The 72089-nt window shown below is 37.1% G+C and overlaps 2 protein-coding genes, 1 long non-coding RNA gene and 1 pseudogene across 3 annotated transcripts; 1 reads left to right on the top strand and 3 right to left on the bottom strand.

Moving 5' to 3' along the window:
• Window positions 1-21580: 21580 nt before the first annotated feature.
• On the bottom strand, window positions 21581-27217 carry LOC134475157 (ral guanine nucleotide dissociation stimulator-like). Its single transcript, XM_063244554.1, has 5 exons — window positions 23814-27217; window positions 23452-23645; window positions 22848-22895; window positions 22164-22354; window positions 21581-21731 (listed from the first exon to the last, which is right to left on the bottom strand). Exons 1-4 carry the CDS (start codon window positions 23973-23975, stop codon window positions 22183-22185), a joined length of 576 nt encoding a protein of 191 aa, XP_063100624.1. The 5' UTR covers window positions 23976-27217; the 3' UTR covers window positions 21581-21731; window positions 22164-22182.
• Window positions 27218-35473: 8256 nt separating this feature from the next.
• LOC134475158 (uncharacterized) lies at window positions 35474-51379 on the bottom strand. Its single transcript, XR_010046144.1, has 2 exons — window positions 51197-51379; window positions 35474-38601 (listed from the first exon to the last, which is right to left on the bottom strand). It is a non-coding gene; the product is annotated as an uncharacterized LOC134475158 (long non-coding RNA).
• Window positions 46225-47102, bottom strand: LOC134475159 (heterogeneous nuclear ribonucleoprotein D-like; annotated as a pseudogene).
• A 17581-nt stretch (window positions 51380-68960) lies between the features above and the next one.
• Window positions 68961-70824, top strand: LOC134475161 (ral guanine nucleotide dissociation stimulator-like). Its single transcript, XM_063244556.1, has 4 exons — window positions 68961-69132; window positions 69324-69517; window positions 70080-70127; window positions 70640-70824. The coding sequence occupies exons 1-4, from the start codon at window positions 68986-68988 to the stop codon at window positions 70788-70790; spliced, it is 540 nt and encodes a 179-aa protein (XP_063100626.1). The 5' UTR covers window positions 68961-68985; the 3' UTR covers window positions 70791-70824.
• The last annotated feature ends 1265 nt before the right edge of the window (window positions 70825-72089 follow it).

The following is a 72089-nucleotide window of genomic DNA, read 5'->3' as shown; positions in this document are numbered from 1 at the left end:
TGGTATTTTGCTTATTCATTCAATCATTCATTAATGAATGTAGGGTTCTTTCCATGTTTTTGTAACTGTCAATAATGTTGCTGTGAACGAGTCTACACATATCTCATTGAGCCCCTCCAGTCGGTTAATTTACTATAGATCCATCCGAGGAATTTCTTGATTATAAGTAAATATTTTAAAAATGAGTCGCTATATTATTTTCCATAGCAGCCACCCCTTTTCACATTCTCACTAACATCATACAAGACTTTCAGTTTCTCCACACACTTCCCGCAGTTAATTTTACATACTTCCCAACCTATAATAATCACTGTGTATTCAAATAAACAGTTTAGTTCTCATCTACGAAGGACTACATGTGGTAGTTGTTTCCTGAGTCTGGCTGATTTCCCTCATCATTCTATGATTTAGTTCTATTTCATCTTAATGGATTAATAATATTCTACTCTAGATAAATACCACATTTTCATTATCTGTCCATTTGTCCACAGGCCGCTAGACAGGTTCTACATACTATGTATTGTTAATAGTGTCATGATAAACACTGGTGTGCAGGTATAACTTTTGTACGCTGATTTTATTTCCTTTGAATTTATACTAAATAATGGGAAAGCTAATTTATATAGTAAGTTTACTTTTAGTCTTTTTGAAGAACCTCCAGCCTGTGCACCATAATAGCTGTGTGAATTATTTTCAAAGTAACAATGTGTAAGAGTTCTATTTTCTCCACAAATTTATCATTGACTTTTTAAAAATAACAAAAACCATTCTAGCTATTGTGAAATCATATTTAGTTTTCATTTTTATTTCAGTTTTCCTTATGGCTAATCGTATCACGCGTTTGTGTATGTTTATTGGCCATTTGTATATCTTCCTTTGAGAATCATCTACTTAGGTAATTTGATCATTTTTAATTGGGTTTATTTTGATTTTTATTACTTTTTTTAATTGCTTATATATTCTGAGCATTAATTCTCTGTCAAAAGAAGTCAGAAAATATTTTTTATTCTGAAGTTTACCTTTTTGCCCTTACTTTACATACTGTACAGAAGCCTTTTACTGTGATGCAATCCCATCTGTCAATTTTTGCTTTCATTTCCTATGCATTTGGGATAATTTCTAGAAAATCATTGCCTGTATGTCTTGGTTACTTTCCTCTCATTGCTGAAACAAAATACCAGACACCCAAAAAAGAAGGAAGAAGAGGTTTATTTGTCTCACTATGGTGGTTTCAGTCCATAATCAGCTGGATCCAAGATATGATAGCATGGCACAGGGGCACACTGCAAGGAAGCTGCCACAAAAGCAGCCAGAGCAAAAGAGGGGGAGATGAGCTTCTTTTCCTCCCATATATTGTATGCAGGCCACCCCTGCCCCCAGCACAGATGCAGCACTCACAAAATCTCTGTGCCCTCCTCTTGCACCAAAAGAGAATATTTATAAAATAAAGACCCTGCTCCCTGCTAAGTCTCTTATACTTTTAAACTTCTCAAGTTGACACAGGGTATCACCAGAACACTATAGCAAGGCATTGTATACATTTTTTTCTGTAGATGAAATGACTTTCATTTACTTCCTATATCAGTTGTCAAGGATGGTATTATCTTACACTTGAGACTAAATCGTTTTAATTTGTACTTATGTCTCTCATGCAAACCAGAAACTCTTGCTATGGGTTTTCATTATATATAGTTTTTCTTCTATCTTTTTATAGATGAGTTAAAACTATTTGAGTAAGTGATTTCTATAGTTGGGTTATTTAAAAGATAGTATAATTCTAATGAAATGAGGTTCTTTGTTGAAAACATTTGGTTACGAAGAGATTATGCTTTACTCCGTAAAGTATGAAGTGGCATTTCCTTATAGATCCTTTCTTGGCGAACTGTTAGCTTCATACATCTCAAATTACTAGTATCAGCATTTAAACACATGCTCTACTTTAGGATATTTTATGTAGAAGAACAATGCAAGTTGGTCTACTATTGAAGATCAGGCCCACAACTTCCCAAAGAAAATGATGAAGGTTTAATTAAAAGAGACCAGGGATATGATTTTAGGGTTCTGCGACGATTAAAACCTTCCAGCAGAATTGGATACTCTCTGGGGATTGAGACAAAGAACTTATTGAGGTGCTCCATATTTATTTGGATTTCAGACAAAGGAAGGAAATACTGAGGAGAGTTTGGGCAGCTGAGCAGGACCATCAGAGTCAGTTCAAAGACTTCTCCAAATAGTAAATTATGCTAATGAGGAGAACTATCTTAACTCCAGGTTAGCATTCATGGCAGGGCAGGGGTGAGATGCTGGAAACTACAGTCTCTATCTAGTTATTTGGGATTGGAGCCTCAGCTGGGACAAGTGACTCACAGAGGTTCGCTTCCTGTGAATCCACCGCCCACCTCCAGACAAGGGGCTTAGGCCTGGGACAGACTCACAAGTAAACATAGAAAGCAAATTGATTGATCATCAATCCTGCTCAGATCTACCTTCTTGTGGTCCCTATTATCCTACAATTACATTGAAAATCAAGTGATGACAATGGAAATTTCCCCTGACTTCCTAGAAAAAGTCTAAGAATATAATGTGACAAAATTTGGTAAGGAAAGAGCTGTCTCCATTAATATTCTACACATGTTTCTTCATTTTAAAAATACCCTGGCAAGCTGAGCATGGTATCTCATGTTATGTCAGCAATCCTGATAATATGGGAAGATACAGGAGGAGAACCACAAATTTGATCCAGTTTAGGCAACTTAGGGAGACCCTATTCCAAAATAAAAATAATACAAGAAGCCACGGATATGGCTCACTGTGAAGTCCTTAGTTCAGTTCTGGTACCACAAACAACAGGACAAAATTATCCCCTCTGCTTTCATTAAGAATGGGTGTGTCAGAACCCATTCCATTAGGGAAAAAATCTTGAACAAAGTATTGTCAACTGCTCTAATCTCTGGTTGTGCATCTTAGTTTTCCCTAACACTGATTATTTACACATTTGTCATCACAAGGAAGATGTGAGCTTTCTCTTTAGGTATTGAAAAAAGCATGATCACTGAGTGAAAACCGGTTTGCAAGCCCACAGGACTGCTGTGAACTCATTACTGGAGGGTAAGAGAAGCCTCCTGCAGGGTCATCTGTATTTTGAGGAATGGCAGCTTCACATATATGACAGAGTGCCTCAGAGATTTCCCTGTTTTATTTTTCATTTACAAGTTTCTATTTTATTAGTACATGCTCACAGTACATAATGTTTGCATTCCTTATGTAGAGCGCTGCATGTGAGTAACACATCGTAATGTGGTTTTATCACCCTTTTTCCCCTTTCTTTATGTCTTCAACCCCGTCCCATTTCAGAGTAGTTTACCTGCCTACTTCCAGTTTTCTGTGTTTATTTTGCTTTTTATTTTTTGGGTTCCTCATATAAGCGAAACAATGCAATATTTCAGCTTGTATGTCTGGTTTATTCCACTTAACACTGTGATCTCGAAGAGCATCCATTTTCTAACAGATGATGCCAGGTTATCTTTATGGCACAGTAGTACTCCACTGTGGAAAATACCACATTGTCTTTACCCATTCACTTGTTGATGGAAATATAGGCCACCTGCAAGATACAGGTATTATGAATTACGCTACGTTTAAATCTTAGAATAATGCTTTTATTTTTCTATTTTATGTTTATGTTTATTTCTCTTTTATGTTGAAAAGAAGAAATTCAGAAAAGAAGGAAAAAAGCAAAAGACATAACAACAACAGCAAACTCAAAACAATAGCAATACAGGTTTTCAAATTAGAATGAAAGAAATTTGACAATGGTTGTTATATTGCATATTGTTCTCTTTTTTCAAAGAAAGAAAAGAAACTTAAAGAAAATAGAAAAACAGAAAAGAAGGGTTAAATAACACCAAATTAAAAAAAATTAACATCATAGAAATGTTGGTGATACATTATTCATTGTCATTTTAAAAAATAGCTGCCAAAGTCATAAAATCAAAGCATAAATATTAGCTAGACATTCAACCATTGACAGTGCAAATCAATCTGTTCAGTATTTCAACAGAAATTCAGTAATACGGTCATCTATCTTACATGGTGAAATATCGTTAAACTCTTTAGAACTCTTTTCTTCCCTTTCACTCTCACAATATCTATTGTACTTTTTGAATCCCATTTTTATCAGTTTTTATTATTTTTTACACTAAAGACACAATATTACATTTACTAATGTGATTCTATTTATTTCACTGAGATTATTTTCAAGTTGCCTCCACTTACCTATAAAGACCTCAAGATCACCATTTATAGCTAAATAGTTTTCCATTGTGTAACAATACCACATTTTCCATCTGCTCTGCAGTTGATGAGCATTTTGGTTGTTTCCAAGATTTAGCTATCACCAATTATGCTGCTATACATGTAAGTGCACATATATCTCTGTGATAGGACATATTCAGTTTTTCTGGGAAAATGCCCAGTAGGGAAATAGTTGGATTGAAGGGAACTTCCAATTCTAGTTTTTTGAGGAATCTCTACACTGATTTTCACAGGGTTCCACTAGTCTGCACTCCCAGCAACAGTGGAGAAGTGTTCCTTTTACCCCACATCTTCACACCATTTGTTATTAACTGATTACTTGATGGCAGTCGTTGTTGCCGGGGTGACACGAAATCTCAATTCTGATTTAATTTGCATTTCTTGAATGACCAATGATAGTGAACATTTGTTAAGATGTTTATTTGCCATTTGTATAACTCCATCTGAGAAATGTGTGTTCATCTCAGATGCCCATTTTGGGAGAGGGCTTGAATTTGGGGGCTTGATGATTTTCAATTCTTTATATGTTCTGGATATTAGCTCTTCATCTGAGGGGTTCTGGCTAAAAACTTTCCCATTCTGTGGGCTTCCTTTCACTTTGTTGGTGACTTGTTTTGAAGTGCAAAAACTTTTTAGTAATATGAGATCCCAGTTGTTGATTTTTTGAGGAATTTCCTGTGCAATTTGTGCTTTACTCATGAATTGTGTCCCTAGCCTTATGTCTCCAAGATTTTTACCTCCTTTGTCTTCCACTAGAGTTAGTGTTTCTGCTTTAATATTAAGATCCTTGATCCATTTTGACTTTTGTTTAGTGTATGGTGATAGGCATGGGTCTATTTTCAGTCTTTGGCATGTGGAAAGCCAATCTTCCAAAACCATTTATTAAAGAGGCTATTTCCCAGTGAATATGTTTAGCCTGTTTGTCACATATAAGGCGGCTGACCGTCTTTGTAGTAGTGTTTGCATCTTCTCATCTGTTCCATTGATCCTGAGGTCTATTTCTTTGCCAGTACAACGCTGATTTTATTACTTTGGCTATGTAGTATAGTTTCAAGTCAGGAATTGATATGCCTCCTGTCTTGCCTTTGTTGCCAAAAATTGCCTTTGCTATTCTAGGTTTCTTGTTTCTTTCCTATTCTCGGTTTCCGTATGAAATTTTAGAATGTTTTTTTCTAGATCTGCAAGGTATATGGATGGCATTTTGCTTGGGGTTGCATTGAAGCTGTATAACAGTTTTGGACGTATGGCCATGTTCACAATGTTGGTTCTTCCTAACCAAGAGAAAGGCATATCCTTTCATTTTCTAATATCCTCTTTTAGAGTAATGTAATTTTCAGCATATAAATATTTTACATTATTGGTTACGTTGATTGTTAAGTATTCGACATTCTTTACATGCTACTGTGAAAAGAGATATTTCCATAAATTCTCTCTCAGTGAGATTTTTGTTTGTTGTACAAGGATGCTATTGGTTTTTGGGTGTTGATTTTGTATCTGCCTATTCTTCTGAATTTGTTTATTTTCTCTAGTAGTCTTTTAATGGAGTTTTTTGGGTGTCCTATGTAGAGTATCATGTCATATGCAAATAAAAATAATTCAATTTCTCCTTTTCCTATTTTTATTCCTTTTATTTTTCCCTTTTGTCTAATTGCTTTGGCTAGTATTTCTAGAACTATGTTGAATAGGAGTGGTGATAGTGGACATCCTTGTCTTGCTCCTGATTTTCAAGTGAAGGGTTTCAGTTTTTGTCCATTTAGTATAATGTTAGCTGTTTGATTGTTATAAATGACTTTCATGAGATTGAAGTACATACCATCTATTCCGAGTTTCTGTAGGGTTTCTATCATGAACAGGTGTTGGACTTTATCAAAAGCTTTTTCTGCATCTATTGAGCTGTTTACGTGATTTTTTTTGGGCTCTGTTGATGTGGTGTATTACATTTTTTGATTTGTGTATATTGAACCTTCCCTACATTCCTGGAATAAATCCCTTGGTCATGGTGTATTATCTTCTTCATGATTTGCTGCATTCAATTTGCCAGTATTTTATTGAGAATCTTTGCATCAGTATTCATTAGTGAGATTGGTGTATCTCTCTCCTTTTTGGTTGGATCGTCCTTTGCTTTGCTCTCAGGGTAATACTTGCATCCAAGAATGATTCAGAGAGGACTGCTTTTCTTTCAATTTCATTGAAGAGTTTAAGGAGTGTTGACATTAAATTTTCTCTAAATTTCTTATAGGATTCAGCCTTGCATCCATCAGGACCTGGGCTTTTCTTTGTTGGCATGTTTTCAATCACGTGTTAGATTTGAGTATCTGATATTGTTTTATTGAAAATTGTTATATATTCTTGATTGAGCTTTGGTAGTTCATATGTTTGTAGAAATCTGTCCATTTTCTCTTTGTTTTTCACACTATGTGAATAGAGATTTTCAAAATAGGTGTTCATGATCTTTTCAACTTCCATGGGCTCTGTAGTAAGTTTCCTCTATTCATTCTTTATTACATGGATTTGAGTTTTTCTTTATCTTTCTAAGGTTGGCTAGAGTTAATCAATTTTGTTTATCATCTCAATAAATCAGCTTTTTGATTCATTAATTCTTTATATATTTAGTTTCAACTTCATTAAATTTTGCTCTAATCTTTACAATTTCCTCTCTTCTCTGAGCTTTGGGTTTGACTTGCTCTTCCTTTTCTAGGAACTTGAGATGTAGCATTAAGAGATTGTCTGTGCTCATTCCATTTTCTTGATGTGAATATTTATTTCTGTATATTTTCCTCATAGGACCGTTTCATTGCATCCCATAGGTTACAGTACTTTGTCTCTGCATTTTCATTTTATTGTATTTTTTTATTTCTGTTTTAATTTTATTGTAACCCACTGGTTGCTCAGAAGGTTCTTATTTCATTTCCATGTATTTAGGCAGTTTTTACAGTTTTTTGTCATTGATTTCCCATTTTAGTGCACTATGATCAGATATTATGCATGGAAAAATGTCATTCCCTTTGCATTTACTTAGGAATGTTTTATGAGTTAAAAATATAGTCTGTTTTGGGGAATGTCCCATGTGTAGCTGACAAGAATGTTCATTCTGATGTGATTGTGTGGAACACTTTGTAAACAACCACTAAGTCCATTCATTCACAGGTGTGGTTCTGTTCTGTTATTTCTTTGTTGACTTTTGTCTGGTTGATCTATCTCTTTGTGACAGTGGGGTGTTAAGGTCTCCTATTGCAATTGTGTTCTTGAGTGTTTGTTTTTGCATGTCCATTAGTGTTTGTCGTATATAGTTGGGTGCTCCTGTATTTGGTGCATATATATTTATAATTGTTAGTTCTTCTCTTTTAGTTTTCCACTTACAAGTATGTAGTGGCTTATTTTATTTCTTTTAATAATTTGAGGTCTGCATTTCACTTTGTATGCAAACAGAATAGATACCCCTGCCTTTTTTGGGTTCCTGTTGCATGGAATACTGTTTTCCATCCTTTGACTTTTAGTCTACGAGCTTCTTTTTGGATCAGATGTGTTTCTTGTCCACATCTTATTGTGGGGACCTGTTTCTTAATCCATTCCGTTAGCCTGCTTCTTTTGACAATTGAATGGAGCCCCTTTACATTTATGGATATAATTAATATGTACTGGCTTGACTTTGCCATGTTATGTTCCTTTTACTGGTTTCCCCATTTCCTACCTTGTTTAATTTCTTGTCCAGCCTGGTGGTTTGTTTCTTTTGTTATTCTGGAGATTGTAGTCATTTTTATTTCTTTCTAAATGTCTTTGAATACTCTTTCTAGGACTGGTTTGGTAGACATGCAATTCTTCAGTTGTTCTTTTTTATGGAAGAATCTTGTTTCTCTATTAAATTTGAAATATAGTTTTTCTTTGGTACATCAGTTTGGGTTGAAAGTTGTTTTCTTTTAGGGCTAGAAATACTTCAAGTTCATCTTAATCTGAAGGTTTGTGCTGAGAAATCTGCTGTAATTCGAATAGCCTTTCCTTTATAGGTAAGTTGTGTCATTTCTCTAAAAGTTTGTAGTAACTGTTTTTATGCTCTATGTCTATGTGAAGTCATTATTGGAGTGGTACGAGAAGCCTCCTACAGTAGGATCATTTGCATTTTGAGGAATGGCAGCTTCGTATATATGACAAAGTGCCTCACATATTTTGCTGTTTTGTTTTTCATTTACAAGTTGTTTTACTACTACATGCTTGCAATAATGTTTGCATTCCTTATGTAGAGTGTTGCATGTGAGTAACACATCTTAATTTGGTCTTATGACCCTTTTTCTTCCTTTCCCCTTTCTTTATCTCTTCAACCCCGTCCCATTTCAGAGCAGTCTACATCCCTACCTCCTGTTTTCTGTTTTTATTTTGCTTTTTATTATTTGGGTTTCTCATATAATAGAAACAATGCAATATTTCAGCTTGTATGTCTGGTTTATTTCACTTAACACTATGATCTCAAAGAGCATCCATTTTCTAACAGATGATGCCAGGCTATCTTTATGGCACTGTAGTACTCCACTGCGGAAAATACCACATTGTCTTTACCCATATATTTGTTGATAGAAATATAGGCCACCTCCAAGGTACAGTTATTATGAATTATGCTACTTTTTAAATCTTAGAGTAATACTTTTATTTTTCTATTTTATGTTTATGTTTATTTTATGTTTATTTCTATTTTATGTTGAAAAGAAGAAAGTCAGAAAAGAAAAACAAAAAGCAAAAGAATAAACAACAGTAAACTCAAAACAATGCCAATATAGGTTTTCAAAACAGAATGAAAGAAATTTAACAATGATTGTTATATTGCATATTGTTCTCTTTTTTCAAAGAAAAAAAGAAAATTAAAGAAAATAGAAAAACAGAAAAGAAGGGTTGAATAACACCAAATACAAAAAGATTAACATCATAGAAATATTGGTGATACATTATTCATTGTCATCTTAAAAAATAGCTGCCAAAGTCATAAAATAAATGCACCAATACTAGCTAGACATTGAAACACTGACAGTGCAAATCATTTTGTTCAGTATTCCAACAGAAATGCAGTAATACGGCCATCTGTCTTACATGGTGTACATATCATTAAACTCTTTAGAACTCTTTTCTTCCCTTTCACTCTCATGACATCTATTATACTTTTTGAATCCCATTTTTATCAGTTTTTATTACTTTTTACATTAAAGAGACAATGTTATGTTTACTAATGTGATTCTATTTATTTCACTGAGATTATTTTCAAGTTGCCTCCATTTACCTATAAAGACCTCAAGATCACCATTTATAGCTAAATAGTATTCCACTGTGTAACAATACCACGTTTTTTTCATCTACTCTGCAGTTGATGGGCATTTTGGTTGCTCCCAAGATTTAGCTACCACAAATTGTGCTGGTATACGTGTAAGTGCACATATATCTCTGTGATAGGACCTATTTTAATTTTTCTGGGAAAATGCCCAGTAAGGAAGTACTGGATTGAAGGGAACTTCCAATTCTAGTTTTTTGAGGAATCTCCATACTGCTTTTCACAGGGTTGCACTAGTCTGCACTCCCGTCAGCAGTGGAGCAGTGTTCCTTTTACCCCACCTCTTCACCAACATTTGTTATCAGCTGTTTTCTTGATGGCAGCCATTGTTTCTGGGATGACATGAAATCTCAATGCTGGTTTAATTTGCATTTCTTGAATGACCAGTGATGGTGAACATTGTTAAAGATATTTATTTGCCATTTGTATAACTTCATCTGAGAAATGTGTGTTCATCTCAGATGCCCAATTTGGGAGAGGGCCTTTGAACTTGGGGGCTTGATGATTTTCAGTTTGTTATATATTCTGGATATTAGCTCTTCATCTGAGGGGTTCTGGCTAAAAACTTTCCCATTCTGTGGGCTTCCTTTCACTTTGTTGGTGACTTGTTTTGAAGTGCAAAAACTTTTTAGTAATATGAGATCCCAGTTGTTGATTCTTTGAAGTATTTCCTGTGCAATTTGTGCTTTATTCATGAATTCTGTCCCTACCCACATGTCTCCAAGATTTTTACCTACCTTGTCTTCCAGTAGAGTTAGTGTTTCTGCTTTAATATTAAGATCCTTGATCCATCTGGACTTTTCTTTAGTGTATGGTGATAGGCATGGGTCTATTTTCAGTCTTTGGCATGTGGAAAGCCAGTCTTTCCAACACCATTTATTAAAGAGACTATCTTTAATAGCCTGTGAATATGTTTAGCCTGTTTGTCACATGTAAGGTGGCTGAGTGTCTTCGTAGTAGTGTTTTCATCTTGTAATCTGTTCCATTGATCCTGAGGTCTATTTCTTTGCTAGTATCATGCTGATTTTATTACTGTGGCTTTGTAGTATAGTTTCAAGTCAGGAATTGATATGCCTCCTGTCTTGCCTTTGTTGCCCAGAATTGCCTTTGCTATTCTAGGTTTCTTGTGTCTTTCCTATTCTAGTTTCCCATATGAATTTTAAGAATATTTTTTCTAGATCTGCAAGGTATATTGATGGCATTTTGCTTGGGGTTGCATTGAATCTGTATAACAGTTTTGGAAGTATAGCCATTTTCACAATGTTGTTTCTTTCTAGCTAAGAGTAAGAAACATCCTTTCATTTTCTAATATCCTCTTCAGTCTCCTTTTTTAGAGTAGTGTAATTTTCAGCATATAGATATTTTACATTCTTGGTTACGTTGATTCTTAAGTATTGGATTTTCTTTACATGCTACTGTGAAAAGAGATATTTCCATAAATTCTCTCTCAGTGAGTTTTTTGTTTGTGTACAAGGATGCTATTGATTTTTGAGTGTTGATTTTGTATCTGCCTATTCTTCTGAATTTGTTTATTTTCTCTAGTAGTCTTTTAATGGAGTTTTTTGGGTGTCCTATGTAGAGTATCATGTCATTTGCAAATAATGATAATTCAATTTCTCCTTTTCCTATTTTTATTCCTTTTATTTCTCCATCTTGTCTGACTGTTCTGGCTTGTACTTCTAGAACTATGTTGAATAGGAGTGGTGATAGGGGACATCCTTGTCTTGTTCCTGATTTTTGAGTGAAGCCTTTCAGTTTTTGTCCATTTAGTATAATGTTAGCTGTTTGATTGCCATAAATGGCCTTTATGAGATTGAGGTACATACCATCTATTCTGAGTTTATGTAGGGTTTCTATCATGAACAAGTGTTGGGCTTTATCAAAAGCTTTTTCTGCATCTATTGAGCTGTTCGTGTGATTTTTGTTTTTGGCTGTGTTAATGTGGTGTATTACATTTATTGATTTGTGTATGTTGAACCTTCCCTGTATTCCTGGAATAAATCCCTTGGTCATGGTGTATTATCTTCTTGATGATTTGCTGCATTAAATTTGCCAGTATATTATTGAGAATCTTTGCATCAGTATTCATTAGTTAGATTGGTCTATCTTTCTTCCTTTGGTTGGGTCTTTCTCTGGCTTTGGTATCAGGATAATATGTGCCTCTTAGAATGATTCAGGGAGGACTTCTTTTCTTTCAATTTCATTGAAGAGTTTAAAGAGTGTTGACATTAAATTTTCTCTAAATTTCTTATAGCATTCAGCCTTGAATCCATCAGGACCTGGACTTTTCTTTGTTGGCAAGTTTTCAATCACGTTTTACATTTCAGTAGCTGATATTGGGTTATTGAAAATTGTTATACATTCTTGATTGAGCTTTGCAGTTCATATGTTTCTATAAACCTGTCCATTTCCATTGTGTTTTTCACACTACGTGAGTAGAGATTTTCAAAGTAGGTGTTCATGATCTTTTCAACTTCCATGTGGATCTACAGTAATTTTTCTCTATTCATTCTTTATTACATGGATTTGAGTTTTTTCTTTTTCTTTATAAGGTTGGCTAGAGTTAATCAATTTTATCATCTCAATAAACCAGCTCTTTGATTCATTCTTTGTATATTTGCTTTCAATTTCATTAATTTTTGCTCTAATCTTTACAATTTCCTCTCTTCTCTGAGCTTTGGGTTTGACTTGCTCTTCCTTTTCTAGGACCTTGAGATGTAGCATTAGGAGATTATCTCTGCTCATTCCGTTTTCTAGATGTGACTATTTATTGCTATATATCTTCCTTTTAGGACCGCTTTCATTGCATCCCATATGTTAAAGTATATTGTGTCTTCATTTTCATTGCATTGTAGGTATTGTTTTATTACTTATTTATTTTATCTCTTTCTATATGTCTTTCAATATTCTTTCTATGGTTGGTTTGGTAGATATACATTCCTTCAGTTGTTCTTTGTTATGGAAGAATCTTGTTTCTCTATTAAATTTGAAATATAGTTTTTCTGGGTACATCAGTTTGGGTTGAAAGTTGTTTGGTTTTAGGGCTAGAAATACTTCACTCCAAGTTCATCTTAACCTGAAGGTTTGTGCTGAGAAGTCTGCTGTAATTCGAATAGCCTTTCCTTGATAGGTGAGTTGTGCCATTTCTCTAAAAGTTTTTAGTAACTGTTTTTATGCTCTATGTCTGGGATCTTAATCAATATATATCTGGGTATGGATTTATGTTGGTTATGACTGTTTGGCATTCTATATGATTTTATACCTTATTCTGTAGATTTTATACCTTATTCTGTAGTTTTCACTGCTCTCCTGGACATTTTCCTATTCATCTTTCTCTGTGAAGTCGCATGTTATGAACAAAACAAGAGAGGACGTGTCTGCTAATGGCTCCAATGTGCTGGCCTCTGTGGCATGCCTCAATACTGCAGTCCAGATGCCTGGATGTAGGGACCAACCCTAGCCCAGAAACTAGGAGCACCAGCTTCCTTAACAGTCACATAGTCTATGATTATGCAGCATATGACCAGCACAGGAGAATTTTCAATTATATTAACATGATAATAAAAGCTAGCCTGCAGAAAGGAATCAGTACAGCTATTATCAAGACTTATGTAGTATAACAAACGCAAACAGTTAAATTTCCCTCCATTCCAGCCAAGAACTGAGGATTGCACCCAGTTCCTTACATTGAGCAAGATCCTAAGTGCTTTTTCATATGTTCAGTTAGGGTCTTGCCAAATAGCGAGGTGGCCCAAACTGGACACCTTCTAAACTATATTAAGTGCTATGGCCTTGTTTTGAAGACTAAATGTAGAGTTCGGAGTTCTGTGAAATAAAATTTATAGAATGATATTGGTGTAGACTGAGTCTGCTGCCCAGTTAGTTGGACTCCAGGCCCACAGAACAAATCAAAGTCACTCACTCATGATAAAGCTCTATATTTCTAGGCAGCACTAAATGGTATATATGATTTTCCATGAAATCAGAAGAGAAAGAAAGCCAAGTCTCCAAACAGCCCACACTGGCACATGGAAATCTCCTCTGCTTTCACAACAGGAAGAAAATTAACTGATGACCAATCCACTTTTGCTTTCTGTTTCTGATGTCTTTAGTCACTTTCTGTGTAGGAAACTTTCTGATTTCCTTGACCCATAGGACCACTAGGTCTACAGTTTGGAATGAAAAGCTATTCAAATTTATAATTAAAAACCAAAGCCATTAATTGATTTAAGAAAATCTAAGGGAACTTTATCCCCTGACAAGTAGATTTTGTCTAAATTAATAGATACTACAGTCAACACTTGGTGTGGGTAGGGCTTCCTTGCTTCAAATAATTGTTTTTTTTTTTTCCTGCCATGCTGGACAGTGAATCAGCACTGTGCACACTTAGAAGTGGTCTGTCACTTAGCTACAGTGTCAGCGCCATTGTCTGACTTTTCAAAGTAAACCAAAATAGTCTTTAAGAAGATTAGACTGACAGGTGTGGTCGGGCTACATCTTTTTCTTTCTGTGACTCCCAGAATTCCCCCATAAACTTCTATATTATCTTTATTCACTTATTGGAATGTTCCATAAAAAGGTCTACAGTTTTCTTGTCCTCAAACTGGATATCTTACACATATGATTTCTCCTGATGAGTTATTTATCCATAAAACAAACTTCAGCAGAAAAGGAACACCTGAAAGTGCATGTAGCAGTTAAGGTGGGGTGTGAATGTGATTGGCTTTAACATTCATGCTGGATACTGCTAGAGCACACTTCTGGGTATTTCAGGGAGGCATAACCATGGGATCCTTTACCTCCTCCTCCCTGGCACTGTTTTCTTTTTTTTTTTTAATTTAAAGAATGACCAAACAAAATAGACAACAGAAATAGAACATACTTTCACAGAAAAGAAAGAGACAGTAATAAATCACTAACTGATGTATACATATTGTCCCCTTTTAAATAGTTGTTCAAGGCACACAAGTGGAACATATAAATGGGATTTCACCCAGGGAGACTGCAAACAGTTCTTGTTCAACTATCCAACAAAAACTAAGTATTATGGCTATCAATCCTATATTCTTAGACATGTAGGCATTTATCCATATCTTCATTTATGTTGAGACGTAATACAACTTATTAGGTTAAAATCCTTCTGAACAAAGATTAATAATATTGTTGGATTTCCATCATTACACTCTGGAATCAGCACTGGGTACTGCAGTGCTACTTTCTTTCCTTCAAATATTTGTTCATTTCCTCATGTATCATCAGATCAGTTCTCATAAACTGTTTATAGGTTTTACATAAGCATGAGTCTTAACATGTATTTCTATCCTTTCTATATTAGAGGGAGAAACAGAACAAAGCAGGCCAGAGCTAAACTTTTGCCTATAGACCTATAAAACTAAAAAGACATTTAAATCTGCTGTGTAAGGATTTCTACCATGGTCACTGTGCTGTTTCTTGTTATTATGAGCAGAATTGGCTGTATCATCAGATAAAGTATAATTGAACATCATTACATAGCACAAGTAACAGAAATACAACTTTGTGGATAGTGCAGAGCTACAAAAACAGGTATTAATCAAATCAGAATGGGTATCATAGTGAATCACTGTCATTTTCAGTATAGTTGTCTATACTCCTCAACTTGTTACCATCAACCTTACAGTTTTGAATAAAATCTGTCAATAATAAGCAGCAATCAAACAAGTCAGAGTTAACTAAGTTCAGTCATGATACAACAGTATAAGTCATACATGGACCTGATTGAGTTAATAAGGAATTAAACATATCCACTGTGCTATGGACAGCTGTCTGTGCCCTCAGATCCAGTGCTTGTGTACAAACTAGGATGAAACAAGTTCCAACCAAGCAGAGTGGTGCAAGTAATAGGGGTTTTAATTTCTGATACACTATTAGCTATATCTTCTGTTGGTTTTTTTTTTTTTTGATGACTATGTTTCCCCTTTACTCCCCCAAAATAAACTATGTATTTCTGGGTATCCCCAACACTCATGGTTTTGTACTGGGGGGGATGATAACCTGCTATTTACCTAAGTGTTTCTGAACTTTCTCACTCCTGGGCTGGATTTCTAGTTATATTTCTTCATTTATTAAGACCTGTCTGTTCAACCTATCCATACATATTGGTCTAGTTACCCCTATTATGCTCTGATTCCCTATTACATCAAGTTCCATTTTCTCATATTTTATTTTGGTCCATATAACCTTCAGGCTAATTGTACTTCCGATAAAGAGCCTTCGGTGGACCCTATCTCTTGATCCACTCTGCCTGCAATTCTCTCTGTTTTCCCCTAATTTAGTGTATCTAGGCTATCTATATTATAAATTATATCCAACCTTCTCTGCCTCATTTCTGTTGAGTTCTTTTTCTGTCATTAGTTGTCAGTTTGTCTTCTTCATTTTGCTTTCTGCTCCATTAAATATGGCCTCTCTGCCACTGTTTCTGGAATCTTGGTACTTATCTGTTTTAGAATGTCTTGCAGTATTCTCTGTAGAGTTGAGTTGCTGGTTGCCAATTCCCCTAGTTTCTCTTTATCCTGGAAGCACTTTGGTTCTCCATTAATTTATAGGGACTGTTGTGCAGGATATATCAATATTGACTGGAGATTATTGTCTTTCAAAGCTTGAATTATTTTCCCCCATGCTCTTCGTGATTTGATGATTTGTGCCGAGAAGTCTGCTGTAATTCTGATGGGTGTTCCCTTGTAAGTGATCTGTTTCTTGTCTCTGACAGCTTTTAATATTCTGTTCTTATATTGGATTTCTGGAATTTTGATTATTATATGCCTGGGTGTAGCTCTGTTTGGATTGTAGGTATTGAGGTTCTGTATGCCTCACACATCAGAGCATCTTTACCTTTTCCTATATTTGGGAAGTTCTCTTTATTTCTGTGAATAGCCTTTGCAGTTCATTTGTTTCTATCCCTGCTTCTTCCTTTACATTCTTAATCCTTAAGTTGTAGATCCTCTTATCATCTTCTAGCCTTTGTATTGTCACTGCTTGCTTCCTTGTTATTTTTAAGAAGTTTTTCCTTTCATGCTCCCACATTACAAATCTGTCCTCCAGTTCAGATAATCTATCCTTAGTTTCTTTCAAGCTGTTATGCCAGGTTTCAATAGAGTTTTTAGTTTCCTGGTAATCTCTTTGAACCTGCTTCATGCTTCTATGTTTTCTCTATTTTCTCCATCATACAACTCTCCCCTTTTTTTTTTCTGTTCTTCCATCCCACCTTCTGCTTTTTCTTGGGAGGTGCTTAGCATTTCTTTAACTATTCTACTTATGTCTTGCTTTACTTGGTTAAATATTTCACTTTTTAACTCATCTATGAGATCCCAGAGATATTGCTTTATGTCTATTGGTGCCATGCTTGATATTGCATGTTTTCTGTCCTCATTCTCCTTTGCTTTTACCTTTCCTGGATCAGTGTTCTCAGGATTGGGGACCGAGGACCCTTTCTTATTGCCTCCTCTTCTTATAATTTTTGTTCCCTCCATACAGGAGTATATAGGAGGCCCAATTTCTTTCTTTGTCAGTTACAGTTTGTTTGAATTATGCTGACTAGGTGTTCGCGCCCACTGCAGTGTACTAGTGAGACACAGACCAGAGCAGCCTATGCTGGGCCTGCCTCTCCAGGTCAGTCAAACTGCTGGAGGCTTCACTCCATTAGGGTGCACTGCGAGTTGCAGGAACCAGGTTTGGGCTAGCCTACTGGGTCTTAGTCCATGCATCACCCAGGTCAAGCGCTCCCCACCAATCCCACTTGGGAGGGGAATATGTGACTGAAGTCACTGCAGTGCCCTGTTCCAGCTAGTATGCCTGGTCCCAGAATGTCATATGTTGGAGCCTCTTTGTCTATGGAAGGGTCCTCTCACTCACCGCAGGTTGATGCAGGGCTCCCCACCATATCTGCTCTCAATTCAGTTCACCAATTCCCGTACTCAGAGCTCTGGCATCTCTATCCCTGCTCTGCCTATTCAGATGCAGCAGGGGCAGGGAATTCAAAACACAGGTTCCAGAGGAAAAATTTCCAGTGGCATCATTGAGACTTTAGCTGTTCCAGTCGTAGCACTGGGATTTCATTTCCAATTGGTTTCTCTCAGCTTAGTTCGTTCCTGGATCAGCAGGGTATATCTCCCCCTGCTTAGGACTACCCACACCACACCATTCCTGGAATGTAAGCTGGCTATCTCAGAGAGCCACTGTAGCTGCTGTTATCTATTCACCATGTTCCCTGCTCTCTCTGGCACTGTTTTCTTGTTTTACTGGTTCACTACCATGAACTAACAAATTTTTTGCTCCATTTTGCCTGTGGCCATGATGCTCCTCTCTGGAACCAACTGACCCCGGACTGAATCTCCTTAAACATGACCAAATTGAATTCCCCCCCCCCCTTATGTTGGACGTATTGTGTCTCAGCCACAGGCAAAGTTAAGGAAGTCTTTCAAGTTACCTGTGGGAAATTAGGTTCCCCCATAGACTGTCACTGGCCTCAATGTAAACTAAGGTGTTTTTTGTTTTTTGTTTTTTTTACCAGGAATTAAACTCAGAACCTTGCACTTACCAGGCAGGTACTTTGCTGATAAGCTAAATTTCTGGCCCTACTTGACATGTTTGATTAGTGACTTGAGATGTCTGGAGGAATAAATTCTCATCCTGAGATTTTTCCAAGTGGAGTTCACCCAATAACTGGTGATTCTGACATTCTGACTCTACCTTCTCTATAAGGTTAATTCAATTGATGATGACTAGAGTTGGACATCTACTAACCCACCCAATAATTATTCTCGTAGGGATTATTGGAAACTTCATTTAAAAGTACATAGAACAATTTCAGTTTTCTAGTGTCCTTGAGTACACTTACTTAAAAGTGTACACTTCACTCAAGTCATTTGCCATGAGCAATAATAAAATTAAGGAGCTGCTTTAGACTGTGAATGGATGGTATTTAAAAACAAATACTGCTCTTAAAAATACCACAGAGACATATTTTTTAAAGTGATTTTCAGTTCATCTTGGAGAACAGAAGCACTCAGTTTAACACATGAGACTTACAGCTCTGCCTCTGGGTGTGAGAGTTCACATCCATCAGAGGAGTGGGAGCTGCTGGGGACAGGCCAGAGCAGGGTCAGTTTGCCATTAACCTAGAATGAGTGTCTCTCTAGACTTCAGGCCATAAGTAAAAAGACAGTAATTTCTCTTTTTCTCCAGGATGAAAATGGGGAAAACTGAAAGATTATATATAAATATAAATTATAGAGACTTAAATTGCAGAAGAGTTTAATTTCATATTTCAAAATCCAATCTCAAAAAGTTGAAATGTCACACTTTATACTGTGATCCTATATTAAAACTATAACTTTCAGTTAAAGGGGAAAATAATTCCTCCTAACACTTTTGTATATTGTCTCCCAATAGAATATGAAAGCTTTGGACCATCACTCAGTGTTGGCTGTGCATAGGTTTTAGAGTCACTTGTATATGATGAAGAGAATCCCAGAGCTGCCTATGCTAGTGCATTGCCTCAGTTCCTCCTCAGTTCATTACAGAGCCCCTCTGATTAGGTCTCCCTGGAGAGCAGGATGATGAGCCCTATGCTTGCCCATCCCCCAAGCTGGGGGCTGATGACCTCCTGGGCCACAGGGACTGCAGGTACCACTGAGCACTCTTGTCTCTTGTTGGCCACACTTGTTCATTTCCACCATTTCCAACCAAAGAACTTGAAATACCTCAAAGCCATCGTTTGTCCCCAGATGATGAGCTCACTGTTTACTGAAATACTTCCTTCTTAAAGGAATAAATCACAAAACAGGAAGCTGTGTCAGGAAGCATGAATTTGACTAGAATGAGAAGTGTAGGAAGACTAATAACATCGGTAATTTTAAGAAACCCTCACATTTATTTTATGAAAGAGCATTTCCACATCCGTTTTCTCATTTGGTTATCCACACCACTCAAAGATGTTAAATACCATACTAATGAAGAAAAGGACCCAGAGGTGACAGGATTTGCTCAGGTGCTATCACAATGGAAGCAAACTGGTCCTCAAACTCAGAAGTCTGACCCCAAAAAGGCCCCACGCCAATGCATTGCTCATGTGAGCAGCACGCTTTGCTGCTGGATTCAAATGCTATGCTTTCCTAGCTTAGGGAGTAACATGAAAATCAACTGTAGCTCCAATAGAGCTCAGCCAAAAAAGTAAAGCAAGAAACTAAGAAAGTTATTGCAAAGCACTGCAGTGAAATCTGAAACTGAAAGAAGAAATATACCTACTTAGGAAAAAAGATAAAGAGATGAAGAATTACCTGGTATAATTGGAGACTAATTCATGAAAACAACTGTACAGTGAATTTTGACATTTAATTCTATTTTTGAGTAGAGTTAAACAAAATGAATTCTAAACAAACCAACAACCAACACCCCAAAACAACAACAGCAAAACAGTACAAAGCAAGACATGCAGCTGAGAATAGGCTACAGTAACAAAGACAAGAAGGCACATCTCAGGCCCCACACTGAGCTCAGGATGAGCCCTTGCTTACAGAAGAGGCTGTGCCTAGAGGTGCTGGATCCCCTCTCCCACACAGCTTCTGGCTTCCTGCCTGCAAATGCATCTTGCAGAAAGTCAGACTCCCTCAGAGGTAGTGGCAGCTGGCCCTGAGCTGGATTCAAATGGAGGCGAGTGGGCAGAGGATGCAACCACAGCACAGAGAGCAGGAAAGAGTGCAGTTAGGTCTCCTGACTTTCCATGATGGACTAAACATGTAAGTGATGCAGATGAGCATGCACTGACCCGAGGGTGGAGAGCAAGCAAAACACAATCAAAAGAAAGACTAGGAATTCCATCCATTTCAGTTACCCATCAAGGTCCAGTAGGCACAGGGAAAGGACAGAGCTTTTAGCAAAAGCCACCTCAGCATCAGCAGTCAACAGGCAGCTGCTCCCATAACGCCCCATGAAGAGGTGCCACGTAGGCACTGCCCTGCTAGGGGTCAGGAGTTTTAGGTGTACTAGGAGCTGATGAAGTCCAGTATTTCTTCTGGATTATCCTTGGAAACAGTGTCTCTTTTCCTGCACCGCTTCTGTGCCTGTGACTCAGAGGTCCCCTGGCCGGGCTCAGGAAACACAGGGTGCTGCTGCACAGCGAGGGCAGTGGCTCAATGCACCCAGGGAATAGTGTGGTCACACCTGTCCTGTGACCTGGTGCGGCACCACCCTAGGTCCCTGCTGTCTTAGTGAGGTGGGATGTTGCCCAGGTCCTCAGGTAACTGGGCAAAGTTTTAGTTTTGAGCCCTGGCATGGTAGTGGCAGGGTGTTGAGTAAGTGGTCACTTCTGTGGTATTTCTCCTGGGCCCTCCCTGCAGACTTCTCAATGAAGTTCCCTCAGACCCCCTCTGCCGGTACAAGCCAGCTTCTGCAGGTGGATGGGCTCTGTGGTCATCTCAGAGCACAGCCGAGGCTCTGCACCTCTTCTGTAGAATCAAATCCCTCCTGAACATGGTCTTTCTTAAACCCCTCCAGTCTGTCTGTGTGCACTGCACACTTGGAGTGGGCCCAACTGGGCCTCGGGGCCTCTGGGAGCTCCACATGCCAGGGCCTTTGCTGTGTTATCATCGGAGCAAGGGAGGGCACTGCTGTCCCCCCCACAGGCCAGGAAGATGACACTCAAGAGAGAGGGGCTCTGCAGGGAGGCAGGGTGCTGCTTGCCCAGTGCAGAGCAAGTCCTGTGCCATGTGGGCAAGGCCCTGCCTGTCTTCTTGCCCCTTTCAGCACTCAAGAATCCTCATAATCCCGGGAGTTCCTCAGTCCCTTCCTCCAGCAGGTGCTGTGAGTCCTCACCTCGGGGCTCAGCTGCCAGGGACTGCTGCTGCAGAGAGCCTCTGGGAGCACAGCACAGTGTGAGGACTTAGCTCTACTAGATGTGCATTTAAAATAGAGGGACAGTTCTATTTTATGTTACAATAAAATTTTATTAATGTTTACAGAAAATAACTACAGATACATGAAACCAGAAAAAATCCAAAAGGCAACATTTCCAGGTGAGGCAAGGAGATGTGCAATTGGAGTCCTCCAAGGTGAGGTGGTCTGAATTGTCCTGCAGACCGATGATCAGCCATAAGAGAGGAGAGAGAGAGGGAGATTCAGGTCAGGCTGGCCAGTTTCTGCCTGTCCAGCTCTGTTCACCCCATCCCCCCTTAGCTCCAATCCTGGTCCCTTCCAGTGGGCGCTGCTGTGGAAACAGTTGTGGCTCTAGCAGTGGCAGGAGAGGGACAGGACAGAAAATTCCTGAATCGCTCTTCTTTGTGCCTTTCCCAAGGCATATAGGCCACTTCCTGCCAGAGAAGCCCCAGGCACTGACCCCGACAGCAAGACACCATCCCATGTCTTGTCCAGCTCCATTGGTGGTCCCATTCTCTTGCTTTGCCCCTGGCTAGCAGCAGCCTCTGGAAACTCCTCCTAGTGGCACCAGCATGACCTTTCCTGCATTCCCACCACCCACAGTCACTAACCCCAGCCTCCTACTCACATCTGAGATGAGATCTCTCTTAGCGGACTCTAAATTGAGCCGAGAGTGTGCACAAATGCCGGATGATGTCCGAGTCTGTAAGATTCAGGAGTGCATAGGCCACGAGCTGCTTGAGGTTGGCCGTGTCTGGGCACTGGCAAAAGTCTCCTGGGTAGTGGAGCAGCCAAGTCTCCAGGATGGAGCTCAGAGCCCTAGGAGCAGGGGGGCAGGAGAGTCAAAGGCCTGACTTCTCCCACTGCCCTAGGCTCTCTGTCATGCAGCCTGAGGGGAGCCCTGCTCAGCAGAGCACACCCTGCCAGCCAGCAGCTGGGCACAGAGGGCAGAGGTGTAGGGACCAGGTGTGAGTGATCTGTGTCCCGCACCTCCTGGGCAGCCTCCACCCAGCATGGCACCAGCATGACCTTCGCTGCTCAGGGATGGCATGGGTTCTCCTTGCTAGGAACAGACTGTGTACAGGTGCATCCTCACTGGAACCTGCTCCTTGCCCACCCCTGAGGCCCTCATGCACAAGAGCCCAAGCACAGCTGTCTCCCTCCTCCTCAAGGCCCAGCCTCTGATCCAGGCCCTCTAGTGGAAATCAATGGACAGTGAGTGACCCTGGTTTTTCCCACAGCCCAGTTCCTCCGATGCATCCCACTTTGGAGAGAGGATTCTTCCCTCCCTCTTAGCCCAATGGCCTTTTACCTCTTGTTCTGCTGGTCCTCTTCAGAGTTCGGAAGGAAGGAGGGGTACCTGGAAGAACCAGGAGAACGTGACCTTTGAGGACTCATTGTCCTTCCCTCCCAAGACGTCTAGGGGACCATGTGATTGTGGGATGGCAAAAGAGGCTGGGAAAGTTGAGAGTTTGGTAGGCATTGCTCCCTGAATGACAGGGAAGCCTCAGGAAAGGTTCTGCACACAGTAGGTGCTTGTAGACATCTGTGCTGTGGGTGAGCCCAGCCAGCTGTGCCCCCATCTCAAGACAGTACTGCCATGACTCCCCTAGGGGTCTCTGATCTGGATTCCTCTAGGCAGAAACCTAGAAAAATGAGGCTCCAGCTAGACAGTTCCTTCAAGGGGCAGATTGGGGAAGCCCCACAGCCCTGGGCTCCACCCCCTAACCAGAGCCAGACCTTGGTCATGCATTCTGGGGCATCAGCCTATTTGGTCCTGAATACAACACGTGAATGGAAGTCCTCTGAATAAACTATTTTCCCCAGTGATTATTAGGGTACAGAACGGTTCAGGGGGTTCATCCCCAAGAGCCTCCCAAGGGTCCAGGGTCCCCTGACTTGGAGGTGGGGCACACCTGAGGAACAGCAGATCCAGCACCTGCCGCGGGGTGGCGAACCTCCTGTAGATGGCCAGGAAGGCAGGCACAAAGAATGGGTACCCGCGCAGATGGGCGGGCACCAGGTTGTCCACCAGCTTCTTCAGCATGTCTGGCTCCATGCTCCTCACCTTGCCAGCATCCTCCAGCTTTGGGCTGGACTTCTTTGAGGCCTGAGGTGGCAGCGAGAATGGCTTTGGAAACACTAGCCGCTCTAAAGAGCTCAGCCCCCAAGTGGATCAGCTGCCAAACGCGTCCCCTGGTTTCACACCCACTCACGCACGCTGCCCCACACACCACAGGGGCAAGCAGGGTTCTGGGCTCTCCCGGCTAACTCTGACCTGTTGGGTGCTCTCCTGTATCATCTTGGGAGTTCTGGGGTCGGTGTGCTCCAGGCTCTGGGGCTGACGACTGCCTGAGCCTCTCAGCCTTCGAATAAGACCCTCTTTCCACCAACTCTTGTGGCCTGAGCCTAGGCGTTTTGGGAAACAGCAAGAAAACATCGTCCTGACTGTTCTCTCTCTACCAGTAACTGTAATGAACCAGCCTCGAGAGTTCTAGGTTCTGTTAGGCGTGTTGTCAAGGAAGTGAGGTCACTTCCTCGTGTTCCCCTCCCCTACCTGCTTCTCCCATGTCCCCTGCAACTGATGGATGACCCTTCCCAACCTGCTAGTTGCCAAACGGGAAACACCCAAACCCAACGTATCTTGCACTATTGTCTTTGTGTAGACCCCATCTTCTCCTGGGTAGAGACAGCTCATGAAGTACCAGGCCCTCCTTCTTCGTATTAAAGAAGCGGCTGTGGGGCTCAGCCCATAGATTAAAATTCGTTTTGGGTGAAGGTTTCAGCTGAGGGCCAGTGTGAATTCTAGGGCTCTGGTTAGCTTTAGAGTGAGCATCAGGGCATGTCCTTGAATTAGGATTGAATGGTTATCACATCAGGTTGGTTTAGGAAACTAGCACCTGGTTAGGTTGACATTTTTTATGTTAAGTTCAGAGTTAGGGTCCTTTATCATGTGTGAGTCTTGGGGCTAGATGTATTAGGTTTTGTTCCCTGCTAATTTTAGTGCTAGTGTTTTGGTTAGTGGTCATGTCACATATTATTTTCATCACTAAGCACGTTGTGTAGAAAATTTTATTGGAGTGTGAGAAAATGTAATGTTAGGTTTTTAGGGACAGATGCTGAGGATGTAAGTGGCAGGGTTATTTTAAGGATTCAGGTGAGTTTTGGGATAGGGTAAGAGTGAGTGTTGGGTTTAGAGTTAGTTCAAGAGTTAGAATGAGGATTAAGGTTAGGGTTAGTGTTAGGCTTTAAGAGCATCATAGTGTTCAGGATTCAGGTTTAGGTTACCTTTGTTGTTCGTGGTTAGGGTTAGGTTAGAATATTAGGGTTATTTTAGGTTAGGCTTTTGGGTTAAGATAGGGGTTAGGGTTAAGGTTGCACTTGGGGTTCATGTGTGAGTTAAGTCAGTGTTGGTGATGAGTTTGGTGTTAAGTTTTTGGGATTATGAATAAATTATAGTGTTATGATTTGCAGATATGTTTCGGGTTTAGTTTTAGTATGAGTGTGAGTGGTAGGTCTAGGGATTAGGATGAACATCAGAAGTACGGTGAGGATCAAGGATAGAATAAGGATTAGAGTGTGGTTAGGGTTAAGGGTAAGGATTTAGAGTTAGAGTCAGGGTCATAAAGTTGCTGGAATATATGTCTAGTGGAATCACTGTATGGTCACAAAAGAGATTCTATTAATGAAAATAAATATATTTGGATATTCTTTACAACAGGAGAGACCCAAGATTGGGGAAAAGTTTTTTATTTAGTAGTATTTTATTTAGTAGTTTTTTATTTAGTATTGTCTTAAGGTGATTTTAAATTGTTTTATTCTTCTTTAGTTGTGTTTTTATAAACTTCCTACACAAATTTTGAAGCCATGTAAATTAAACTATATCCTGTTCTATTCAAAATAATCTCAGAAGCATGTATTGCTTACCAAGGATAAAGGTGCCTAAACTTTTATAATTAAAGTGAATTTTGAATAAATACAATCTTTATAATTATAGCTAATTGATTAATAGTAACCAATATTCCCTGGGCACTTACTATGTGCCAGCCACTGGACTACATGGTGTGGGAGTGTGTGTATTGTGGATTATTTGTATTTTACATATGCACAGTGCATATAGGTTTACTTCTCCCAATCCACATGAAACGGCCTCAGCATACAATATGACCACAGTGGTGCAACACAGCTGTCCTGGAGTTAAGCATTATATTTTCCTTTGCAGATGACAAAACAGAGTCACAGTCTAATTCAGCACTTTATAGCTAACTCATGTCGAACTCAAATAAGATGGATTTGACCAAATCCATGGCTTTACTGTATCACACTGTACCTCCTATGCTGATGTAAGATAGAAAAATACATAAATCATATTGTATCAGATTGGTAATTTGCTACATGTGTACCATGTGACATAACTACAAAATTTGAAGAGGAAAAAGAAATTCTGAAGTAATATGTGCCAATTGTCAGCCAGAAAAAGCCAAAATGCAATAAAACAATCAAACTAACACGTACTAGCATGGAGGCGGCAGTGATTGCAGACCTAAATTCTCCCATTGCCTCAATGATACAATAACTGATCTTTATATTATTAAGCCAGAATCCTCCCAGGTACACAAGTATTAAAACATCACACTGTATACCTTACACATGTACAATTTTTATTTTTAATTGTAATTTACTAAAGCTGAAGAGCAAAATAAACTCAGTATGTTCAAGGCAATTAGGAAATATATGTCAAATTTAGAAGGTATTCTAGTCAATACAATTAAAAGAACAAAGTATAACTAGAACTGTGAAAAATTCAGATATTGGGAACTTTACATTATAGTAGGTACATATTCTATTTTGACTGGTAATTTTCGTTAAAGGCAAAATAAACTTTTCATGCCATTAGCTATTGTTCCTTTTGCCAATTCAGAATTAATATAAACATCAGTGTATAAACTGGTTCATCTCTGACTGTACCTACCTTGAGATATGACAGTCTCAACGTTCAGTTGCATGGTATGGATAAAAAAGACTTTCAGGTAAGAACAAGATGCTGCGCAGTTGAAAATAAAGGGCAGATCTGGTTTTTGTGCTTCCTTTCCCCATCTCCCACCTAGAATTTGCATTTGGTTTAATAATCAATATTATAAGGTTGCAATTTGTACATACATGTCGCTTCCAATACCACCAGTATTATCTTCATTGTAGTAAGAATTCAGCTGTCACCTATATGTTTATTGTCACACTTTACACACATTAAGAATTTAAGGATGGCACATCCTTCATAATCATGCATGACTAACCTGCCAGTGTAGTATTCAGTGTTCCCAGTTTGAGATTCTACCTCCTGACAAGCTTCATAAAAGGGAAGAAATAAAACTGACTTGCATTCCATACAAGATGTCGGTTCTATAAATGCCAGAAAGAAAAGCAAAATGAACAGTTGGAGCATATGGCCGTGAGTGAGCTGACAGCCCGAAGAAACTAGCTCTGCACGAACAACAAGGAGCATCTTGAAATGTTCAAGACATATGTGTTTAGGATGATGACTGAAGTGTTTCATAATAAAAGCAGGACCAAGTGAACCATGAGTGCCGAATAAAGTTTTAATTAAAAATAAGTTTTTAGCCTTCCATGTGAATGTACAATATGCTTCACAGATGGATTTTATATTTAAGTTTTATTCAAACCCAAAAAAAGTGAGGCAAATAAAGCTTCTGAAAATGGCATTAAGGCTGAACTGCGTATAAACAAAGGAGGGCTCTGGGACAAACAAACAGGGAAGGGAGAGCCACTCTTTTGTCGTCTATTTTCTGTGTGTACATTGCAGACTAGATGATGCAACTTACCAGTGGTGCAGACATGTTTTTCTCCAGTTTAAATATTTCATAGGCATGCACAGTTAGGAAACCAACTAAATATTTAACAATGGAGAAGTGGTTAGATGACTTTATGTAGTCAATTCTAATCAGGAAGTGCATTTATGTTCTATTTTAGAAAAATGAAATGATATGTACATTTAAATCATAGGATACATACTTCATAAAATAAAACCTAATTTTGTAGTAGAGCATAAAAATATATCACTATGTATCTCAGCACTCTTACTTTTATATATTTACTTTTCTAAATCTTGTATATTTTATGCAGTATTGCTTTATAAAATCAGAAAATAACATTTGAAAATCCAATTAAAATTGAAATATTTATCTAGAAAAATAGCTGTAAAAACAATAATCATTCTAAATTCATAAGAACTTTTTAAAAATAAAACTTTGATGTATAAGAAATGGTGACGCTTATCTATATAAATTCATGCAAGGTAGGAGAAATTTATTTAAAACCCATCGGTTTTATGGAAATAACAAATGATAATATTTCTCCATCTAGTAGATGAAAGTGTAATGACAATGCTTTTGAGTGCACACAGTGACAACGGTCTACCTTTTTTCGTGCATATGAAAAAAATGTTGCAATCACCAAAAAACAATTTTCCTCTGTCTTGCAGGGGACCTGAAATAATTTTGACTGTTTTGCTTAGGATTATCAATAAAAACTTCTCCAGATTTTGCAGCCTCTATGCCAAAAACACATTCATTGCACAACACAGTTTAGGAACAATATGACAACCACTGCTTAGCTATAAAAGGGAATAATACAGCATAAAATTTTCTATCCTTTAGGAAAATTCAAAGTATATTTAACATGTCTTTGTTAAGTAGTAGATTACCTTACAACAGCACTTTTTATTAAAAACAGAATTAATAAACGTAAGAGAAAAAAAGCTGTAATATGTATATGGAATCACTCCTCACGATGATTTTAAACTCTATGAATTGCAAATATGTACTAATAAACTTTTAAAAAACTATATTAGTAAGAGAAAAATAAGCTATACTGTTTCAGAAAGTAAATATCTTATGAGTTCAATAGATTGTCAGCAAAATACAAAAACAATGATAAATATCATTTATAGTTTTTACCATGTTTTGGGTATTGTTTTAAATACTTAATTGTTAACTAATTTAATCATAACACTGTCTCCATGGGTTTTAAATAATCACAACAACTTTATGAAAATATCTTCCATTTTATTAGGGAGAAACCTATTTATAAAGGTTGATAACACAGAGGTGACAAACTCAGGGGAGGAAATCTGGAGTGTATACAACATATTGCTCTTAGGCCAATTGGAGCTCTTCACAAACTACAACTTCCTTTCCCTGGATCACTCATGAAAGCAAGTTATCCTGATAGTGTCTAGTATTTGTCGGAGAATACCCACATGTTCTCCCATCTAATCATAATATTTTGCTGAAGACGGCAGATTAATGTTATTGTCTTATTTCATAGGAAGACAAAAGGGAAGGTCAGAAACGTTGGAAGTGGTTTTTCTGCTATGCAACATTGCAGTTCACCTCTGATGTTATGGTTTGTGCCTAGATGTCCCCGCTCCCAAAGCCTCATGCAGTCATGGAGGCAGGTTTCTAGAGTTTGTGATTGATTCATGGTCCAAAGCTGGGATTACGTGAGTGCTACACCTGTCATAAGGCAGGTAGCTTGTATACAATACAAGGGACAGAAAGAGGCTTGTCTCCCTCTCATCCTCGTCCCCCGCTTGCTTTTGCTGTCTTTCACTGCCATGAACTCTGGCCCCTCTACCGTGTGGGAACAGAAACCTCTATATACTCTTCCCTTAACTTGGGGGGTGATGTATTTTGTCTCAGCAATAAGAAAATAAACTAGGTTATCTGGTAATAGAAGTACACATAGGTACTAGGTGAAAAACAACAGGAGCACAAACATTTTCAAAACCTTTGTTTCCATATACCACTATTCTACTTAATAAAAGCTCCAACAAATTAATGAGGAATTAGTTTCATGAAGCCTCTAACAATTCTATTTTACTACGTATGTTCCAGGACATTGTCTTTTCTTAAAGATTTCTTTCATCTTTCTGAACTATATCATAAACTCAAAAAGGTAAATTTGTTTAAATTTTTACTGCATCGGGAAGTACACTGTCCTTTTTTGGTACTATTTCCATGAAATCTTGGGTCAGTTACAATAAATCTTCAAGACATTTATTTCATATAGTTGTCCATTCTTGGCTTTGTTCATTTTTAATATTTAGGGGTTGGAAATTTGTTCTGAATTTTAATGAATTAATGTTAGTTCATTTTTCATTTTAATTCACTGAGGTTTTTCTGAAGATGTACTACTAGCTACATCATTTGAATACATAAGTTGTAACAAAGTGAGATTTTTAACCACTTATTTAGTTGAGAGGCAGATGGGTTTAGAATCAATTCCAAGCGTTACCAGTTAGATGTTTTTTCACTGACCAGTCACAGTGGTTTGGTCATCAGTGTCCTAGTCTATAAAATAGATTATTGATTTGTGGACTGTGGGGAGCAAGAACCAGGCCTCACCAGGAGGTGATCCCCGCCTGGAAACCAGAGCCATGCATGGGCCACTGCCAGAGTCAGGACAACCAGACCCAAGTCTCTCTCCCCGAGTCTGCCATTTGCAAAATGCAGAAAGAGAGAGAACCAGGCTTCACCAGGAAGTGACCCTTACCTGGAAACCACATCATTTTCATTGCTGTTTGTTTTAGGCTTATTCTCTTTATGTTAAATCTGATGGCAGGAGCAGCTATTTAAAGGATAGCAATATATACTATGTTGATTGTTTTGAAGTCCTTTTTTTGCATTTATTATTTTGTTTTTATTGTTTCTATTCTGTTCTGTTTGATTTTTACTATGTCCGAAGGTATCTGCAGCTGTTTTGAAGACAGGAAGAGGCATTATGGTAACTATTGTTGATTTTGTAAGGTTTGGAAATCCTGTATCACTTATACTGGTTTGTTTTGATTGCTTTTATTGTTTTATTTTCCTGGGTTTTATTCTCTTTAATAATTTAAAAAGGGCAGGAGGTGGGGAGGTTTAGCTCAGCATCATAAATACCTGCCTGGCAAGTACAAGGTCTTGAGTTCAGTCCCTGGTACCAAAAAAGAAAAAAAAAAAAAGTAATAGTAAAACCAGACTACTTATCCAGAATGATCAAAATATACTGTGAATATTTAAATTTAAACTTAGTATGAGATACATTTCCACTAACCCCCCTCAAAATTGTATCCCTGATTTCAAATACACTAATTTCATCATTCTTGCTGTTTCCTGAAGCAGTTCTGAAAGTCTTCTCCCCTATCTTTATGAGATGTGATTAAAAAATACTATACAGTTAATGCAGACACTGTCATTCAGTAGCAAGGTAGATTCTAAAAACATCACAGTGTGTCCTCATCCATGTTATTCACTAGATCTAGCACTGCTCAACCTCCAGCTCTTCTATATTGTCAAAATGATGAAAGGTAAACATTTTGAATCAGTTTAGAGGCAGCTACAATAGACAACTAAGGAGCTGGGGATTTAGCTCAGCGGCATAATGGCCTGCCTTGCAAGCAGGCAGTTGTGAGTTTGATCCCTGGTACCGATAAAAAGGAAAAAGAAAAAAAAAAAAAAAAAAAAAGGCAACTAACAACCGTCACACAAAAGGACTCTCAGAGCAATTTCAGAAAGTGGCAAGGGTGCTGGGATGTTTGTTCAGGTAGGAGGATTAAAGACAAGGTGTCTTTTACCATAATACATTTTTTAAAATGTAAACATTCACAGTATCTTTCAATCGCACTACATATACCTACTGTAGCTCATAGACATGCTGGGAAAATCAATGTATGTAAATCACCAAATACTGATAGTAGCCCTTTGTAAAGATTAATTTAATTCTCTTGGTGCATAAAGTTTTAGAACTATACAAGTTGGGATAGGAAGTAAAATAAATATATTTTCATTCTCCTCAAACCTGTAAACAATCAAATACCATACAAATTAGAAAACATTCTAATGTAGTTCACTTATGATTTAGCCCAATTTAAATGTAGTGAACTGTACCATACCATGATTTGTTTTTTTCATAAAAGACTGTTTCACTAATTTGCTTAGTCACATAGTAATTTATACTATGTAATTTATACTCTATGTAATTTATACTACAGTAATTTATAGTGATTATTACTTAAATTAACAAGTTTCTAGATAAGAGTGGGATAATTTGAATGCCAGAAGATAATTGTTCATCTCATAGTGAATGAGAAAAGGTAAAACATCTAGCAAGAAAATAATTTTTAAGGCTCACTTAGGAACTAAGAAATTTATGTATCATAGATGAGATTACAATTCCACTGGACTATAAGGTGCCCAGCACAATGGCAAACAATTGCAATAATAACACTGTATTTATCATCCCTTGCAGTAAGGTTTAAGAGTTGGCCAATCACATGAGACTTTTAAATCTTGATTAGCAAGTAACAAACAAAAAGCAAGTTGCTATATTATAAATTTTTTTTAAAGAAAATGTAGAAAAAAAATAAGCAACTTTCTGTGCATCCCTCTGCAGCTCAGCTTTGCAGCTCTCCTTGTTTATCTCTGAAGCTCTCTCTCAGCTGCTGGGGCTCAAACACAGGCTGAGGTTGCTCCCAGTGTCACACAATTGTGTCCTCCTGCTCCATCTTGCTGCCAAGTCTCTCTTGTCATGCAGCTGGGAGCAGGGCATAGGGAGTGTTGTTGGCCAACTCACTGCTCCCAAAATAGGAGGGAGCAGGGTTGGGGGAGTGCTGACTTCCCACTCATTGCCCGCCATGGCTTAAGGTTGTTTAAATCCCACATCCCCCTCTCTCACATTGCTGGAACAGGGCAAGAAAGATCGTGCTGTTCTACTCATTCCCTTTGCGGCAGCCACTGTGGTCCCTGACCTTACTGTTGCTAGAGATTCCAGTTAGCTGCCAAGATGCACAACAAATTAAGGAAAACAAAACAAAAAGCAACTATCAGTCCACTGGAGAAAGAGCAGACTCCTGGTCACTCACTCCTGAATATTCAGGTGACAGCTGTTCCCAGGCTGCAATGTCACAATGTCCTGTGGCAGAAGGGAGAAGAGGCGAGGGGCCTTGCCTGTGGCAGCACTGTGGGCTGCCTCACTGTAAAGGCGTACGCCTATGTTTTGTTTGATCTGCAAATCTCTTGTTTCAGACTAATTTTGGCATCAGGGTGTATATCCCACTCTTTCATCCAGTTACCTGTATTTTTAGTTGATTTTGTCTGAGTAACCCCAATGTAGCTCCTCTGTGCAGCCATGCTGCACAAACTATGTACATTTCTACATGTATGTGGCCCCTTTGTCCTGTCTAGTGGCTTATGTTGTAGGTTAACAGCAAAGCCTGACATTCAAGAACAAAGTAATAATAGGTGCCTGCCTTGCAAGTGTGGTCAGGAGTTTGATCCCCAGGTACAAAAACACACACACACACACAAAAACAAAAACCAAGTTAATAAAGAAACTCATATGTTTTAGTGTCTTAATGTAAGAAAATATGTATTTATATATATATATGTGTGTGTGTGTGTGTGTGTCTAGGTGTTAGTGTATATTTTACCTACTGTTCTTTTATAATAATGTCCCCTCCCGGCTTTGTTCCTTTTTGTGTTTAACTGGACGTGGATGAAAGAGAGTACTGAACTTTGGCATGAAATAAGCCAGGCCTTATCAGCTCTACCTGAGGTGACCCTCTCTACCAGAGGTGTAACACTTTATTTGCCAGAAACCTCACTGAGACCCTTTAACTTTCCGTCTGCCTCAAATTCCCCTATGGTTACCATGAGGCTTGTTTGAATTTTTTAGTAGTTAAAGCCATCTATTTTTACTAATAATTAAATTTCAATTATATACAAAAACCTGAAAGTCTTATCTCCTTGTACATTCCCGTACATCATTTTCCTGGGTCAGAATGTATTATTTTGTATAGGAATCTATTATTGAGTTTTTGTGGGTACAGCCCTAACATTTTTGTCTAACTTTTATATTAGTGTTACAGGTAACTTACAAACTACCACCGCAATATTAATTATACTAAATTTGACTCTGTACCTTCATCTGTGAGATACACTTTCACATGCTATGTTACTACTTATACTATATGTTTGTTATTACATTTGAAGAACTCCCTTACACAGGGTAGTGTATTGATATGAACAACTCTTTTATTTCAGAAAACCACTTATTCTTCTCTCCATTTTAAAGAGTAGCTTTGTAAGATAGTGTATTATTAAAAGAGCTGTCGATTCTTTTAGTACTTTGGTTGCACTTCCTGGGCTCCCAGGCTTCTGCTGAGAAATCCAGGTGGTCTGGTTTCCCTGTATGTGACAAGCTGCATTTCTCACTGATGTCAAAATGCGATGTCTTTCACTTTTGGCAGTTCAGTCATGATGTGTCTTAGTGTAGGCTTCATGTTCAATCAGGTTTGGATTTTCTCTTGGATTTGGATTGTATCTTGGGAAGTATATCTTGGGTTTAGATGTATACATCACAAATTTGGAAAGTTTTCAGTTATTTGTTTAAATAAGCATTCTGCTCCTCTGTATCTTCTTTCTGCAACTCCCAGAAATCCTGTATAACTGCTTCAATATTTTCTATTCCTTTCCCCCTACAATTAGAAAATTTCAAAGGACCCATCTTTGAGTACACTGATTCTTTCATTATACTGAAGCTCTCTGCTGTTCTTCAGTTCCTATTTTTCAGTTCAAGAATTTTTTAATTCTTTGTTGAACTTATTTTACTCATTTTGTTACATTCTTTGTATAGTCTTGTATCTCACTAAGTTTCTTGTAGTATATAAAGTTTCTTTATAGTAGTATTCTGAATTGAGAAATGGTTCATTCCATTTCTTTGGAGTAAATCACTGCAACTTTACTGGTTTTTTTTTTTTTTTTTTTGATGATACCCTGTTTCCCTGATATTCTTATTCATTGTATCCTTGCACTGGTATCTATACATTTGGTGAAGCACACTTACCAGACTTATCTCTGGTAAAAAAAGATCTTCACTGCCAGGAAAGGCAGAAGCATGAAGTGGCACTGTATCTAGCTAGCCAAATGAAGGGGGGCATCCCACAGCTCCACATCAGAAAGAGAAGAGCAGTTGCACAGCAGAATTTAGGCATGTGGAGTCCACAACATTGGTAACTGTGTGGACCTCGGCAGCCAATGATGTGGAGGTTCTGTAACATCTATGAGGATTGATGGTCATGGGCGGGGGGGGGCCTCTGGGTCCAGTGATGAGTCCTTATGAGTAGGTAAGGGCAGGGCTGGTGACATGAGCTCACGTGGTGGCCAACAGTGGAGGCAGAGGTATCTGGGAACATACGCAAGGCATGGAGGATGGTGAGTGCACTTGCAGTGGTAACAGCCGAGGCCAATTGGCCCATGTGATGATGAGAAGTGGCAGGGAGCAAGCATGTGTGCAGAGGTGCATATAGCAGTATGCAAACAGTCAGCAATAGGCTTATGTGCAGTGTAAGAGCGTGGTGCACACGCACATTCAATAATAAAGCAGTACTCGCATACACTATAGCAGCTGCCTGAGCAGCTGTATGCATGCATGTAGCCATGAAACATTTTTATAGGCCAGGAGATGGCTAAATCTGGAAATGGACACTGGGTCAGTGTCTGTGTCAAGCATGCTTTTACCAATTATACTAGAAACTGGTGCCACAGTGGCACTAGCTGAGGTAGCTCCAGTCAGGCACCTCAGATCTATGAAGGTGGGACCACCTATAGCAAAATTCATGTGAGATCTATGACAGAACTTGGAGATTCTGAGGTCCTCAGTGGCAAAGACTGACATGGTCCTCAGAAGAGTAGGCCACCATGGACCGTGGCACTTGTGTTCACATAACACAACAATTCAACTCCTAGGTGAGTGCTCACAAGAAATAGAACTGTTATTTCTACACAAAAATACATGAAACTTCTTATCAACATTTAATAAAGCCCCCAAAGTAGAAACAAACAACTCAAATGTCTATAAACTGATTGGACAAACAAGATGTAGTATGTTCATAAAATGGTTATTTAGTAATTTAAAAAAGGCATTTAGTACATTACAAGGTAGACAAATCCTGAAATATCAATTATGCTAAATGAAAGCAGACAGACACGGCTGGTCACATATGATTCCATTTACATGAAATGTCCAGAATAGAGAAGAAAGTAGTTTAGTACTTTCCAGGAGCTGAGGGAATAGAAAATGGGAACTGATTGCTATTAGGTTCAGAATTTATTTAGGGTGATAAATATTCTGTAATTATTTAGTGGTTATGGTTATAAAACACAGAATACAGCAAAAACCAGTTAATTATATACTTTAATAAAATTAATTCTATCTCAATACAGCTATTGTTAGTAAATAAATGATGAAAATTCTCCATCTGCACCTAATTCTTTTTTTTTTTTTTTATCGGTACCAGGGATTGAACTCATGACTGCGCACTTGCAAGGTAGGCGCTTGTGCCACTGAGCCAAATCCCCAGCCCATGCACCTAATTCTTAATCAGGAACTTAATCTCTGAAATCAGATCACAATTATTTACCCAAGATTGCTTGATCATCTGCATTAATTACACAATTGTAAAAATGATGGAATGTTAAAATATCATTTCAAATTATCCCCTTTATCTCCTTTTATGTGAAAAAAGTAAATTTCAAGAGGAATAAGGGACATAAGGTTACAGAAGGACTGATCTTCCTTATGTAACCTTATGTAAATAAGGAATAACACCCTTATTTCTTTGTTAAATTTAACATTTTCCTTTACTAAAATTTCTGTTTGTTTATATAAAGAAAAATATATTGAAAGATGAAAAAGAACTATCTTTCTTACAAAGTCCAATGGTTATTATCAGGCCTATGACAAATATAGAAAAAAATATATAAGAGAATAAACAATTGCTTCTATGGATGAGAAAATACAATCATTAGTACTTAAAGGTTTACTCTTTCAAAACGATACAACATAAGAATTCAAAGTGACTGAACAATAACGATCAATCCTTCCCCTAAAAAGGGAAGATGATCACACACACAGCAGAGATGCCAGATACCTGGGAATCTGCCCCATCCTTCACAAGGATGCGAAATTTAATTTATAGAAAAAGATGTCTTTCACAGTATTAGTTTACAAAGCGCTCTCTCTCTCTCTCTCTCTCTCTCTCTCTCTCTCTCTCTCTCTCTGTCTGTCTTACTTTTCATGGCTGTTTCCATAGGTAATAGCAGATATACATACAACAAGTAATTTTTGCGGTGCTTAATTACTTAGGAGACTTTTTGTAATAGAATATTTTCTGGGATGAACATAGTCACTTGTTTCATCAGTGGCAACTTTTAAATGGAGGACTTTTAAAAATTTTTTCCCACAGAAAAACACATTAATTTTCATTGAGAATATGCTTACTATGCTCAGTAATAACCTTTACAAGCATACTGTGCAGAATATCATCACATAACCCTCAGCCAGAGGATAACTCAGTGGTCATACGGTCCTGCATTTTGACAGTCAGTGTCCACATGTACCTGAGAACGGCATTCTGAGTTGAAGAAACGGGCAGCTGGGAGAACAAAGAGTGGTGGCTATCAATTATGTGCCAGACTCTTTATTGGATACCAGCATAGGTTGACACCATGATTTCTTAAAGCCTCTAACGTGCTGTATTATACTTCGCCCTAACACGCCAGACTCTCCCTGGCTGCCCACATTTGTAGCATCCCTTTTCATTGCTGTCATCCTACCGACAACTCAAAAAACATTCTTAATACGATATTTACATGGTCTATCATTGGATAACAAATATATTTTTCCCAACAATGTAACCAATTTTACATTTTAATTTCAATTTAAATGAAGTGCAAGTCAATTGTTTTCTTTCTAACTTATAACTGTAGAATCAACCAATAAAATACTATCTTGTAGTCAGCTCTTCAATCTTAAAAGCAAACTACATTTATTTCTGGTTTTCTCTTCTCATCCTCTGGTAAACATGGTAACTGATTTCTTTAGACCTTAAGTATCACTGTCTTCAGAGGAAGAAAAAACTAATTTTGTCAAACTACCAACAGATTTTGAAATGCCTACTAAAAAGCACTCCACTGTATTATGTTATTCAAAGTGAGGTTTCGACTTTCTTGGGCATTATGATACCTATGATAATGTCAAAAAGGTTAAATTATAATGTAATTCCCTTTTTTTTTTCTTTTTGCAATTTCTATACACTTACTAACAAAAACTATTTTCATTGTATAGTACAAAAAGGCATGGCCATAGAAGAAAATCTGTAAGAATTCTAAAAAAAGAAAAAGGCATTCACATTTTGGATTCACAGTTAACAGTTATTTCTAGTTAACAGTTATGTATTTAGGTAACTGAAGCAGTTCTTCCAGAGGAGTGAATGCCTGCATTATATTCAAAGTGAAACATTTAATAAGAAAGCTATTTATTATGAGCTAAGAAATACAAATAGCCTTTTCTGAGGGACAGAAAACTAGAAAACACAATTAAAATGGTTTAAACTCCTAGGAAATTCATTTCTCAATAGATTTTTTCCTGATTATCAAGAAAAGGGAATTAATATTAATTATACCTTATCCACATAAGATAATCAGTCAAGCAGTTGAAAAGATAATTACAAAGTAATTAAAACAGGAGAGCTTTTCTAGAGAATCTGTTCTTTAGTTTGTAGATGGCGGTGTGAGATACATGTGAGGGGACACCCTTGTCACAGATCAGAAGTTGTGATTGTACTGTGGAGCTTTGATATTTGAAACACAGCACATTCTTCTGTAATAAAGACATAATAATAATAATTTATCATTTTGCAGTAAGAAATGATTCAAGTCTTACTACTTAAAGAACCACTTATTTTTAAAAAAGGAGTGCAGACATTGATCACATCAAACATTTTCATTGAGAGGGTGACATGGACACTCATAGTTTATCGTGGATAGTCTCAGAAGGTTTCCTGTGTGTGCGAAACAGAGCCACAGGCCTTTTTGTATAAGTTCCTATACATCTTGTCCATGCTGTTCTCAAAGATGGGTCGGTGGGATTTTCCTTTATAGGAGGACGCCCTGTTGGACCAGTATTCACCATCATCCAAATGGAGGTTGCCATGTGGCCGCTGATATGAGCTATAAAAAAGGACACGAAAAGTTTAAAGCAATGGTGAAAATAAATTACAAGTAGCACTACCTAAATCACGTATTTATTTAGTACTTTATGGGTCTTCGAGTCTCTGTTAGAGCTCTGAGAAATACAATATAACCAGTTTGTGCCTTCTGTTAGGGAAAGTAGAACTATGATGTGAATCAATTATAGAATGATAAAATGGAAATTCTGAGTTGGAGCTAAAATGAAATTCAGAGAACAGAGACATGTACAACATGGTGAAAACGGGCACAAATGGTCTGCTCTGGCCAGCATGAGAACACATAGCCTCTAACTTCAGTATACCTCGAACTGAACCCTTTTTCAGCCGCAGAATGTTGGGTAATATGTTTAATTGTCTGGAATTGCAGCTTCCTCAATTATATTCTTGTAAGATTGTTTTCAAAATTAAATAGAAAATGTGTACAGTGCATAGTACAGAACTTATCTGAAACATAGGTTATTAAATATAAGGCACTGAATTAGGCACTTTACATTTATTTAGTTAATCAATACACTTATTTAGTCAACCAACCTTTGAAGTGGGTAGATGTGAAAATTAAGACACAGTGAAGTTAAATGACTTGCTTTTGACTACTGAATTAGTGACAGAATGGGAAAGGGAATCTTATCTATCTGTGGACCTAAAGCCTTTTCTATTATACTATGCTCTTTTTGTCTGCACTGTGGGATAGAAAATGAGGCTGAATATGTACCATTTAGGAAAAATGAAATGACATAGAACAGCTGGAATTTGGATAGAGATCCACTATAGATTTGAAAATTTAGAAATAAAATAAAGCACAACAAATATGTATTTAATGACATAGATCAGGACTAGGCTAGGTATAATGGTAATAAAAAAAGTAAAGGCAACACTTTCTGAAGGATTGATAACACATTTTTGAACATATCCAAGTTATAATTTTACTATCATTAACATTAATTTCTGGGCCTAATATATCATTTTTCTAGAGATAAATGTTCATTTCTTCACAGATTGAACTTATTTTTTATAAAAACTTTTTTTTAAATAAAAAAACTGTATGTTTTGTACCAGGGAACTGCACTCCTGACCTTGTACTTACCAGGCAAGTGCTTGAGCCACTAGCTAAATCCCTGGCCCTAATCTATACATATATTTTTTTACTACATTTTAAAATATATACCTATTTCAGTAAATGAAGCCTTGTTACAAATTAAATCTCTCAAGTCTGCTAGAAATTTGTGACACATAAGTCTATATTCTTGTGACTAAGTGTGACATATACTTAGAAGAATCTTACTTCATGTAAGTAATGTATTTTCCCTGCTTATCAATCCTATGACATTACTTCTATTATCAGCTGTAAAATACGAACTCTTAGAGCTATGTATCTATGAAGATAATTTACTTGGATTGATATGAATCTGATACATGCACACAATAAAAATGGCTACATAAAAAGCCACAGAGTGCCTATGTGAACATCCTCAGAGCCTGACAATGTCAGTGAGGATGTAGCATATATCACTTTGGACAGTCTGGTGCTCAGTAAGGGTGACTATGAAATTTAGACCCATTCCCAGCAAAATCCTTACACATGTGTAACATCATGTATATACAGACTTATTCATAAAATAACACTGTAATAGCTAGGAATTGCAAACAATGTAAATATACATGTACATTACAGGAGGAAAAGTTAATGACATGGAGCTACATGTTTTATCTGAAAAGCCAATGGAGTAGAAAAAGCAATTTGTGAACATTACATAGTTATAATTACATGTATATAAAGCTTAAAAGAAGGACAACTACATAATCTATTGCCTAAGGATGAATACAAGTACAGTATAACTACAAAGAAAAATTTAAAAAGGTAACAGAAAAATCACAGTAGCATCAGTGGAAAGATAAGAATCAGTATACATGGCTTAAAAAGAGTTGGATATTTTTTATTTTTAAGCATGACAGTAAGTAGTTAGGTATTCACTTTATTATTATTATCATTTAGGATATACAAACCTTAAACAATCCTCCTGCTAGTATTGATATGTTTATAATAAAAAGTTTGAAAAATGTACCTCTATTTACCATAGCAAAGATCTGCTTCCTAATGACTTTGCTAAAATGGTTCTACCTTGTGTTTTCTATCAATATTTATGACATCTTGACAAATTTTATATTTGAAATCACTTTTTTAACACTGGGTAATTTTGAAATGATATACATTCTAGGTTATTAAAAGTGTTTTAAGACATGATTATCGGGGGCTGGGGATTTAGCTCAGCAGCATAAGCGCCTGCCTTGCAAGCAGGCAGTCGTGAGTTCGATCCCCGGTACCGATAAAAAGGAAAAAGAAAAAAAAAAAAAAAAAGACATGACTATCATTATCCACATCTTACTTACTCAGTTTACAAGTAGCAATTAAAACATTTCATAATAATACCAGTATGTTTAAATTTTTCATACGGCCTTGGTCAAATCTCAATGCTACTGCTTTGATATAGTCAGCATGTATCTGCATAAAAATGTAGTCAATTTGAACATAATTAATTTTTCATAAAATTTCTCTCCAAGTCTAATTCCTGCTGTTAACTTTAAACACTTTTTTTTGACATTAACATCTTAGGGGAACCACATACATAAACATGTTAGCAGAAATATTCTGCAAGTAGCTCAGGCATCTGCAAATACATCTGTCAGTCTAAATCCTACAGATGCTTCTGTCCTTTCATACTAATTTCCTATATGTTGAATTTTGTTTATTTGCTGGATTTATTTATTTACCTTATTTTTGATTTTCAGTAAATCATGTGCTAATTACTATTTCACAAATCTCATAACTGTCCTTTTGTCATTGTTCACTACCACCAACTTTACTGCCTACTGGGTAGTAATATACTCCAAACACATTTTGTTTAGTTTACAGAATGATTCTAAGACAATAAACTTATACAAATGAAGTCTGAACTTTAACACATATCGCTACCCAACTCTCTGACAGGTAAGTAATAGGAGGTCTACCAAGTATTAACATCATGATGTGTATTTCTAAATTTATAAACCAAGCTTTTAATTATCTGTAATAAAGTACTATGTTGTTATCAGACATAGATTTGCGACTGCCTTGGTTCCAGTACAAAATATAAGTCTCAAAGCTGTCATAAAGTATCACCTCAGTGGCTTGCAATAAATAAAATTCAGAAAGCAGCTTAAGACTAATCATCACCCTGATAAGAGTCTATAAAGAGCTCAAATGGTAAAAATACATAGTATGTTGGTTAGTATTCTTAGAGATGGCAAAATTTGTCAAGGAACTTGATAAACAAAGACCAAGCAAATAGTATTCTATATACAGACAATAACCCAGATTTCAATAAATAGTTATCAGATGAAATAAATATAAGGTGATATATATGGGGAAAAGGTCTGAACAGTAAGAAGGATAAAAAGTTCATAAAATAATAAAATATTGGTCATTTGCTATTTATACACTTTAAAGTTGATGATATATATATATATAAATACATATATATATATATACACACACACACACACACACACACACACACATATATTCTATACTTTCAACTTTTGGTTAAAAGTCAATACAATCAAAGGCATTTTGTACAACAAGAAATGAACTTGTAATAGTGAATAATGGTTTCTATCCCGGAAAAATCTTGTTGGACAAAGCACGTGGAACAGTACTGAGCATATGGTGTATGCTCTACAGATACTGGATGGAATGAATGGATGGACTGATGAATAGCTGGAAGGAAAATATTCAAAATCTTGGAGTTCAGAATAGATGAAAAGGAGAAGCCATAATTATGGTCCAATAAAACATGAAAGGTATGTTAAAGATACCATAAAAATGTCATTAGAGACCAGTAAAGAGTATTGATGTTATAGCATTTGTTCCAAAACTTTAGCATGCATTACAAGAATCTTTTAAAATAATTAAAAGTGTTAGGCTTAATTCTGAGAGTTGTTAATTTAGTATGTCTGAGTCTGTGTTGGGGTGTGGTTCAAGAATTAGATAAGTATCTTGGTGATGCTAAAGCTGCGGGTCTAGGAATCACACTCTGGAAGACACTTAGAGACTTAGTCTTCTTAAAGATAAAAAAAGCTTATAGAAAAAATACAAGCTGTTAATTCTTTTTATTACTAGCTAGAACTATAAACAGTATAACATCTATTTATGTGGATTCACTGAAATTTCATTATTTATAGATTACTTATTTTCCATTACTGAGTGAAAATGTGGAGAAATGAGCTTCTGACATCAAATAAGGTCCAGTAACTTTCATCATTTATTTTGCGCAGGTGCTTGCCTCCCAGGTTGACTGTTGGTTCCTTACCTAGAAATGTTAAATGTTGCAGTCACAGAGTATTTACCTAAGAAAAGTCCTAGGGTCCTAGTAATGCAACTGATCACCCTTAAGGAGTCCAGTTTTAAAATTCAGCCACCTTTTGTGCCACTGCTATTATGTCAGAGATCTTAGATGGGCATTCCAAAATAAATAAAATCTATGGTTGTGAGGAGTTCATACTTAATACGAGGCATGAGATAGATAATGAAATAGTTATAACTGGGAGACAAATACTACAAGTTAAATTATACAGCTATATCTCAGAGAAAATGTTTAATAATCTGCATTGAGGTCAAAGTATCTCAGAAAAAATAATGAGCTTAGTCCTAAAGAATGAGAAGATTTTCACCAGTTAAAGATATGAATTATTCCAGGGATCACATTGTACCAAAATCAAGGTACAGAGCAGTCTAAAATATCATAAAATACCAAGTACATTTGTAGAGGTAACAATGAGTAAGATTAAGAGCCAAACAGAGAATTTTATCCTGGTGACAGTGAGGAGGCTACAAAAGAGGATACAGAAGAGGCTTCCACTAGAAAAGAAAGAGTCTGAATTAATTATTCTAACATTTCTTTAATCTCAAATGCTGCTTTTAGTGTATATCTGAGTATAGAGGACAAGTAATCTTTAAACATATAATCAAAATATTCAAGGGATATTTTAAGCCATCCTATGGTAGCCCCTGTTGATTTCTTGTTGTCTTGTTGTGAAGTCCTGTGTTGCTTTCATTGTTCTTTTCTGTTTTGTTTTGTGTTTTAAAATTTAAAAAAATTTAAAAAGTCATCCTTTTGGTGTTACTAGTGAAAACGCACTGTTATCATGTCTGTATAGAACAACCTTTATAGAACATTTTTTTCTTTTTTTGAATTCTCTTCCATCATTCCAGCTAAGAAAAAAATACTTCCAAGTATTCTCATCCTTAATCCAGTTAAATTAAACAATGACTGTATTTTTATTCCTTATGTAAAGCTTAGATAACTACAAGCTTGAGCACAGTGGATTTGTGGAATACTTGCTGTAGCTCCAACACTAACTTGCATTGCTGCTAATGATTTCTTCCATATCACTATCTGATCAGTAGTCCAGCCATCTAATAATATTTTATTAAGGCCATATGTACATACTGTATTCTAACAGAATGTCATAAAGCCAAAATTCTTACTAAATTTTTAAAATTGAGTTTGTATTTTGTTTAAAAAGCTTTTATTCATTTTACTCAGGGAAAAGTACAATCTCAGTGTCAACTTGTAACCTAACCATAAATTTGAACTTATAGATTTCACTATTCTAGACACTACACTGACTGACAAGACAACTTGAAATAATCTCCCTTCCAGTCCTTAGGATTCCATGTTGCAAAAATAAACAATCTGTTGAAACAGCCAATACTAGTACCACGCTACAGCAAAACAAAGCCAACACACTGAACCTGATAGCCCCATTAGTACAAATATCATTGGAACAAAGTTGTAGGCATCAAATTGGAGGGGGGGGGCAGGTATTGGTACTAAAAACTTGTACTGTTTAAGTGTGAAGTCAACTACTATAATGTGAACATGTATGCCAGACCCTGGCAGCTAACATGGAACCATGGAAACAAACTTCCCTAAATTCAACTGTGTTGGATAAAAAACTGTTTTCTATTTACTCCAGAAAGTCTTTTAAAATCTACATGTAAAACTTTGCTTTCAGTGCATCAGAAAGGTACCCTGAAATGGCAACTGAAGTCACATTAACGAACCTAACAGGTGAGTACCATCATCCTCACTGTCCCTTCCTAAGGCTGAACACGAAAATGCATACTCAGCTCATGCACTGACTACACCAAAAGTAAGATCGATTAGCATGACTTCTCTAAACTCATGCCACACAATTCTAAAACAGCTTCCTAAGAATGCCCAAACAGAAAGCATTTTATTCAGTGATGTTGGTTGTGACACATCAATAAAGACAATTAATCATTCTGCCGCTACCTCAAATCTTTGTCTCCCGACTGAACTTTGAAAATGTCACACTTCTGATAAAAATCCATTTTAACTACTCTTAAACCCTACATCTTACCAGTTTTAGTGCACCTCAGTCTCTTAAAATCAAGAGGATAAAGTCATAGTGTTATGATTACCCACTGATAAGGTTTTGGAACTAAACACAAACTGGATGGCAAATTGATAGACCTCAAAAGGGTCAAAGATTGGGAAAGAACCCTCTAAAAAGGTATTGGGGAGCCAGATATTTCTGAAGAACAAATTGAAGCATATTTTGGGGGCTTTGGAGAGATTGAAACTACTGAACTTCCCAGGGATACAAAAACAAATGAAAGGAGATTTCGTTTTATACATACACAGATGAAGAGCTAGTTAAGAAATTGTTAGAATGCAGACACCATCACACTGGTTCTGGGAGGTGTGAAATCAGAGTTGCACAAGCCAAAGAGGTAAATTGGCAGCAACAGAGCAACAAAAAGGAGGAAAAGGCACCAGAACTGGGGGCCTAGAGGTCATGGCTGAGGTCAGGGCCAAAACTAGAACCAAAGATTCATTATGATGGTCTATTATTCTAACAGACCACAGGCCACAATAACTAGCAAATCACACAACACTTGCCACGGAGAGGAACAAAACTTATCAAGTTCTTGCTCTTTGGGGCAAGTACTGGGGCTAGAACCCCAAGCCTTGGTTAACCAAGTGCTCTGCTACTGACCTACATCTCCAGGACACATGGTCTACTAGAAAGCTTTCCCTAATCACAACACCATGACTTACATTTTGAAATAAAGTATCTGGGGTTAAAAACATTATTCAAAGGTGTAGCCGAAGCCTGCGCTAAGACAACTGAAGCCTTACAGCACAGTACACACACATGAAAATGGGGAACAGGACAATCAATCCGATTTCTCCCCACAGACCCAAACTCCCTACAAAATAAACTGCACCTTAATTATTGCTTGTTTAAAATTACATCTTGACAGAGCTATGTAGTACCTCATGCAGAAAAACAATCACATAAGGAAGCATTTATTTGGGGTTTAACATGAGAAATCATACAAATAAAATTTGTGTAAACACAAATCATAACACATAGCAAAGGACAAAGTAAAAACGAAGAAAACTAAGCGGCGGCTATATACAGTTGGATGCAGAAAGTCTTTTATAAAACAATCATTAGAACAACAGAAGACCAATCTTCAATGTCGTCCTGGAAGATTTCTTAGCATCTCCTGTTTTCTCCGATGCCTTGCTCTTTAGTATGGCTGCTAATTATTTTGGTGATTGCCATCCCTTGAGATGCCTTGCTCTGTTGTAAGTGCTCTGTTGACCACTGTGGTCTGCATATCCCTGTCCACAGTTCCCACAGTTAAACCCAGTCTAATCATACCTGCTATAGCCACTATGATTTTGATCACCACCACCGGCACTGCTGTAATTTCCATATCCCTGATCATAATGATTACTAAATCTTTGGTTCTAGTTTTGGCCCTGACCTCAGCCATGAACTCTAGGCCCCCAGTTCCGGTCCTTTTCCTCCTTTTTGTTGCTCTGTTGCTGCCAATTTACCTCTTTGGCTTGTGCAACTCTGATTTCACACCTCCCAGAACCAGTGTGATGGTGTCTGCATTCTAACAATTTCTTGACTAGCTCTTCATCTGTGTATGTATAAAACGAAATCTCCTTTCATTTATTTTTGTATCCCTGGGAAGTTCAGTAGTTTCAATCTCTCCAAAGCCTCCAAAATATGCTTCAATTTGTTCTTCAGAAATATCTGGCTCCCTAATACCTTTTTAGAGGGTTCTTTCCCAATCTTTGACCCTTTTGAGTTCTATCAATTTGCCATCCAGTTTGTGTTTAGTTCCAAAACCTTATCAGTGGTAGCAGCATCTTTGAAAACTATTAAATCCTCTTGATCTTCCACTGACTGGATCTGTTTTAATTGTGCAGCCTACAACTTCCCCAAATCGAGACAAATATTCAGTCAGATCTTTCTTGCTTGTATCTCTGCACAAGCCTCCAATAAACATTTTCCTGTCATTATGCTGGTTCGTGCTCACATTGATACTGGACCCCTCAGCAAACTCCTCTGTATTGCTACATCATTCATGTTCTCCATGGTGGCAGAGTCGTCGGCAGGGGCAGGTGGACGCACGGTCCAGGTTGTGGAGATGCTGGCAGCAGCAGTGTTGTATGGAGCTCGATTTAAAATGGTGGCAGGAAAGCTAAAATTTATATTTACTGTTTTTCATGCCCTATTTAAAAAGTTAAATTAGTTTAAAAAGAATTGCTAGTCATGGAAGAACTCTGGTTGTTAACTAGTATTCTTTGAAGGGGGTTCAAGTTGGTATAGACATGTCCTGGTACTCTTCGGGTAACATGCATTCATATTAAGATTGTTCTAATCACTAAGATTGCATTTTTATTTTAAAAGATGAATACTACCCTTTTCTAGTAATCAGAAACTTTCCTAGACTCCTAAACTAGAATGTTATAATACCATGAAAAGCTACTTAAGTATATAGCAACTCAAAGATTTATATCAAAAAAGTTTCTAGAAAAAAGTTTTAAAAAGAAATACTAAATATTAATATTAAATATTAATAAAAGTGTTTCTATGATATGTGAATTACCAGAGTTGAATGAATTCAAGTTAGAATTAAGCAATATTTTTTCACTTAAAAATTTACTAAAGAGATTTAAAGTTTACATATTAGCTTTTTTCATTCTATTGGTTAATAGTAAGGGCATCTTAGGGGCTGGGGATCTAGCTCAGCGGCATAAGCGCCTGCCTTGCAAGTGTGTGGTCGTGAGTTCGGTCCCTGGTACCGATAAAAAAGAAAAAGATTAAAAAAAATAGTAAGGGCATCTTTTTGTCTATTTATTACATCTTGACAGATTCATCAAATTGATCATTTAGTGACTAATGGTGAAGAGATGGAAACTACAGTCAATTCTGTATTACTTAAAATGTGAAGCCAAAAGTTGTATTTTTCAGATGGAGATTTTTGTGATTTCAAAATTTGAACACTCTATTGGTATATTCCTATTACTCATATCCTGAAAAATACGCAAAGCAAATGGAAAACAGTTTTTTTCAGTAATTAGTTATACAAAATAAAGTTACTAAAATTTTAGCTTAATAGTTGTGAAAGATCACACTGTAGTCTAAACACAAATTTTAAATTATTTGCATTCTTCTTTGTCTCTTTTTGTAGCCAGCTCTCAATTGTATGAAATGCCCCTTGTCTTTAAAATCAGGATTAATGCTCAAATATGATACTGATGACAGAAATGTGTAACAATGTAGGGATTTTAAACATTCTCAAAACAAAAGAAATTTGAACTATATATAGAAAATACTAAAAAATTCCCAGGGTCACAGAAATTGGTAGAGTTGTCATAAAAAGTCTAAAATATTTTAGAAAACAACCAATTGAAAGTGACAAAGAAATCTATAGGAATAGTATATTTTTTCCACATGCCATCTCCTAACATCCAAAGTACTAAAGCTGAAAAGTCATGTAACTTGTTGATAAAATACTTCCTTCCATGAGTTTCATACACAAGGGTGATATAGGACACGAGGGAAGTTAACATGAATAGGATGATATTTAGAAGATGAAATAACAAATGCTGTATTTTCTTATTCTGCTCTTTCTGCAGAAAGACATTTAAAATCTGCTATAATCAGTGGCAAATCAATATGGGGTATAGCAGCCTGTGAGATCACATTTAGCTCTAAGCATAATTTTTTTTTTGTCTTTTTCTTTTTTAGCGGTACCAGCGATCGAACTCACAACTGCCTGCTTGCAAGGCAGGCACTTATGCCACTGAGCTAAATCCCCAGCCCCGCCCTAAGCATAATTTTTTACTGAGAAAAATATAAGAGAAATAATTTATATTATCTATTTGATGAGTTTTTGCTATTATACTTTCCTTTATTACTTTGAAAATGGTTCCCTTTAATTCTCTAAACATAGCCCGTTGAAAGTCTGCTGAACCCAACACCTGGCCTTCCCTGAGATAGTTTCCAGAGATTTAGTTTTCATGTGTATGAATCATTCTGTTGTATTTTTTAAATACCTCAATTTTTTTTTTGAAAATTAGATATTTTGGGTAAAACAAAGCATCTCTATTCTGATCTGCCTATCAGGATTATCATTATTATTACTCTTAGTTTAAGTCTTGCCTGGCCTGATGCTGTGGACTATGGTTCCCTTACATTGTGCTGTTGCTGGCATCCCTTGTTTCTTTTTTATCTATCTATCTATCTATCTATCTATCTATCTATCTATCTATCTATATTTATTTATTTACTTTGAGGCAGGGTCTCTTTTTGCACTTCAGGCTAGCGCTTACTTTGTAGCCCAGGCTTACTTTGTCTCGAATTTGCAAGGAACTGCCTGCCTCAGCCTCCTGAGTGCTGGGATTACAGGCAAGCACCACCACGCTAAGCTTCCCTTGCTCCTTAAAAAAAAAAAAAAAAAAACTTTCTAGTTTTAAGCCTGGTTTAGCATGGCTTAGTGGCCAGAAAATGACTAGTCAGAGTTAGCCAGGAAGGTTTCTATCTTCTGTCAATGGGTCTATGCATGGCTTAAGGAATCAAAGTTTATCCAGTTTATAAGTCTTCCTAATATTTCATTGACTGCCTTCATAGAGCTTCACGTTGAGACATAAATTAGTGCTTGACAGGAATCTCTCTAGAAACATACACAGAGCCTTACACAAACACATAATCTTCTGGAAAGCCAGGGATAAGTGGAAGTTTATCAAGGCCAACTTTGGTTATTTTGTCCCTGGATCTTTATTACTTATAGCATGACTTAGGAATAAAACTAAACTAACACTGCAATCACAATTGCTGCACTAGCTCTGGAACTAGTATGAAAAACATTCTTAGGAAACATTTGAAAGGACTGAACACTCCATCCAAGTGTTGATACAAGAGTGGCAAGAATTATAAAGTCATCTCAAAAACATACAAGCAGAACTTTTCTATTTCCTTAACTCCTTCAACTGAAAGTTCTGAGGGACTGATAGTTACTGACATCACTTGGTGATCTATAATAAGAATTAATATTGAGGTTTTGGCAGACTTTTAAGTCAAGATTAGTGTCTGTAAAAATGTGGTCCTTATATTACCTGTACTGAAATTATCCATAACATTTGCTAAAATGCATTTTTTCCGATTTCATCCATATATAGAAATCAGAACATATAGGCACAAGAGGTCAAAATATAAATTTTTAAGAAGCAGCTCAAAGAATTTGTATTCAAAAATTTGAAAATTGGACTCATTCCTGTATCAACCCTACCCTTACTTCTCTACAAATCAAAAGTAGTTATATGGACTGAGCACCTGCAATTGGGACAGTGATTCATATGACAAATTAAGGAACAGCATTTTAAGAATAACAAAGAATTAAAAAAACTTCATTGAAGGTAACTTCTTTGAACTTGTATTTCCTCTGTGGATTCTTTCTCCTTCAAATTACTCTGTAATTCACAATTTACCTTAATCAAAGACCTAGTTTGTCTCTTCCTTGGGAGGCAGTAATTTTGGGAAAGGCAGTGACATTCATACTTATATTCTGAATATGGGGAAAAAGAAAATATCCTCATACATTCCCAGCTAATCCAACATAGCTTACCATGGTAAAGGCAGAGATTTGTATATAAAACCCAAGTTAGAAGTAAAATATATTACATTACTTGGAGTTCTTATATTGGTTCTGGAATCTCAGGAAGATAAAGGCCACACAGTAATCAGTAGTATAACGTTCAAAGATTCGGAGAAGTTTTGACTCCATATGCTCACAATTTACATTTTTTAACTCTACAATCTAGTGACACAGAGCATGCAAGTCTTCATGGAATTTGCTAGTATAAACTTGCAAAAACATCACTACCAACATTTCTGAAATTTTAGGCTGGAAGAACAGAATTTGCTTTTATGTCATTTATAGAAAGGTTTACTCACTGTGTAAAATTATGAAAACCAATTTTAAATTAGAATAAATGCAAAGTGTAACATGGATTTGCAGGGTTACCAAATGAAATCTTAAACCAGATGAAAAGCACTGCTTCATAATGCAACCATTAAAAATTATTAAATATCTTTTTTGGTTCAAGATTTCCCACAAAATCAGCAGATTAATAGACAGGTTATTTGTATACAGCAGTTCTAAGAAAAAGCTCAATGTCCTGCATCAGCTAAGCTCATACCTGTACTCAGGGTCACTGTCATAGGCACAGTCTCTGTACAAAAGACTTCTTTTCAGTTCTAGTTCTTCGTCTTTCTCTGTGTCTCTCTCATCCTGAAAAATTTAAAAGATTTTCATTAGCTCATTTGTTCACAGTTTTCAACAATATAATGCTTATGTTTCTTTGGGAAATACTCTTCTTCTGCATTTTACAATATTATTCAAATGCTTATATATCTTTAAAGAAAAGAAACAAGAGAATTTCTTATCTTTTTGTCTAGAATGATATAGCTTTACCAAAGACTAGGCATACAGCCTATATTTTTTGAAATAACAAATGAATGGAAATGGATGTGTCAAGATATGTAAATTAACAACATCTTACAAGTTGTTACATGAACTCCTAAACGACTGTACTTATTTGTGGGCATAAGTATACTTGCATCTACATAGGAAACTATATAGATCCAAATATAGATCTATGACTTATAAAGCCAAAATGCAACAACAAGCCAGAAAAGGCAAAAATAAAAGTTAACTGCATGCAAATTAATAGCTATTCCCTTTAAGGGACAACCTGTTCTTAATTTCTAACAGACACATAAAAGTCGTAACATTTTTTTGATTTTCTGAGATAGGGTCTCTTTATTTAGCCCAGGATGAACTTGAGTTAAGTGATCCTCCTGCCTCAGCCTCCTGAGTGCTGGGACTACAGGTATGCACTCAGCCAGCTTAAACAGGACATAAGAAACAGGATTCTGAGACACACATTTGTAAGCTGTATCATTTACAGTAAGTTCATGTGCATGGTAATTTTATATGATACAACAAAAAATATCTTTCCCAACTAGTTAGCCAATACTTTTAGTTCCTTAGTCACACAAGAACAGAAATGAAGGGAACTAATAACAAAAGGAACTAGTAAAACCAAGTAAAGATTAGTACTAATAAGGAGCTCACTTATATAAAAACAGCTGAAAATAGATAATACAGAAAAATGATTTTTAAAATGTGCTGATGACTTACTACTATGAAAAGGGAATTTACACTGCAAAACTATGAGCAATAAAAAGGACAAGTTTAAAAATCACAGAAAATGTCCGTACAAATTTAGAATTTTGACAGCTCTAAGTTTATTATAAAGTACTTCCCTTTATTTCTATTATTGCTTTTTTCTCTCTCCAGTTTTTGATCTATGATTAACATAAGTAAAGCAACTTTCTCTTATTTAGTACTTGAATGGTATTTATTTGTCTTTTTTATTTTTGAAACTTTCCTTTAGAATTTTATATTGCCTCGCATAAATTTGGAGCTGCATATTTTTATCCTAAGAAGTCAAAAAAAGTGGAGTATTTTCTCTACTGATAGCACAGAAAATGTAGAGGGCTACAATGAAAGTGTGGTAAAGGAAAGAACTAAATGGAATAGTTTACTTAAGAGGGAACTAGAACACAGCCACTAAAACTACTCACAGAGAGCCTGATACCCATTCAAAATTAGGGATCTTAGGGAGGGAAATTCTTCCCCTCTCCCCTAATAAAAAGCTTCTTGTCATGCTCTCCCTGTTCACCAGCTGCCACTGGGGACACTTACTTTTGGCAGGCAGCCAGCATGGGCTGGGAGAAGCAGCAAGACATGCCTCTGCAAACCCATGACTATGGGGAAGTCACAGCGTAACCATGCAGGTCTGGAGAAGCCTGCCTCACACTACTGCCTCCCCGGGAACCTGGGTTCAGGGAAACCCAGGTGCCTGGCCCATTGCCCTGTACCATGAGGGGCAGCCAATGCTGGAAGCACCTGGGAACCTACAACTGGGTCATCCAGAGGAACCCAGGAAAATGTCAAGACAAAGGAGCAAAATGCAGTCTCAGATCTCCAACGTACAGACCATGTCCAGGAGGCACAGAAGAAATTGGAAGTTGCATACCTGAGATTTCTGAAATGATACTGAACTCAAGAAATGACTTCATGAGGCTATAAAAGAAACTAGATCAGAAATACTATCTCAGGTAAAAGAAAAAACAACAATCATAATAAAATATTGTTGAGCATATGTAAAAAGGATACAGATTTAAAAAGGGCATAGAACAATGACAGAAACCTTGAATGAACAATATAGAAAAGAATCAGAATGCATGAAACAGATTCAAAGAGATATCCAGGAAACTAAAAACTCCATTGAAAACTGGCAAACTGCTTGAACAAAACTGAAGATAGACTTTCAGACCATGTAGACAGAATTGCAGCTAGCAATCATGAAAGGAAAGACTTCTTAAAAATAACAAGGAACCAGGAAATAGTAATTCAACAGTTGGAGAATGATGCAAAGAAAAATAATTTAACATTGATAGCTATCAGCAAAGAAGCAGTCAAGAGAAATGACATGAGAATATTTACAGAAATAATAGCAGAAAACTTTCCAGGTATGGGAAAAGTGAGGCATAGAGAACTCCAGCTAGCCATAAGCAAAATAAATCTACACCCACACATATAATAATCAAGATCCCAAAAATTCAGCTCAAGAACAGAACATCAGAAGTTGTTAGAGAAAAGAAACAGATCACCTAGAAAGAAAAACCCAACAGAATCATGGCAGACTTCTCAACAAAAACCATTAAGTCAAGAAGAGGCTGGAGTGAAATATTTCTTTCTTTCTTTCTTTCTTTCTTTCTTTTTTTTTTTTCTTTTTTTTTTTTTTGGTACCAGGGATTGAACTCAGGACCTTGTGCTTGCCAGGCAGGCACTTACACCACTGAACTAAATCCCTAGCTGGAGTAAAATATTTCAAGTCGTGAAAGAAAACAACTTGAAGATTGATATACCCTGAATAACTATCTTTCAAAATTAATGGAGAAGACACTTCCATGACAATGAACTGAAGGAATTCATAACCATAAACTAACTCTGCAAAGAATACTTAAGGATATTTTAGAGAGAGATAAAGATGATCACAGTTCCATGAACAGCAGCAGAGGGGAATCGCTGAGCAGGCCAGGCAATTGAATGCAGGGGAAAAGTAGGGGGGCCAATGACAGGAGAAGAGCATGGCAGAGATGAGCCGATGCATGCACAGCTAGAGAAAAGAAACAGATCACCTAGAAAGAAAAACCCAAGAGAATCATGGCAGACTTCTCAACAAAAACCATTAAGTCATAGTAATATAGATGGACTCAATTCACCAAAAAAAGAAATACAGGCAGAGTGGATAAACAAAAAAGATACATCAATGTGCTTGCATACAAGAAACACATTTAACTTGAATATAGATGGACTCAATTCACCAAAAAAAGAAATACAGGCAGAGTGGATAAACAAAAAAGATACGTCAATGTGCTTGCATACAAGAAACACATTTAACTTGAAAGGAAATTCATAGACTGAAAATAAGAGAGAAAACAATGCTCTATGTGACCAGGAACCAGAAAAAAGCTGGGGTAGCTTGCCCATCAACTGCAGAATGGATAAAAAAAGATATGGTACAATAGAGAGCTACTGAGTTATAAAGAATAATAACCTCGGGGCTCCTGTAGGTAAACGGATGCAACTTGAGATCATGTACATGAATGAAATGGTTTGACTTACCGGGGTAAACATCATATTATCTCCCTGATATAAAAAATTGACCTAGAGGGATCCAAAATGTACACTAGATATTATGAAAGTGAAAGGAGAGAAAACAGCTAAAAAGGGCAGGGAGTAGCCATTGCTAATTTCCTATTATCTTGTTTTGGAGTCCTGTATTGTTTTCAGTGTTTTGTTTTGTTGTTTTATTCTGCTTTGTTTTGTTTGATTCTGTTACATCTGATGGTATGGACTACTATTTTGAAGATAAACAAGATATATTATGGTACTCGTTGATTTCCTATTATCTTGTTTTGAAGTCCTATATTGTTTTCATTGTTTGGTTTTACTGTTTTATTTTGTTTGATTATATTATGTATGATGGTATGCGCAGCTATTTTAAAGATAACAAGATATATTATGGTAGCCATTGATGATTTCCTAGTATCTTAAAGGCCTGTATCACTTTTATTATTTGTTTTGATAGATTTTATTCTTCTTTATTTTGTTTGAATTTATTCTCTTAAAAGAAAAAAGTTGCTTGTGAGTCCTTGTCATAATTTTTTAAAAAGATCAAGTTGAATAATGGCAAACACGCAACAAATACACTTTTTTATAAGCTATTAACTGTATGCTGGTATCACTTTCTTGTTTCATTGCATGTCTCACAATTTTCTGTTGAAATCTGGAGATTTTATAGTATGACATGGTATATCTTGAAATCAGGTATTTTTTAAAAATGTTTTTTGATTCTTTAAAATTTTATTTATCAATTATTTTCATGGTGCCTATACTTCTTTTATTTTTTTAAATTTTATTTAAAGAAAGACTAAACAAAACAGAAAAAGAGTAGAAATAATACATACTTTCAAAGAAAAAATAAAGAGTAAGAAATCACTAGGTGATGATTACATTTTGTCCTCTTACAAATAGTTGTACAAGTCACAAAAGTCAAGCATACAAAGTGGGGATTCAAACTGCGAGACTGCAAACAGTTTTGTTCAACTATCCAACAAAAACTTAGTAATATAGTTATCAATCCTCTACACTTAAACATACATGCAGTTATCCAAACCTTCATTTATGGTAAGATTAAACAAACTAAAGCAGACTAAAATTACTCTGAACAAAGAATAACAGTGTCGCTGGATTTCACATCATGACACTGCAGAATCAGCACTAGGTACTGTAATGTCTCTTTTTCTTCAAAGTAGTTTTTCATTGCAGCAAGTGTTGTAAGATCAGTTCTCGTAAACTGTTTATAGGTTCTACGTATGCATGAGTCTCAACATATATTTCTATCTTTTCTACATTAGAGGGAGAAACAAAACAAAGCAAGACAAAACAAAACATATTCCTATAAACACATGAAATGAAAGTCATATAAAACCACTGTTCAAGGAGTTCTACAATGGTTACTGTGCTGTCTCTTGTTATCTTCAATGGAATTGCCTATATCATCAGACATATAGTATAATTGAATATAGCAGTACATAACAATATTAATAAAAAAATTTTGGAGGTAGCGTAAAGCTTCAAAAACAGGTAATAATCAAACCAGAATGCATATTGTAGTGAATCTTGTCTTCTTCAGTGTAGTTGCCTATACTCTCAGACTTGATACTATCAATCATAATAGTTTTGAATAAAATATGTCGATACCAAACGGCAATCAAACAAACCAGATTTAACTAAGATCAGTCATGGTAAAACAGAATAAGTTATACAGGGCCTCAGATTAAGTTAATAGGAAATTAAGGATGATTACTGCACTATACCCTGTTATTTTTGGGAAAGCTGTGCCGTCAGATCTAGTGCAAGTAGACAAACTGGGACAGAATAAATCTATCTAAGCAGAGAAGTGTAAGTAATGTGAGTTTTAAATCCTGGTATACTATTAACAATATCCTCTGCCTTCTTTTTTAAAGACGATAGCTCCCCCAGGGAGTACTGTGCATTTTTGGGTCTCACTACCTCCCTTGGTTTTTAGATTGGGGGGGGCAACCTGCTATTTCAGGTATTTTTGTTGTTGTTAATCTTGTTTTATCCATTGTTGAACATAGTGTATTAAAGTCTCCAATTATGTTTAATTGTCTACTTTTACCTCTCTTTTGCTCCTTATTTGGGGGCAAACTCTAAGTACATAAATATACATAATAGTTATATATTGCTCTTAGTATGACCCTTCTGTCATCATGTCCTTGTCTATAGTAATGAAAGTGTGTCTTGAAGTATCTTTTGTTGATAGTTGTTTATCCACTCTAGATTTCTTATGTTGTTTTACTAGTGTGTCTTTTTGTTTCATTTTACTTTCAATTTATCTGTGCTTGTGACTCTAAAGTTTATTTCTTGTAGACAATCTACAGTTTAATCATTTTAAAATTTATTCTCCCAAACTCTGAGGCAAGCACAACAGCAAAACTAAAGATGTAAAAGGATTTCTAGGAACGCTACAGAAAATGGCAAAAACAATGGGTATGTGAGTTCAAAGAAAGGGGTGTATTTTGAGGGAGATTAATGGCAATGTGTCTTTTACTGTAATCATGTTTTTAAAAAATTTAAATATTTGGATCATATCTCATAAATGAATTACTCTTTGGAGTCCCTTCACTTTCTTACAGTGTAGATATCCAACTGGTGGATTTTCTGATTTTGTCTATCTGAGAATGTTAACTTCTCTTCCATTTTTGAAAGACAGTTTTACTGGTTATTTGTGGTTAATGATGGTTATTTTTTTTTGATACTTTGAATGTGTTATCCCAGTGTCTTCTGGATTTCATAGCTTCTAGAGAGAAATCAGTCTGAAATCTCTCTTTTTTTTTTGGAACTGGGGTTGGAACTCATGACCTCATGCTTGTCAGGCAGGCGCTTATGCCACTGAGCTAAACTCCTGGCCCTTAGTCTTAAATCTTAATGAGGACATAAGAACCAGAATAAATGATAAGTCCCTTGTTTTAAAGATTTCTTTTTATCACTGGCTTTTGACTTATGATTTCCAGTATTTTCCTGGGTATGGGTTTTGGGTTTTTCCTACTCAAGTTTGAGGAGTTGCATGAATGATCAACCGAGTTTTTCAAATTTGTGACTGGTATTGCTCTGAACATTCTGTCTTTATTTTGCTTCTCTCTTTCTTGAACTGTTACTATAGATATGTTGGCATCTTAGTGGCAGTCCACAAATTCCTAAGCATCTGTTCTTTATGTGTATTATTATTTTTTCTTTCTATTCCTCATACTGGCTTATCTCAATTATTTGTCTCTGGTTCACTGATTTTATTTTCTGACTGTTCAAATGTGCTAATGGATCTTCTAATTTTCTACTTCTGGTGCTTTTCATTTCAGAAAACTTTAACTTCTGGATTTACAATTTTCAATTCTAGAAATTATATTTTCTTCTCATTTATAATTTCTATTTTTATTCACATTTCTAATTGCTGAAGACAGTTTTTTGAATTTTTATTTTTATTAGTACGTTTGCAGTACATAATGATTACATTCTTCGTGGGTAGTTGGTACATGTACTAACACACCTGAGACATGACTCATACTTTACTTCTTTGGACATGGTTTCCTTTAGCCCTTGAAATATATTTGATATATGACTTACAGTCTGTAGTGAGTCCACTATCTAGCTTCTATGGAGCCTAAGAGACAGTTTCTATCAATAACTTTTTAAAATCTCTATTGTTGTTGTTTATAGTTCTCTGTATAGTGATTTTAGGGTTAATTCTGCAAAGTCTGTATTCTTTTCTGTTATTCTGTCAGGTAATAACTGGACACATATTCCCATAAACCCTTAGAATTGTTGAGCCCCCCAGTGCTTCCTAAATAGTCTGTGTATATGGTGGAATACACTTCCAATACTCAATCCAAAGTTTAACTTCTTAAACCCCCTGGTGCTGACCCCTCTCCTGTTACTGTCCCCAATCCTGAGCTGACTCCCCCCAGTGCTAACCCGCCCCCTGATGCAGTCCCCCCATGGTGCTGACACCCCCATACTGTCCCCCCTCCTCGTGCTGACCACCCTCCTGCTTCTCAGCTTCCTGTTACTGCATTGTGCAGGGCCTTACATTGGCCAGAAATGAATGTGCAGGATCTTCATGCACAAAACCCTGGGATATATGCACAGTTCTGTATCGATATATGGTCTTCTAAAATCCCAGGAATAAATGAAGGAGCTTTTCAAAGCACCTATACAAACCACTGTCTATAATTATTTTCAACAAATGTCTCCATTTGTTGGAGATAACAAACATTTTGTACTGGGGAAGTTCTGACTCATCAAAAAAAAGATAACACAGTATGTGGGTTCTTCTAGGTAACCTCCAGACAGGTCAAATAATGGCAATTCTCTGGCAATGATCTTTGAAGAAACTTCAACTTCACTCTGCCTTCTATAATAGGATGAGTGACACAACATGGACAAGCCTTTAAAACACCACACTATATATATATATATATATAATATTTATAATTTATATATATATCTATATATATATCACTATATATATAATTTATATATATATCTATATATATATATTATCACTATATATATATATATATATATATATATATATATATATAAATCTACTCACAAAGACCACGGATATGTTATCATTTATATGCCATGTTTGAACAAACATCTATAGAAATTACATTTGTGGTTGCCTAGGAAGATAAATGGGGTTGGGAGTAGAATGACACTTGATATTTCAGATGTCTTCTACAGTTATAAAAATGATTTGAAGTTAGATGTGCTACTGATTAATTTAAGTATATTAATCATTGAAATGCATTAAATGAATAAATATCTCAATATGAATTTCTAAGGCTTTTGAATGGAATGGCTTTACTAGTTTTTATTATCTCAAGTGGATACACATTGTGCTTGGCTATGGCAATCTAGAATATTTCACAGATGAAGGGAAAGGTTTAAGTAATACACTAAAATTTGAACAGTGTTTTCTATAAGTAGAGATAAGATCTAAATAATATAATTAATAAATGTTATATACTAGGATTTATACAAATGCTGTACCACATAATGACAGAAAATCTATTAATTATAAATATGTACAACAGAATTATTCAACATTATTTTCTGGGTGTTAAGAACATGTTAAATCTCAAATAATTTGAACTATTTGCAAAGACCTTTCAATTAGCTGAAAAAACCAGCTGAAAAAAGCTAGCTGTAAATAAACAAAAGATAAGAGAATACTCAATTAGATAGAAATTAAGTAATATATTTCTAAGTTACTAAGAAGTTAATGAAGACACCACAATGGAAATCAGAAAATATTTAAAAGTAAGTTGTAATAAATATGTAACATAGAACTACGAGACATACCTAAATTTAACAGTACTTACAGGGAAAATTATATTGTAAAATGTATGGATTACAATAAAAGGCTATTTTAAAAGCCTAGAGAAAAACAATGCAAATTTATCAGCACAAGTTAATTTAATAGAAAAAGACTTACCCTAAGTAAATAAAAATATGTGGTAGTTTCCAGAGAAGATAGATAAAACTAACAAACTCTTAGCTAAAATATGGGATAAAGGAGGCAAAATTTAAGTTACCATGGTCAGAATTTAAAACGTGCATATTTAATATTAGATAGCTATTTAAAGGAATATAAAGATCTTTTAAAACTCTGTCATTCAGTTTGATATTAACAAAACAGTAAAATTCAACTGAACAAAATGATATAAGATTAAAAATCTAAATAGCAGATATTATAGAAATTAAATTCATTACTAAAAACTAACCTATAAGGATGGACTTGTTCAAAATCTAAGGAATAAATAATCTCATACAGAACCCCTTCAAAACAGCTGAAATATTTCTCAATTCATTTTTATGAGGTCAACCAAACCCAAGCAGAATATTGCAAGAAGAAATCTGCAGACAAATCAATATCATAAATATACATTTAAAGAATCTGAGGCAAACTGTTAGTCTATTTAAGCCAACACCATATTTAATTTCAAGGGATTTTATTACTAGGATGCAAGCATGGGCTAACATTTAAAAATCAAGCAATTCACTTCTTTTTAAAAGGAGACAGATGATCATTTCAATATATGTAATACAGCAATACTCTACATGTATAGTAAAATAATAAAAAACTCTTAGTAACAAACACAAAGATCTTCTAGAATTTGACAAAGATAATCCAAAAATGTCTCTAGCTAGCACCATACTTAGTGATGAATTATAAAAAGCTTTGCTCCACTTCTCAGCTATAAAGGAGGCTCACACTGAGATATTTATAAATAAATGGGCGCAGGTTGAGACCATACTCATAAGTGAAATAAATCAAACTCACTTGTATAAATACCAAATAGTTTCCCTAGTACAAGAAATGATACAAATACATAAAAGTATGTGATAATCATGATTCCCCATTATATGGCTTTGAAGCCTTATAAAGTTTTCTCTCATTAATTGGAATGGTTTTATTCTGGGCTGTTTGATATTATTGTCTGTGATGATATGAACAGCTATTTTGAAGAAAACAAGACATCAAAATAGTGCTGATTTAATATCATCTTGTTTTGAAGTCCCATCAAACTATTCTTCTTTTGTCTCCATTGCTTTTATCATGTTGTATCTTATTGGATTTTATTATATGTGATAGTACAAACAAAAATTTTTTATAGGCAAAGAGAGAATATAGAAACCATTGTTCGTTTTCTGTTAGCTGGCTCTAAATACCTTGTAATATTTTCATTCTCTTGAATGGTTTCACACTGTCTTGATATGTTTGATGCTATAGTACATGAAGTTATACTCAAATATTTCAAGGAAAGAGACACTATGGCAACTTCTATTAAGTAGGGTTATCTTGTAAAACACTAAATTGTTCTGTTCTGACCTATATTGTTATGTTGTTATGTCTTCTTTTATCTCAACCTCTCCCTTTTTTAAAACTTTATTTTATTATTATTATTTTTAATTCAGGGAAAAAATTTTTAAAAATTAGCAGGATATATTATAGTACTTTTTTGATTTCCTATTAACTCGATTTGAAGCCCTGTATTGCTCTCACCATCTTGTTTTGACTAATTTTACTCTATTCTGTTCTGTTTGATATTATCAATTTTAGGGTATAGGCAACTACTTTGAAGGCAATTAGATTTACTATGATGCCCATTTTGGTTTGACTATTATCTTCTTTTGAAATTCAGTAATGTCTCTAATGTTTAGGTTTTATTGGTTTTGTTTTATACTGTTTTGTTCAATTTTATTATACCTAATGATACAGGGAATTCTTTTTAAGGTAGCAAGAGGCATTATGGTAACCATTGTTGATTACCTTGTATTCTGTTTTTACATCATGTACTATGTCCATCCTTTGTTTCGACTGATTGCTTTGTTTTGTCACATTTGGTTTTATTCTCTTCCAAAAAAAAAAAGTAATAAGAACTTTGGGAGTAATAAAATCCAAAATGTGTAAATGTTATTATAAAAAAGAGACGAAAAGAAAGTGCTCTAAAGGACACAACTGCAAGTGTGTTTAGGTGTGTAAGACAGATGACCATATTACTAAGTTTTTATTGGATCATTGAACACAACTGTTTGCAGTCTGTTTGAATGTCCACTTTGTATGCTTAATTTTGTAACTTGATCAAGTATTTCTAAGATGACAATATGTAATCTATTAACTAGTGATTTCTTACTGTTTATTTTTCTTTTTGAAATTCTGTATTACTTGTACCCTTTTACTGTTTTGTTTTTCTTCTTTAAATAAAAAAGAAAAAAAAAGCTTTGCTCCTTGAATGGTAAACCACATAAATGTGCCTTCTGTTGTCATTTCATTCAAAATTGTTTTCAAACTCAAAATGATGAATAGGCAACGCAGGGCATTTTCATGTTAATACACTAGGGGGAAGAATTCTGTTTGCACAGCAGGTGATACTGCTGTGTGAAAAATTAATCTTGATTCAAATCTCAGATTAGGTATAAATATTGACCCAGATGCATAGTAGATCAAATGTAAAAGGTAAAATGATAAACTAGTTTACAAATAGCATCATATCTTCAGAACAATGAGTGTCTTAAGCTTTCTTAATATGGGGTTAAGAAAATATTATAAGGAGAGAAATTATGAGGTTAAGAAAACACTAACCAAATATTAACCAACTGAGTTATACTTCATTAAGAACTTCAATTCATAAAAGGATTTTTAAACTCTCCATCACTGTTCATTCAAATTTGCTGTGAACTTAAAACTGCTACAAAAACTAAACTTTATTTTTGAAAATTAAAAAAAATGGTAATAAGTTGGAATATATTAATAATATAAAATGTATCCAGGAATGAGACTAAAAGGGAATAAGAAATTGTTTTAGTTTGGTCTGTAATGTCCCCAAAAAGATTAAAAGGCTGGTCCTCAGCTTGGTGCTGTTCGAAGGGAGTGGAAACCTTTAACAAGTGGGCCCAGTGTAATAGTATAGGTCTCTGGGTGTGAGCCCTCACGTTTGGAAGTAGGGTATCATCCTTTTATTCTGTCTTTGCTTCCCACCAGTATTAGGTGATCAGCTCATTTGACCACATGCTCCCTTTCACTGAGTGCTGGCTCACCACAGGCCCAAGAACAAGGGCCAACAAACCATGAGTTGAAAGTTCTACAACCTGTGAGCAAAATATGCCTTCCTCTTTTTAAGTGATTACATCAGGTACTGGACCACAGTGATAGAAAGCAAACCAACAAGTGACATAAGGTATACAGAGAACAAGTCAAATCAGTAGTCTGAAATCCCTGGAAAGACAGAAACAAATAAGTGTAAGAGATAATAATTAAACCTTTTTAAAAACTGAAGATAAAACTAAAAATTTAAGAAACAGCAAAAATAGTAGACAGAAACAAAGAAAAGTTATAATTAAGTGTGCTAATTTAAACTGCTCAAAACGAAGGATAAAATCTTGCAGTGACTAGATAACCTTGCATTATCTGAGTGGGCCAATATAAATATATGGGCTCTCTCTCTCTCTCTCTCTCTCTCTTTTTTTTTTTTTTTTGTCTTTTTCTTTTTTTATTGGTACCGGGGATCAAACTCACGACCACACACTTGCAAGGCAAGCAGGTGCTTATGCCGCTGAGCTAAATCCCCAGCCCCTAATACATGGGCTCTTTAAAAGCAGAGAAATTTTCAGCCCAAGGATGACTGGACCATGAGTAAGGGAGATGCAGAGCTACTGCCTTCATAAATGGAAAAAGGGATAAGAAGATCACAACCCTATTGACAATGCTAATTTTGGCGCAGTGAGGCCTGTGCCAGACTGTAGATCTACAGAAACGTAAGGTTACCAATTTGGGCTGATAAATTTATTATCATATATATAGCAGCAGTGGAAAACAAATATATAGAGGCTCAAATAAAAATTATTTGGGGACTACATGGAATAATTCATGGCAGACCAATGCTTCTGCTGAAACCTAGAAAATTCTTAAAAATAAATTATACTTTTAAGTATATTATAAAGGTACAGAAACAATGAAGGTTAGAGATACTAAAATTTCAGAGGAGAGAATGTCTAAATTCAACACAGGCTCTCCCCTTCCCTTTTCCCTTAAAGCATGTGAAGACTCTGAGCAAGGGTCATTACTGAACAAGTGTTATTTTGGGGACACAGAGATACCAGTACAGCCTTTTTGATGGTTCTAAGGGTAGAATAACAAAACTTAAATTTTATGAGGCCTTAGACACAAAGCCAGTTCTGGAATCATTACATTTCTTCACTTATGAAGCTGCTTGGGACTGCATGACATAAATCCAACCCACAAACACATGAAAAGCGGAGGACATCTTCCGACCTCATAGTACTTAACATCTAAAGTGTCTACTGGAGCACAATGCCTTTGAAAAGACAAGAAATAAAGCTCTACATAACGACACTCAATGTAGAGACACTTGACAATTTGAATTAGCCTGGCTAAAAAAACCACTTCTGCGCACAGAGGCAAGAACTGATTTCTTAAAATGGAGAAAGGTTTCTTCTGAATTATAAAAGGCTAGAGGGTAAAAATGAAGACCGTAAGAGCCTCAAATATATACAAGTATCTTGTCAAAATATTTGTTAAGTCCTGAAGGGAGGCTAGGTGTAGGGCTAACAGACAAATTTAAAAACATGCCATACAATCATATGGCACTTAAAAGACCAACATTCATCACAAAGACTTTGGAACAACGCAAGTGAGCTGAAGGTCCTGAAGAGGAGTACTGGACTGACATTTAACCTTTCGCAAATAACAGACCTGCCGAGGATACATTTATCTCTCTATCCATGCATCCATCTATCTATATGTCTATCTATCTATCATCTATCTATTTATCTATTTTTGTATAAGGGATTGAACAGAGGGCCTTCACTCTGAGCTATATACTCAGTCATTTACTCATCTATCTATCTATCTATCTATCTATCTATCTATCTACCTATTTTTGAGGCAAGATCTTGCTAAGTTGCTAAATTTCCCAGGACGGGTTCAGAACTGAGATCCTCTTGCCTCAGCTTCCCAGAGTGCTGGGATTACTGGCATTCACTACCACACACAGAGAGTAACTAAAACCTGATCTCTGTCATAGAAATTGTACTGGTGAACAAGGAACCTGCAGAAATTTGATTAATTATGCACAGCTAGTATTTAAAAAAAAAGACTAGTGAGGACTCAAATATGATGAAATAGTGTGTTGCTTAATAAATGGATACAGTCTGAGAAATGTGGGATTTTGTTATAGTAGCACAAAATAGTCTAAGACAAAGAAAAGTTTAGCTCTCAGAAAGTATTCTAAAATTTATATGTGAATGCAAGACTACACTAACAAGAACAAATTTAGAAAATCAGAAACATTCAGAGGATTCATAGAACTCAACTCAGTTTCAAGACTTATTGTAAAGGTATGAGACTCAAAATAATATGGAATTGGCAAAAGGTAGATAGACATGTAAATGGACCAGAATGAGTACACAGAAACTGACCTCCGTAAGTCGATGGCTTACCTTTGTGTATTAAAAACATCCAAGGTAAAAAGAATTGCCTTTTGAAAATGTAATACTGGAAAAATTTAACATTCATATACAAAAAGGAGAAGAATACAAACTTTGTGATATAAAAAGTATCAAAATGAATAATTAACTGTAAATGTATATCTGTAAAAATTTAACAAAGAAGTATAAAAGAAAACATGCACAAATAGTGGTTAGGTAAAAAGGTCTTAGACATGACACTTAAAGAACTATCCATAATTTTTTTAAAAAATAGTAAGTTGGACTTTAATAAAATTAAAAACCTGTTATATTGAAGAGACCATGAAAAGAAATAAAAAACTCAAATTTCTAGAAAATGTTTATGTATTAAAATTCCAAAAAAAGGATTTTCAAAACTCCTTAATTCAAGAATAAAAAAAAAATACAAGAAAAAAATAGAAAGAAAAAAGAAAGTCAAAAAATACTTGAATAGAATCCTCATTAAAGAGGATATGTGGGTGCCAAATAAGCATGTGAAAGATATCCAAAATCATTGTGCAAATTAAGGCCTGTGTTCATATGAAAAAACTGGGGCGTAAGCCAGCAGATTAGAGAATTTAAACAAAGTAGGTAGATTCTTGGAAAAATGTAAACTACCAAAACTCACTCAAGAGGAACCACAAAGTCTGAGTAGATCTACATTAATAGAAACTGCGTTAATAGTCAGAAACTTGTCCTGAAGAATGCACTGGAAATTTTCATTAAACATGTAAAGAAGGATTAAAATCAGTGTTTTACACAATCTCCCCAGAATAGGAAAGAGAGGAACCATTTCTTAGTGTATTCCATGAGAACAGTAGTACCCTTATGCTATTAGGACAGGAGTGTCATGACAAAGAAAACAAACACGGATCAATATCTCTTATGAACACAGATGTTTTTTGGATGTGATTTGTCGCCATCAAAACTCATGTTGAAATTTGATTCTTATACATCAATATGGAAAGGTGGTGGGAATTTAAAGAAATGATTTGCCATGCGATCTCTATGCTGAAGAACAGATTAATGTCTCTCCATTCATGATCTTTTCTAAATCCTTTCTAAATCTCAGATTGAGCAGGCCATGTGGCAGCCCTGCAGGTATGTTCAGTTTTCAGTTTCAATAGCTCCCAACAAAATGCCAATTCACCTTGGTGCCGTGAAACACAAGGACTTAACACATATCTACAGTGTTTTACCAAAAGGTATAATACACATTTTTCTCAGAAGTGCATGAAAGTTTCTGGTATAAACATCTTTGACCATAAAACACAGTGAAATCAACACAAATAAACTGAAAAAAAACCCTGCATGTTAATGGATCACACTTGTATAAAAGCAGAATTTAACAACACAGTTAACCACAAATATGAAGCAATATATGAAGATTAAATGATGCACTCTTGAATAATCAAGTAGTCCAAGAAAATGTCAAGGAAAAAACTTGAAAATTCCCACAATCAAATGACAATGGGAACACAACATTCCAAGCTTAAGGGACACAAGGAATACCACTGAAAAAGAGAATTTCATAACTGTTAAGGTGCACACTGAATAAACAGATAATCCAAATAGATAACATACAATTTAAGGCCCTGAATACAAGCACCCTCCTAATTCAACACTAGTAAAAGAAGGAAATTTAAAATCTTAAAATGAATATCAATAAAAATGAGATTAAATAAGGATTTTACCAGTAAATCATGTAAGAACCTAATGTAATCCCAATATCAAATATTGTAATCCAAGTATTGTAATCCTTTTCCCAGGCTTCCTCTCAATCTAAAAAGTTATATTTGTAATCCTATTCAGACACTGGCATCCTGGCAAGTTAGTTCAATCAACCACTTCCAATGCAAACCACAGCAAGAGTGATGACACCAACACATATGCAAAGATAAGGGCAGTCAAAGGGTCCTAAATCCAACTCAAGTGAGGATTTGGAAAGGCCTTGATTCAAGGCCTCTCCCAGAACTTATTATCTTATGAGGAAGGGTAGATGAAAAAAACACCTTTGCAATATGCAAGATGATAGGCAGAAAGATCAGTCTGAATAACTTAATGGGGATAGCATATGAATGAATTAAGGAGGCTGGTGGTTCAGTTTCTGATAACTAAACATTTACAGCCCAGGGACCCATAGTCTCTTACTTTGAGGCTAGCACCCAATTGACATTCCTGGAACTGAGTGGCTCTGCCATCCTGTAGTGCTCAGATCTTTTATAGAGAGCACTATGTGAGAGAGCAGGACACTGTGAGACAGACTTCAAAGATTACACATCAGTTCAGCTGTCCTAATTTGCACTGCTGAAAGGCAATTGAAGAACGAAGGCAATACCATTGCCAGCTCTGTACATAGCTGTATGTGGAAATAAGACTTGATTTAACTAATGTTGTGATTGTTCTGTGCTCAAGGCGGTGCATCCATGTAGTCTTCTACAAGATCCAATGTCAAACTTTTTCCAAGATCTTTTTTAATTGGAAAGAAAGGACACTGTCAAGTTCACTATGATAGGTAGGATTACCTGATATGCTAATCTTGACACTTATACTGACCAATAAATCTAATCCTAAACTTAAATCTAAAGCTAAAGTTTGACCTTGTCCCTAAAGCATAAAGCTAAACCTCATCATTATTCTTAACTTAACCTGAAACCTAAACTAACACTAACTCTAACAAACCCAACTGTAATATTAACTCTAAGCATATGGGGAAAGAAAACCATTAAACTAATTATTAAACTCACCTTACAATTAACCCTGAATCTAACTCTAAATCCTTACCCTAAATCCTAAATACAATCTAAACCTCATCCTAACCGTAGTCCTCATCATAACCCTTATGCTCCCTTTAATCCCTAGACCTACCACTCACACTCATGCTAAACCTAAACCTCAAACACATTTGCAATCTCTTACCCCAAAATTTACTCCTAATCCCAACACTTAACACTAACCCCAATCTCAACACCAACGCTGACTGAAATTATACACAAATCCCAAGGACAACCTCAACCCTAAATCTTGCCCTAACCTGAAGCCGGATCTAAAATAGACTCAAACCCTAGCAGGTTGGGAAGGGTCATCCAGCATTTGAGGGGACATGGGAGAGGCAGGTAGGGGAGGGGAACATGAGGAAGTGACCTCACTTCCTTGACAACGCGCCTAACAGAACCTAGAACTCTCAAGGCTGTTGACTACATTTACTGGTAGAGAGACTCAACAACCAGGAAGATGTTTTCTTGCTGTTTCCCAAAACGCGAAGGCTCAGGCCACAAGAGTTGGTGGAAACAGGGTCTTATTCGAAGGCTGAGAGGCTCAGGCAGTCGTCAGGCCCAGAGCCTGGAGCACACTGACCCAAGAACCCCCAAGATGACACAGGTGAGCCCCCAACAGGTCAGAGTCAGCCAGGAGAGCCCAGAACCCTGCCTGCCACTGTGGTGTGTGGGGCAGCATGCGAGAGTGAGTGTGAAACCAGGGGACGCGTTTGGCAGCTGATAGCCTGGGGGCTGAGCTCTTTAGAGCTGCTAGTGTACCCAAGCTTGAACTCTCCCTTCGCGCTGCCACCTCAGGACCCAAAGAAGTCCAGCCCAAAGCTGGAGGATGCTGGCAAGGTGGGGAGCATGGAGCCAGACATGCTGAAGAAGCTGGTGTTCAACCTGGTGCTTGCCCATCAGCGCGGGGACCCCTTCTTCGTGCCTGCCTTCCTGGCCATCTACAGGAGGTTCGCCACCACGCGGCAGGTTCTGGATCTGCTGTTCCTCAGGTGTGCCCCACCTCCAAGTCAGGGGGCCCGGGGAACCTTGGGAGCTCTTGGGGATGAACCCCCTGAAACGTTTTGCACCCTAATATTCCTGAGGAAAATGCTTTACTCAGAGGACTCCTGTTCATAAGGCGCATCCAAGACCAAATAGGCAGGACCCCAGAACAGTAAACCTAGGTCGGGCTCTGGGTAGGAGATGGGGTCCTGGAGCTGTAGGGTTTCCCCAATCCACCCCTTGAAGGAACTGTTTAGATGGAACTTCATTTTCCTTTGTTCCTGCCTAGAGGAACACAGAGCGGGGACCTTTAAGGGAGTCCCAGGACCCAGGTGCCCTCTTGATATGTGGGCACAACTGGCTAGGCTCACCCACAGCACAGATGTCTACACAGCACCTACTGTGTATGGGCACCTTTCCTGAGGCTTCTCTGTCGTTGAGGGAGCAGCGCAGAGGGACCTCTCAGGCTTCCCAGCCTCTTTTGCCATCGCACAGTCTTATGCTCCCCTAGACCTCCTGGGAGGCCAGGACAATGAGTGCTCAAAGGTCACACCCTCCTGGCTCTTCTAGGTACAACTTCTTCCTCCCAGGCTCTGAGCAGGACCAGCAGAACAAGAGGTGAGAGGCCATTGGGCTAAGAGGGATGGAAGAATCCTGTCTCCAAAGTGGGGTGCAGAGGAACTGGGCTGTGGGCGGGCTGAGAAAAACCGGGGTCCCTCAATGTTCATTGATTCCCATCAGAGGGCTTGGATCTGAGGCTGGGCCTCCAGGTGGAGAAAAACAGACAGTTATGCTTAGGGTTTTGTGCATGAAGGAGGCCCCCATGTTTGGTCTGGGCCCAGAGCAGGTCTTCATGAGGATGCATCTGTGTGCAGAGCAGGTCCCTGTGAGGATACACCTTCATGCAGCCCATTCTCAACCCAGAGAACCCTCGGCATGCAGGATGGAGGCTGCCCAGGAGGTGTGGGGCACAGAAGACTCACACATGTTCTCTACACCTCTGCCCTCTATGCCCAGCTTCTGGCTGGCAGGGTGGGCTCTGGCGAGCAGTGCTCCCATCAGGCTCCATGACAGGGGCCTAGGGCAGGGGAGAGACCAGTCCCCTGACTCTCCTGCCCTCCTCCTCCTAGTGCTCTGAGCTCCATCCTGGAGACCTGGCTTCTCCAGTACCCAGAAGACTTTTGCCAGCACCCAGACATGGACAACCTCAAGCAGCTCGTGTCCTATGCACTCCTGAACCTTCCAGACTCAGACATCATCCTGCAAGTGTGCAGACTTTAGACCCAATTTAGAGTCCACTAAGAAGGATCCCTTTCCAGAGGTGACTAGGAGGCTGGGGTTAGTGACTGTGGGTGGTGGTGGGAGTGCAGCAAAAGTCATGGTGGTGCCACCAGGAGGAATTTCCAGAGGCTGCTGCTGGCCAGGGGAAATGAAGAGGATGGGACCACCGGTGGGGCTGGACAAGGGTTGGGACGGGTCTTGCTGTGGGGTCAGTGCCTGGGCCTTCTCTGGCAGGAAGTGGGCTGCTGTGCCTTGGGAAAGGCACCAAGAAGGGCGGTCTCCCAGGAATTTTCTTTCCTGTTGCTCTCCTGCCACCTCTAGGGCCACAACTGTTTCCACAGCAGCAACCATTGAAAGGAGCAGGAGTGGAGCTCTGGGTGGATGGGTGAACAGAGCTGGACAGGCAGAAACTGGCCAGCCTGACCTGACTCTCCCTCTCTCTCCCCTCTAGTGGCTGATCAGCGGACTGCAGGACAATTTAGACAACCTCACCTTGCAGGACTTCAATTGCACCTCTGCCTCCCTCCCTTGGAAATGTTGCCTTTTGTTTTTTTTTTTTTCCTGGTTTCATTTATCTGTAGTTATTTTCTGTTAAACATCAATAAAATTTTATGGACTGTCCCTCTATTTATAATAGGACTGTCCCTCTATTTAAATGCACATCTAGTGGAGCTAAGTCCTCACACTGTGCTGTGCTCCCAGAGGCTCTCTCCAGCAGCAGCCCAGAACCCCTGGCACAGCCCCTGGTCTGTGGGGAGGACTCACCACACCTGCTGAAGGAAGGGACTGAGGAAGTCCCCAGGTGATGGGGACTCTTGAGTGCTGACCGGCAGGGCCCTGCCCACCTGGCATAGCGTGGCTCTGCAGCTGGCAAGCAGCACCCTGCTTCCTTGCAGAGGCCCTTCCTTGAGTGTCATTTTCCTGGCCTGTGACATACACAGCAGTACTCTGCCTTGCCTGAATGATGACACAGCAAAGGCCTGGCATGTTCAGCTCCTTAAGGCCCTGAGGCCCAGCTGGGCCCACTCCCAGTGTGCAGTACACACAGGCAAACTGGAGGAGGAAAGAAAGCACATGTTTAGAAGGGATTTGATTGTACAGAAGAGGTGCAGAGCCTCGGCTGTGTTCTGAGTTGACCATGGAGCCCCTCCACATGTGGAAACTGGCTTGTAGCTGGCAGAGGGGGTCTGTGGAACTTCGTTGAGAGGTGTGCAGGGAGGGTCCAGGAGTAAACCCACCGATGTGACCACTTACGCGACACCCTGGCAACACCATGCCGAGGCTCACCACTAAAACTTT

The sequence above is a fragment of the Cavia porcellus genome, unplaced genomic scaffold, assembly GCF_034190915.1.
Source record: "Cavia porcellus strain 051 isolate PalLab524CR breed Dunkin Hartley unplaced genomic scaffold, mCavPor4.1 scaffold_289, whole genome shotgun sequence".
NCBI classification, from domain to species: Eukaryota; Metazoa; Chordata; class Mammalia; order Rodentia; family Caviidae; genus Cavia; species Cavia porcellus.
The sequence above is the reverse complement of the archived record's forward strand: the minus strand, read 5'-3'. Positions and strand labels throughout refer to the sequence as shown.

Coding starts and splice junctions, on each gene's coding strand:
- LOC134475157 (XM_063244554.1), bottom strand. CDS start 23,975: ATGTTTTCTTGCTGTTTCCCAAAACGCCTAGGCTCAGGCCACAAGAGT. Junction 23,646..23,813: donor TACAGGAGAGCACCCAACAG/GTCAGAGTTAGC, acceptor CTGCCACCTCAG/GCCTCAAAGAAGTCCAGCCC. Junction 22,355..22,847: donor GAGGACCAGCAGAACAAGAG/GTAAAAGGCCAT, acceptor CCCTGCTCCTAG/GGCTCTGAGCTCCATCCTGG.
- LOC134475161 (XM_063244556.1), top strand. CDS start 68,986: ATGTTTTCTTGCTGTTTCCCAAAACGCGAAGGCTCAGGCCACAAGAGT. Junction 69,518..70,079: donor CTGGATCTGCTGTTCCTCAG/GTGTGCCCCACC, acceptor TGGCTCTTCTAG/GTACAACTTCTTCCTCCCAG. Junction 70,128..70,639: donor CAGGACCAGCAGAACAAGAG/GTGAGAGGCCAT, acceptor TCCTCCTCCTAG/TGCTCTGAGCTCCATCCTGG.